General features: G+C 42.2%; 1 protein-coding gene across 1 annotated transcript; it reads left to right on the top strand.

Moving 5' to 3' along the window:
- Nucleotides 1-26,075: 26,075 nt before the first annotated feature.
- Nucleotides 26,076-43,347, top strand: LOC147421996 (putative pyridoxal 5'-phosphate synthase subunit PDX1). The gene is made up of 4 exons (XM_086502418.1): nucleotides 26,076-26,233; nucleotides 40,312-41,180; nucleotides 41,314-41,328; nucleotides 42,886-43,347. Exons 2-4 carry the CDS (start codon nucleotides 40,314-40,316, stop codon nucleotides 43,330-43,332), a joined length of 1,329 nt encoding a protein of 442 aa, XP_086358544.1. The 5' UTR covers nucleotides 26,076-26,233; nucleotides 40,312-40,313; the 3' UTR covers nucleotides 43,333-43,347.
- The last annotated feature ends 28,742 nt before the right edge of the window (nucleotides 43,348-72,089 follow it).

The following is a 72,089-nucleotide window of genomic DNA, read 5'->3' as shown; positions in this document are numbered from 1 at the left end:
CAACAACAAACAGGGAAGTCCATTAGTGCGTAGCTTAGTGCTCTAAAAAAAAATTTGTTCTAGTCATTCCAACATTTTTCCAGGAATCTATAATAGTATAGATTTCAACTGGAAGAGTACCTATGACCTCAAAAAATATATTAGAAGTCTCACATTTTACTTGAAATTAGCATGTTTTTAGACAGTTTGAGGTGTAAGTGCATGTACGGTTACAAATGGTTAATTGATCATTCAATTTAGTATACGAAGCACTTTATGAGCACTATGACTCTTGCTAGATATCACTGACACAAAAAAGTCACTTCTTTTCATCCTCCATTGATAATGACAAGGAAATTATGAATGAGAAGTTCTTCCCAGCTATAGAACATTGTAATACTAGTAAGTTATATTGCAGAGGAACAAATTTGCAAGCTTGAATCAAGGTCCTCCATGATAATTTTCCATGTGCACCATGAATAGGGATGACCAAAAAACATTATGCACATTAGCAATTAGAAACCATTTTATAACAATGTAATTTTTTCTACAAATATAAAGCTTATTAGAGCCATTCTAGAAGGACAAAAGATAACATGTCAAAGCACTAACTTTACACCAAGAACAACTTCTTCCAACCTAATATGCATACCACATGGGTCATCATCACCACATTTGAAAAGACTTGCACATACTACTGTTCAATGAATATAAGTTACAATGACCATAGCCTCCCACAATGATAGATAGACCTAATGAGCAAAACCATACAACCATGTGAAAGAGATCCATATGTACATTGGCCAAAAGGATAGCCATAAACTATAAGCATTTGGACGTCTTTAAAATCACAAGTGCCATTCTAGCATAGTTCTAACCATAACAAGGCAATAATGCCATCATAATCATATCATGGCACATGTTGCTATTCCATGTTTCAAGAGAAACATATACTAAAACCCATTAGTGATACCATAAGCTCCATGAGATAGGAGCTACCACATGTTCACAAGACCATAAGCCATCCACAACATCATGTCAAAAATACTTGGCAAGATGTAAAATGCTTGGCACAATTAAAAACACCAAGAAGACCGAGAAGGATCACAAATTTTGGTAAGATAGAGAACACTAAGCAAACAGGCTTGGTACCTAAGAAAACCACTTTAGTGCTTACATAAATCAAGCATTTGGCAAAGGGCTCACACACCCTTCCGTACATAAACCACATCAAGTTCCTCCAGTGGAGTATTATCAACAAGCGGCACAAACCCTAACAAAGTTGGGCATGAACATTAACCTCATCGACTCGCTCCACCTAAGCATCATACACAAGATCACAAACCTTAACGTACATAAACCACAAATACTTGCTCCAAATGAACATTACACACTCATCAACTTTGCGACGATGAGAGGAGGACAAGAAAAGTCATCTACAATGGGAGAGCAAGCACCTATTGTCGCCATATGTCGCCTTACCAAAACATAATCTTCCAAAATTTGTTCCTACAGTTGTTACCATAAACAAGTGTAAAAACACTCCAAGTGAACCCTGGCAAGAGAGAACTGGACAACAAACCAACAAGATAAATCATGAGACCCTGGCGAGATAAATCATAAAACCTTGGCAAGAACTCATAAAACCCCTGGTGAGAAAGGCAAACCATAATTTCAAGAGGGAAACATTGGATCAGATGTAGGCTATTTTAGAACCGCTATTATAAGTGACAAAATGCAGACACAACCCATAACCTGGCAAAACGCAAACACAACCCATAACCTGGAGACAAAAACCCTGGCGAGATTGAACCCTGGCGAGATTGCAAACACTGGCCTGGCGAGACTACAAACCCGGGCTAGCCAAAACCCTGGCGAGATTGTAAACTGTAACAAGACAAAACCCTGGCGAGACATTACCATGAAGTATAAAACCATAACCATTGGGAGAAACCAACCATCAAAAAACAAGAATGGACCTCACAACTTGTGCAACTGCCATAATCATAATTGGGCCCTTGCCATAACCATAAGCAATAAATAAAACCATAAACATAACCTAGCAAAAACCATAAACATAACTTGGCACAAGAACATCTCTTACAAGAATTGCCACAAACACATATGCCATAAAAAGACCAAGATATAAATATTGCCATATCCATAATTGAGCACCTGCCATAACCATAAAGTGGCCCATGACCTAAACAACCACTTAAACTTGTCCTTGCCACAAGGCACATCACCAAAACCATAACAAAAGGCACATTGTCAAAACCATGTTATAACAAAATCATGGTACAAAATGCTCCAATCCCCAATCCCCAATCCCTGGAAACAACACAATCGGCTAGGTGGCAACCATATAGAAGTTCTTGACACAAGAAGACCAAAAGTGGAGTTAAACAACTTACATAACCGGCAAGATGTATAGTCAATAGGCACCATAAACTTGGAACCATAACACCATTGCGTCAAGTTCACATAACGATAACCACAGACAACCCATAACCATAGACAAGTTCACATAGCCATAACCAAAGGCATCTGTCATAACCAAAACCATAGACAACCATAATGACGCAACAAAAGATCGTGCCAAAATATCACATGAAACCATATTACCTGCCATAAGATCATAACCAAAGAAACAGACCATAAGCTCAAAATAAGGGCAACCCATGTCAGACCAGCAGCAAAGGGAAAAACCTACCATCATCAAAGGGAAAAACCAGCAGCCAGAAGGACCAGCAAAAGGGACCAGCCATCAGCAAAGAAAAACCAAAAAAACCAACAGCCATCTGTCACCAGCAAAAAAACAGTCAACCAGCAAAAAGAACCAGCCATCGGGTAGAATCCATCAGCCAAATCCTGCATGTCTTGCAAAAACAGAAGTTAGAGAGTATGAGAAACTAGGCCTAAGCCATGCAAGTATGACAACAATCACTAGACCATGAAGAATGCTAAAAGACTTACATAAGACGGAGTCTCGTTGTCTAGTGACTGTCGAGCGACCATCAAAGAGAAAATCAACAACCACCCTTGCATGGTAGTCCTTGAAGCAAGGATCAGCACACATTACCTTCTTACACTTACCACATCCCCAAATAGTGCGGGACGGTTTCGAGCCCTGCACTTCTTTGTGCTCAGACAAAAGCTTCTTTCGTTTTACTGAGCATACCACACAATACCTACTTGTTGTATCATGCAAACGAACGGGAAATGGCCATTGTATGCATCCTCTATCACCGGTCGCTTACACACATACGGCCTAAAAGCATTATTTACCAGCTGCTCATGCATATGTAGCATAAACTCAAACCTGAATACATCCCTCTTGCCATAGAGGTCTTTCTAAACGATCCAACAATTTGTGAAGACAGAATCCATGAGACCCCAAAAACCTGCATGCCACCACTTAAAACCATGCATTGTACTTTGCAAGCTATAACCACAAGAACCGTACTATCAAATGTGTCACAGCCAGCCTTACATGCATTGTATTGCACCGCAACATCAGGACATACAACCTCCCTCCTCTTTCCATCACTCATCAAGCACTTTACCTCACCTTTATGCATTCCATAACAATTAGAAGAAAACAAAATTTCTTTCTTGTCCATCCATGTGCAAGCAAGGACACCTTGCTTCTTGCAATATGCAAACCGGCAAGCACCTCATGCTTGCTTACCCAAATGTAGCATCTTTGCATGCGGGAAGTACTTTCTATTTGCCACATAAGTACCTGTACCACCTTGGCCCTCATGAAGCAAGTGCTCAAGAAGCTTAACAGAGGTAAAAAACCTCTCAAAAAACACATGATGACCCTTCGTTGGAAGGGATTTTACCAAATTTGCAACTGCATGAAAAGACAATTCCGGGCATGGCAATTTATCATAGATTTGAAATGCATGATTATACCCCGTTGATGAATCACATAGGTTCCATACCTGTATGCCAAACTTATGCGGCTTCTTTGGATTGTAAACCCTACATGGGTTCAATTTGCATTTAGAGGGAATTATGCGCTCATCAACAGTGACACACTTGCCTACATTGTAATGCTTTTGAAAAGTGTAATTCAGTCGCTCCTCCAAATCAATTAATTGCCACAACTTGTGCTCTCTACATCCACGAGGTGGCCTTTGTGCATTGTCTCGTAAGTGGAGGAACCGTTTAATTTGTTGAAATGTGGTTTGGCTCATCTTCTCACCAAAGTTAGGAAACAAGAGTGAGCCTACCACGTCATCCTTCCAATAGTGTTTCTTGGAAGGCATGTAGTGAAGTGCCATGCCCAATGCTATGCCCATGAAACGCATAAAAGAGTGACGATCAATAGGAACCCACCTACGTATGGAGTCATGCAAGCTCCCACACCTTCTCCTCTCTTTTTTCGCATACGTGTTTGTTTCACTTACAATGTGATCAATGAGATCTAGTGGAAACAACATCAAAAACAAATAAAATTCACAAAACTCACGAGGTAAATGACCCAAATTGGGTCCATGGACTTCATTGAAGGGAGGGAGAGTCCTAAATGTGCCATGGGGCTCTTGCTCAAGGCCATCACCACTATGCCATTCCAGAGGAATAACATCAACAATCATTATCCGCTTCGAGAGAGTCATCAAGTACCAGCCCTTCTGCCTCCAAGGCTTCATCATCACCACCTTCAACCCCCTCACCCTCTGATGCATGCTCATCATTGCTTTCCTCCTCATCAACTACATCAAATGGGCTAGGTGAGGGACTAGCTCTATCTCCTGCATGCGGTAGTTTATGTTTACGAGGTCGGCCACCATTTCGGCCACTATAATTGCTAAATTCGGGTGATGGTCCTGAGGCATCATCACTTGTAAGCGTGCTATAGCCCTTGGGTCTACCCCGGTTTCGTGGTTTGGGTGGCCTTTCACGCCGCTTTGCAATCGGTGCGGCCTCCACCAGAGTGCTTTCAAAATCAGGACTGCTAAGAGGAGTATCCTCTTCAAGATGGTAGGAATGGCTTCCCTCCCCCAATTCATCCTCAGCAAGCTTCCTCCACATTTGAACCATAGGTGCATGACTAGATTGACCAATTTCATATGTGGAAGAAACAAGGGTACTTGCATGGCTTACCTTGCTTATTTTCCGAGGAGGAGTGAGATTCAGGGAGCTTTGAACAAGGTACTCGCAGATGCCATTCCAATTTGCAGCATAGGACTTCAGATCCCCCTCAAACTGACATGCAAATTTTTGAGTTTTTGCATGGTACTTGTGTAGCACCCCAAAGAAGAACACCTCAGCATGATTATCCCCAAATTCTTGTTGTGCCCAGGAAGCCCCAAACCAGGCCGCGGGTACTTGTAGCAGGGCACCTTCTTGGGCCGCGAGAAACTCAGAGGAGCGTCCAACACGGTTGCAGCCTACCTGCACAGGTGAGTAGAGCCTTCAATTGAGCTCCATGCGTGCATAAAAAATTGATCCCTGCACCCGTTCCTCGGCCTTTGTTTCTCGGAATTTTGGCTCTCCTCACGCTGCCCTACCCCAATTTCTTGAGTTGGGGCTTTCATTTGGAGCCCTTGGATCTAGGCAAGATCCTACGGGCCTCAATTCTCCCCGATCTGGAGCCCCCATGCATGAATTTCAGCTTTTGGGGAGGCACGACACTCAATTGGAAGGTGGCTGTTGCATGCAATTTTCCATGCTTAGATTGGATAGTTGCTTAATTACTCAAATTAGAAGGCATGCAACAATGCTGAAAAAAATTCCAAGTTTTTTTCAAGTTTGTCCTCACCTACCCCAATTGGTCAATCTATGTTATCTAACTTGAATTTCTAGAATTATTTTGTCGAACTTTTCCAGTTAAAAGGACATAAAATTGTCCTAGGACATAAAACTGTCCGGTTACCAACTTAGTGTTAATACCTTGTCTTCATGTCGGAGAATGGACTCAGGCTGCAACACCTCTTCTTGGTCCTCAATCTCCGGTGCGTCTTCAATAGTTGGTTCTTGAGGTGGCTCTCCTTTGTAAGGCTTTAGTAGGCTCACATGGAAAGCATTGTGTATGAGCCAATGGCTGGGCAACTTGAGTTGATAGGCCATCTCATTGATTGATCTACAAATCTGGAAGGGACCATAGTACCTTTTTGCTAACTTAGCATAGTACTTTTGGTGTCCCTTAGGATTCTTCCTCGTCGTGTGCCTCAATCGAGCCTTGGGAAATTTAAGTAAGACCCAATCATTTTCTTTAAAGTATTGGGATCTTTTGTGCTTATTAGCAGCAACCTTTTGCCTTTGCTGTGAGATAGAGATAGCATCCTTAATCTTTTGGAAAAATTATTGTAGGTTTCGGCTATACTCATCTACAGCGACGAAGATCTTCCCGTGTATCTTAAGTAGCAGGGGACTTTTTGATCTTCCCTCAATTACCTCGAAAGGTGATTTTCCCGTGGAAGTATGTACAATGTTATTGTATGCATACTCCACTAAGGGTAAGTACTTCTCCCATTGGGACCTTTGATCTACTTTCGTTACATAGGCTTTTAGTAGATCAAGAATTGTTAAGTTAGCTATTTCACTTTGGCGATCCGTTTGCGGATGATAGGCCGAAGAGAAGTTTAGCCTTGTCCCTAAATTCTCAAAGAGACCCTTCCAGAAATTACTGGTCATTCTAAGATCTCTATCCGACACTATGGACATTGGCAAGCCATGGTACTTGAAGATTTGTGATATGAGGAGGGTTGCCATTTGATGGGCTTTGATAGTCTTTTTGATAGGTATAAAATGAGCTTGTTTGCTAAACTTGTCTACTATCATCCATATTCCCGTATTCCCATGGATAGACTTAGGCAATCCAAATATAAAATCCATGGATATGCTCTCCCATGGTGAATTAGGGATTGGCAAAGGTTGAAGCAATCCAAGTTGCTTCCCTCTATCAAACTTTGTCTTTTGGCATACCACACATTTAGAAACATACTCTTGTATGTTTTCTTTCATGGTAGGCCAATAGAAATATGTTTCAATCCCTTTTAGGGTAGACCGAATCCCTCTATGCCCCACATAAGGAGGAGCATGAGATTCATACATTACTTTCTCACGTAGTGAGTTAGTAACGCATAGTCTTGCCATAGAGAAGATAACCATCTTGTAAAGTAAATGGTTCCTCTTTCTTCCCTAGTCCAAGAGCTAACATCACATCTCTAAAATCGGGATCAATAGCATACTCATCTATCATAGAGGATAGATCACTGCTGTGAGTTGCTAGCATTCACTCTCGGCCATCTTGAGAGTGCATCAGCTACTTGATTATGCTTGCCAGTAATGTGAGCAATATGAAAATGAAATTGCAAAAGGAAATTTGCCCACCTCATTTGTTTGTCGGAGAGCTTGGTCTGCATCATGAAGTAAAGGCTTTGGTGATCTGTCTGGAGAATGAAAGGAGTCCCCAATAGATAGTGCTTCCATGAGTCCAAGGCATGTAGAATTGCGAGGAGTTTCTTTTTATATATGCCTAGAGCTTGCTCAACAGGGTCAAGCCTTCGACTTTCATAGACTATGGTGTGCCCTTCTTGGAGCAAAACAGCTCTAAGGAAATCACCACAAGCGTCACATTGGGCCTCAAATGGCTTTGAGAGATCCGGCAGTGTAAGCACAGGTTGAGAGATAAGCTTTTCTTTAAGCTTTTTGAAAGCATTGTTCTCCTTGGCAGACCATGTATACCTAACGTTTTTCTTTGTTAGGTCATGTAATGGTCCCATGATTTCTGAGTATGAAGCGTCTATAGTATGCACACATAACTATAAAGCTTCTTAGTTCATGAAGACTCCTTGGTTTAGGCCATCCTTTTATTAACTCTAGCTTTGATGGATCAATTTCGATACCATCTTGAGAGATAATGTGACCTAAATACTGAATCTCTTGTAAGAAAAACTCACTTTTCTTTCGATTAACATAAAGTTTATTCTCTCTTAAGACTTGAAATATTACCTAGAGGTGTTGCTTGTGTTCATCTAGTGAATTAGAGTAGATGATAATATCAACAAAGAACACTCCAATAAAGGTTCGGTGAGGCCTGAATAGCTTCTCCATCAAGTGGTTGAATGTTGCTGGTGCATTGGTCAAGCCAAAAGGCATGATAATGTATTCGTAAAGACCAAACGTAGTGCAAAATGCGGTCTTTATAATGTCTTGATCAACTATCCTTATTTGATGGTAGCCACTTTTTAGGTCAATCCTACTGAAGTAGGTCGACCCTTGTAGCTTATCAAATAGGTCTTCTACCCATGGAACGGGAAACCTATTTTTGATAGTGATACTATTTAGTGCTCTATAGTCGACACACATACGATATGTGCCGTCTTTCTTTTGCACTAGTAACACGGGTGAGCAAAATGGAGACGAGATAGGCCTAACCATGCCCTTTTCAACTAACTCATTCACTTGCCGCATAATCTCCTCTTGTTGAGCTTGAGAAACTCTATAACAAGGTTTATTAGGCGGTAAACTTCTTGGAAAGAGTTCAATTGCATGATCATCATTGTCTCATTTAGGAGGTAGTTCACAAGGGATGTCGTCAATAAAAACATCTTGAAACCCCTTGAGAAAATTGGATAAGTCTAATTCCTTGTGATTGTTTATATTTTCTTTTGATAAAGCATTAGGTTCATTTTGAGAATCTTTAACAAAAATCATGTACACGGAAATAGAGCTCTTTATTGACTTATTGAAAGCTTGCGTATGTACAATGGGTACGGTGTTACCCATTTCCTTAGCATCTATGTACATATCTTTTTCCTTGTACTTAAAATAGATTTTCCTTTCAGGGAATTTAACATTGGCAGTCATGCGATCAAACCATGGTGCCCCTAGGATTACATCCTCCTGCTTGAGAGGAGAGATAAAGAAGTCCTCTTTGTCCACATAGCTTTGGACATGGAGCCTCAATTTCTCGATTAAGGGAGTGATTGAAGCTTCTTGCCCCTTGAAAGCACCATTTGCTGGTAGGACATCTCCCATCTCATAGGCTTGGATGCCTCGCTTGGTGGCCAACTCTATGGATATGAAATTGTGAGTAGAACCAGGGTCAAAGAGAATAAAAGCATCATGTTCTCTTACCTTTCCCCAAGCATGGCACAAAGGAGATCCTTTTTGGTGAGCTTCCTCTTCTTGGATTTTGACCAAGGTAGCTCTAGGAGGCTCATGGCCTGTGTTCTTTTGGGGACAAGTGCAGTACGCATGTCCTTGCTCGCTGCACTTGAAACAACGGTTATCCTTGCGGTAACGCTCAAGCTCTTCAGGAGAGAGTTTGTTTTTTCCTTTGTAAACTCCCTTCTCCTTAGCTTTGTTGTTATTGGAATTGCCCTCATGAAACTTTTGGACATTGTCCTTCCCCTTGGGCTCATTGGAACCCTTGTTTTCCGTGTGCTTAGGATTTCTCTTAGCCCCTATTTGGAAATTGATTCGAGAAGCCACCATAGTATGGTTTTTAACCGTCGATATGGTGCGTGGCCTTTGGAGTTGACATACTCCACCATTTCTTCAGTTAAGCCCGCACAAAATTGTTGTTTTTGCTCTCCAAAATCCATCTTTTGAAGACAGTGGCTTTGAGATGTAAGTCCCAAAACTTGTCTACATATTTATGAATGGATTCGTAGGGAGAGAGCTTCAAGCTTCGCCATTCGGTGAGTACTTTGTCTTTGGCATCGGTTGCCAAAAGCTGCTTCATAATGGAAGCTCTTAAAGCTTTCCATGTTCGTGGAGCTTCACCTTTTGCCTGTAGGCTAGACCACCATTGCCTGGTGGACTTTTGAAAGTACATAGCTACATGGTGTAGCTTAGAGGACTCTGTGAAGCCCTCATATCCAAACGCCGCATCGAATTGTTGGATGAAAACCAAGACTTTGTGCATAGCACCAAAAGTGCCATCGTAGGTAAGGAAAGAGATGCTCTTTCCTCCCTCTTTGAACTTCTTGAGCTTGGATGATCTCTTCCATGCGGCATAGGATTTCCTATGGCCTCTTCTTCTTGATGGTTTAAAAGTTGCAGAATCGCTTTCTTCAGAAGACGAAGAATTTGAGGAAGATGGAGAAGAGGGTGACCTCTTTCTTGCCTTTTTCTTGCCTTAATCCTCTTAGTCTGCACCATCACTTTCATAAGAGGAAGAGGATGAAGAAGATGGAGAAGAGAATGACCTCTTTCTCGCCTTTTTCTTCTCTTGCTTTTTGTCATCTCTCTTTGAATTATGGTGTGGAGAAGTGTGCAATGGTCTTCTCCATTTAGGAGGTGATGGAGAGTGTTTTGCTCGCCGTCTTCGCAGATCCATCTTCATCGAGGTAGCAGGAGACTCACTTCTTTCTCGTTCCTTCAGGGCTCTTGAGTTCTCCTTTGAGAAGGAGATGCGTCATCAAGAAGCAAATTTTTGAGCCCTGCGTATGGATCCTCTTCTTCTTCCCGTATCAGAGAGAGACCTCTTTTGAGAGTCTCGCAAGGAGGCTTCCTAGGTACTCTCTCGTCATGGTGGGGAGTTTGGAGAATCCTATAAGCACGAAGCTATCGTTGCACTTCACTTTGGAGGGATGGATTGCCAATGGCTTGTTGGAGCCTAGAAACAAGGTGGCTAACAAGCATAGGGGCATCATTAGTAGCCTGCTCATGAGCAAAATCAAAGCTATCAACATTAATGTCACTCTCTTTACTATTGTCATCCATTCTAACAACTTTTAGATATAAACTTTTTTAGGTGTACTTTGGTACTTCAAGCCCTAGTTGCTACTCCTCTTTACCCCTTTAGAAACGGACTCAAGCTACTGTACATGTGGCTCGAATACCATTAATTTCAAGGAATAGAAGAGAGGGTCTTTCAACACCAAAAAAACACCGGCTCTTATCAAGCTTCTAATAGCTCAATAGTGGTTAAGCTGTAGGCAAAGCCCCGTAGGACTCCACTATTAAGACCATATCTCTCTTGACGGCGATGCCCCCCCGTTATCTGCACAAAGGCAGATGCACCACAAGGTTGAAAATTCCCTATTCTACTTACTCAATTGCAATTAATAATAACAACCAAAAATATAGCTAGCTTGAGGACCTCCCTTCTTGAGCAAGAAAAGAGAAACCTTGTGCTCTGATACCAATGTAACATTTAAGGGCCTAGTAACTTGTGTGTAGCGGAAAATAGCATGAACATAGTGAGCATTTCATTATAATAGATTCCTAATGAGCATAACAAGAGTGTTTGGGTGGAGAAAGCAACAAAAAGAATAACACCTAGTTAGATAGGCATGAACAATACTTCAAAAGAGAGAGAAATTAAGCTATTGACAACAATTGAGGACCGGATTTACATGGAGCCGGTCCCCCCTCCAAAAGGCTTTGTATTATCGGTTTCCCCCATCAAGGGAGACATTTTACAATACAATTCTTGTGTTCCTTCAATAACTAGCTAGTGCAATGAAGATGGAAGCTTCAAGCACTACGCAAAACACTTATAGAAAACAACATCAATTCCCTCACGGTCTCAGACCCAAGACCTCACACACCTTCGAAGATTGTGAGAGCTAGCGGGGTATGAGATTAGATTGAGAGGAAGAAGGAGTAGTCTTATGAGAAAGAAGTACATCTCCTCACATAATCACTCATAATAGCTTAGCATACATTAGTAATCAGCATGGTAGAGGAGATGAGCGTGCATTGAAGCTTGTCTCTTGGTTGGATTTGCATCACAAAGCCAAGAGTTGTTGGTGTAGGCCTCCCTTCTCACAAGCTTGGAGTAGGTGATGGGCTTTCCATTAAAGCTTGAGAAGGAGAGAGAGAGTCTTCTTGCTTCACACATGAGCTAGTGTGAGTGTGTGTGGAATAATGCCTTTGAAAAATCAGCCCCCTCTCTCTCTTGGTTGACCCCTCTTGCTAAATCCTCATGCTGACACCTCATTGGACCTCTGTAAGCTTAGCCAATGAAAATTGAGAAGCATAAGTGATAGCCTTGTGACATGTGTCCCCCTTTCCCCTTTTGTGAGAGCTTTAGGTAATTAAATAATGCAACTAAACTCTCATTGGTACCCTTGGGAGACTATCCAATAGTCTTCTAGAGGGCTTCATTCTTATTGATTCTTTTATCAAGTGTTTTTTAATGAATTAGACTAGATTTACTCTAGCCTAATTCTCATTGGTCCAACTCTATGGCCATCCAATAGGATTTAAGTGCACCTTGTGGGCAATTGGCCTAGGGAGATGACATGTGTCCCTCATTCCCTTTGTGTAAAGGGAGCATGTGACTGTGTGTGTGTGTGTGTGTATGTGTGTGTGTGTGTGTGTGTGTGTGTGTGTGTGTGTGTGTGTGTGTGTGTGTGTGTGTGTGTGTGTGTGTGAGTGTGTGTGTGTGTGTTTCTCTCTCGTCTCCTACTTACAGGGCTCGCCCCCTTCTATGTAGGAGCCTTGAAGACTTTTTGGCACACTCACTAAGCATCCAATTTTACTAAGCTTGACCATTGGACACAACCTTTGAATTTTGGAGCCTTAGCATTTTGGAAGTCTTAATGTGCTTAACCTTAGGGTCTTTAAAGCCCATTGTTGCACATTGCTCTTTTGCAGATGGCCCCCTCTTTGGATCCCTATTTTCCCTCCTTTGGATCCCTATTGTGGCCGGTGCCAGCTTAACCAATATTCTAGCTTTTTCTCCCCTGGTACTTCCCCATATTAAATGATCAGTTTAACATGAGAAAATCATGTAGGAGAATTATATTACTTATTATGACACGACACATGGCCGAATTTTTCCAGGAAAGCTTGAGATTTGCACCTCGGCCTCGCTATGGATGGCGTAAATCCATTTGGTTAGAGGTGGACATCTTACAGTGTGTGCCCAGTTGTCATTGTCAAAACAACATTCCCCCGTGTTTGACGACCAAGAAGGGGCACCTATTTCTAAGCTTGATGTATTGGGGAGATATAAAGTGAAGAATATGTATGTGTATCTTCGTCCAATATTGGAAGAGCTACAACAATCATGGATTGGCATATAAGTGGTGGATATGAGCTGACACACATGTCAATGCAATGCCTTGATCAGAGGCATTCTGATGTGGACCATGCATGACTATCCTAGACTAACAGAATGATCAAGTGATACTCAAAGTCAAACACTATAAACCTTTGTTTTTCTCATCTAAATTTATTGTCATGTGTATACATGCAGGGCTCCAGACAAGCAGATATAGAGCATGTGTCACATGTGGCCCTAGACTTAATGCACGTCAGGCGCCCTCACTCAAGGAGAAAATCTATGAAGGTCATCAAGCACATCTTCCAGAGGATCACAACTTACGCGAAGGTTTTTTGGGAAGAGAAGGATGTCTGCTCGAGCATGGTTAGAGCAGATGTGTGATGAGAGTTTGCCCCCAGAGATGAAGAGATTCTCTCTATGGTACGAATTTCCATAAGACTCATGACCAATCACCTGCTTGATCCAATGCACATATTCAAGAGTGTGGGTAATTTGCTGTGGGACCATCTCATTGGAAAGAAAGATACTTTGGGAGCCAAAATTGACCTTAGGAATGCGGATCTTATGGAACAATACTGGCCACAGACAGCACCCGATGGATCGATAAAGCTCCCTAAAGCACCATGGATTTTGACAGGAGGCCAAGAACGCAAAGTATAAGAGATCATTCGATCCGTGCGTACCCCCACTAGCATAATGCACTAGCTCCGAACATGTTTCACTAAAGAAGGGAAGCTTACTGGTTTGAAGTCACACGACTGGCATAAAATGTGTCAGGTATGTTTGAAGGGAAATAGATCATAATGGGAATTGCATAGCATATCCGTGTGTGGACTTAATAACATTGCTAGACTTGTTTTGCAATTTATTTTACCGGTGGCCATTGAGGGTTGTTTGTCCCCTAGCATCTGTACCACAATCTACAAACTCGTGAAGTTGGTGCAGTGGATCTCTCAGAAGGAGATTGATGTAGGTTCCATACTATCCACCAAACTAAACGCTGTGGAGGTTGTTTGCATGTTCGAGAAACACTTTCCTACTACCATGCTAACCATTCAAGTGCATCTTCTTGTTCACATAGTTGATGAGGAGGAAATAGCAGGCACAATGCATTCCAGATGGATGTCCTTATTAGAACGTTTCATGAAAATGCTCAAGGGATATGTGCGTCAAAAATCATATCCAGAAGGTAGCATGGTAGAGGGTCGACTGGTTTCAGAGTCCCTAGTTTACATTGTAGAGTGACTAGATGGAGTTGATCATGCCCGAGATACGCTTTGGTGCACCATAGATGATGAGTGCATATCTGGGATTGTGATATGCAATCTCGATGTTGAAAAGAAAATGATGGAAGATCTAGAGGCTAAGATCAATTGATTTTGCATGCTTCACGATGCAAAAGTGGATTTCACAGTATACGAGGATGCAAAGCAAGAGCGACAAAGGGCACGAGATGGGAAAGACGGCCATCAATGCGTTATCCGGTGGGTCATGAGATCCTACCAACATTCATGAGCTTAAGATGGTTGCACAACCAATTGAAAAGCGCACAACAGCACGACGAACATGTGACTGAGAAGGAGTGGGAGTACTCGCAGGGTTGCATCCCCAAGGTATGTTTGCAATGTTTGACCTGTGGCTTTCTAGATGTTTGGACGGCCACTCATGATCATTTCTGGTTGTAGTATTAGTCATAAATGGCAGCATGGTGTAAAGGTCAACATTTCAGGGTGGAACGGATTGATAAAAAGTGTTTACACAAGATTGTGGAATTATGGCAAAATTTGAACAATGTAGTCGACGACGGTCCTCTGATGCACATCCTGTGGTGTTGAAACTCACTTACTTTGGCACGCTACAAGAAATTTTGAGGATAGACAATAGAGGGTTTTTTGTGGATTTGTTCGACATGCAATGGTTCAAGATAAACATGGAGGATCATAACACTACTATGCGCAGAGGAGAGTCAGGTTTCCTTGAGGTGGACTCAACCAAAAAGTGGACCAACCTTCAAGACACTACCTGAGCATTGTGAACAAGTAAGTCTGTAATTATTTAACATCCAAGTTTAGAAAAATGATGGTATGGAAGTACTCATGTTAGTTATGTGGCTCTTGCAGGTGGTATTCCATAATACAAAGTCTACACCAAACTGGTGGTATGTCAAAGAGGTAGCCCCTCGTAGTGCACGGATCTGTAAGGGCTAAATTTTTTGGCATCTATGGAGGAGATCGGAGAGGATGCTGATTTGGAAGCTGTTGAGATGAGCCTGGCGTTGCTACTCTCTATGGGATGCATGTGGAGGATCCACGAAATGAAATAGAGCACATTTGCCTAGATGGAGAGCTCTATATAGACATAGGGAGTTATGCTGAGTTATGCAAGGATGAGAGAGAGACCTCTTAAAGCCATAGACAATGTATCTGAGAAATTTTGCTCCCTTTTATCATATACATTGCATTCACATTGTTAACGTGCAAACAACAAGGAAAACAAGTGCCTTTATAGCCTTGCACGAGTCACATCGTTGGAAAGAAGAGTTATTACACCACCGAAACCACCTGTGTGATGATAAGAACCTTTAAAGATTTTTGAAGAACCCTTCTAGCAAGAATCACATTTGAAATTAGGAGAAACCAAATACATAAGGATGTATCTCATCTCGAGTAGATGTTCGTAGAGTATTCATATGCTAAACCAGATAGAATATGTGAGAGATATGGCCATCCAAAGTTGGGGGTGTACTCGCTTATGCTAAAAATTGCTTGATGGTCCACATAAAAACGAAATAACTTTCCCAACAGGTAATTCCTGAACTTTGTAGCGCTAAAAACCATTCCAAGGGCTTCTCTCTCAGTAGTTGTATAGCCTTGTTCAGCGTGACTGAATCTGCGACGACTGGCAAAATAAACCGGATAATCAGTTCTTCCTTCTGGCTGAGCTAATATTGCCCCCATTGCCAATCCCGAAGCATCGACATGTACGTGGAAAATAATATCCCAGTTTGGCTGCCTAAGGACTGGTTTACTGGTAATGGCTTTTTTCAGATTCTGGAAGCTCTCCTCGCATTCAACAGTCCAGTTGAACTTGCTGGTCTTTTTTGTAAGCTCATATAGTGGTACTGCTTGAGAAGCAAACTTATGTACAAATCTTCTATAGAAATTCACATAACCCAAGAAAGAACTCAACTCTGAAGCAATTCTGGGTGCTTTAGCTTGCTGAAGACACTGAATTTTGTCATTGGTCATCTCTATTCCATTTCGGGAAACCACATGTCCCAGTAGCTGTCCCTTCCAGACTAAAAAAACAGATTTGAATGGATTCAAGCAAATGCGCTTCTCTTGACAGCGTTTGAAAACCATTTCTAGGAATAGGAGGTGTTGTTCCTCATCTGAATAGACAGTGAAGTCATCCATGAAAATGGCGAGAAACCGATGAAGAAATTCATTAAACATCTCCATCATACACCGCTGAAAGGTAGCTGGTGCATTGCACAGGCCAAAATGCATCACCAGATACATGAAAGCTCCCCACTCAGTGATGAAAGTGGTCTTGGCTCTATCTTCAGGAGCGATCTATAACTGGTTATAGCCACTATAACCATCCATGAAGCTATACATTTCATATCCTGCGATCTCATCAAGCAACATGTCAGTAAAAGGAAAGGGAAATGGATCCTTAATAGTTTGGGCGTTTAGTTTCCTATAGTCGACACAGACTCTCAATTTTCCATTCTTCTTGGGGACGACGACTATGGGAAATAGCCAATCACTGCTTGCCACTTCTGTGATAAACCCAGCCATGAGAAGATTATCAATCTCCTCCTTGACCTTCTTTGCATAGTTGGGGTTCATATGGTATCTTTGCAATCGTACTGGCCTAGCATCTGGTTTCAGTGGTATTCGGTGCTGACATACTTCAGGATCTACTCCCTTCAGATCTGTATGTTCCCAGACAACACATCTTTATAGTTCTGGAATATTTTTCGTGCCTTTTCCTTCATTGCCGGGTTGAGGTGCTTGTTAACCTTGATCATCCTAGGGTTTTCCTTTGATTCTAGGTTCCACTCTTCTACTTCTTGGTCGTTTGGAAGCAACCAGTTTGGCCCGCCTCCTTTTCGTTTGGTCAACTCTTCAGTGTAATCCCAGGATGGTCTATTTATTTCTGAATTAGTATTCTGATCCATTGGGTACTCTTCAGAACATACTAGTTCCTCTACTATACCACTATCAGCTGGTTTCACCATCCTTCCAGTTAGCTGAACTGTTCTTTCCCCTGTATTGACTTCAATAAACTAATCGGGGAATCGTCTCTTCTGCTTTTCAGCCTGCTCTTTGTTCAACAAGACTGCATTCAAGTCAATTTCTGCCAAAGGGAATATGTTCATGGCCGCTAGCATTCGCTCGATCTTCTTGGCTCTGTACTTCTGACATAACTCCTTCGGCCTCAGTTCCTTTTTCCAGCTCCTGGTATTGTTGGTCTGGATTTGGATTATGCCCCACTGGCCCCTTCTATGGTCAATGTTTGGTTTGCATAGTCATGAACAACATGTGTTGTTCTCAACCATGGGCGCCCTAGTAGCATCCCATATGCCCCTTGCACATCCAGGACTAGGAAACTGGTTTTGAATTTCTCCCTCCCAACTCTTATCTACATATTTTCAATCATACCCGTCGCCTGTACGACTCTATGATCTGCCATTCGTACTTTGAATGGTGCTGGTTTCATATTAGTGATACCCATTCTTTGTTGAAGATGGGATCCCATTATGTTGACTCCTGCCCCTCCATCCATGATAACACTTGAGAGAGGTTCCCACTGTTCCTGACCTTGTAGTCCACTTGAATAAGTGGAACTTCATCATCTCGGATGGCCGTCACGTCCACTGTTCTGGCCTCTGCCTCAGTTTTCCTGCGCTGTCTGATAAAGTTGGCCACCTCAGGCAAGGTTTTTCTTATATCCTCCAGCTCTACAGTCAACTTCTGAATTCTATCACAAATTTTCACATGAATTTCTTCTCTCTCTTGGTCAGACTGATTGTCAGAGCTTGAAGAACTGGTATCTTCACACTGCCATTCTTCTTTTGCAGTGCTTCCACTCTTTCCATGCACTCCACGTTCATCAGCTAGTCCATGTAAAACAGCCAGCATGGTCTCAGTTATGGCAGGTACTGACTGATCTTTATCAGTCGATTGGGCTGGTATCCTCTGAATGACTCTAGCTTCGGAACTTTCTGGCTACTCTTGAAGCTTCTTGGCTAAATCCTCCGTGATTTTAGCCGCTAGTTCTCTCATTGGCAGTATTGTCGGCTGTACTTTCTCTTTGTAAATCATATTCGCTTAATCTTGATCTATATTTCCAATCATGGCATATATTCCAGTTATACTTACTTCTCGTCTAGTCTTCTGAATCTGAATCTGAACCTCATTTCCAGTACATAAGTCTGATTCTTATTTCAGTATCCAAATTCCAGTCTAGTCTTTGATTCCTGTCCAGTCTGAAACCTTCCTACACTAGTAGCTGAAATTTTATAACACTGGAATTAGCTGTCTCAAGAGATCAGCTCCAATTCCATTTTGGCGATCACGGTGGCTCGAGCTGAAGCTCGTTGACTGAAAGACTCTTCTCCCAGTTCGAAGTTTCCAGCAATGGCACCAAAATCCAGTCGTGGCCGGAAATCCACCATTCGTGTTGACCCCATTCTCAATACAAGTATAGTCAAGGCGCTAACCCAAATGATAACAATTGCCAACCCGATTACAATGTAATGGGCCCTATTTATACACTTCGGGTTTACTGTAGTAATTACCATAGTAATTACTAAGTAATTCGCTACCCATCTCCTAAGAAGACGTTCCCACATAGTGAACTATCCAACCGTCTACAAGCTGGCAAACCGGCCATATTAGGGATCCAAAGGAGGGAAAATAGGGATTCAAAGGGGGGGCCATCTGCAAAAGAGCAATGTGCAACAATGGGCTTTAAAGACCCTAAGGTTTAGTCCATTTTAAGACTTCCATAATGCTAAGGTTCCAAAATTCAAAGGTTGTTCCAATGGTCAAGCTTAGTAAAATTGGATGCTTAGTGAGTGTGCGAAAAAGTCTTCAAGGCTCCTACATAAGAGGGGGCGAGCCCTGTAAGTAGTGGATGAGAGAGGAGCGCACACACACACACACACACACACACACACACACACACACACACACACACACACTCACAGGCTCCCTTTACACAAAGGGAATGAGGGACACATGTCATCTCCCTAGGCCAATTGCCACAAGGTGCACTTAAATCCTATTGGATGGCCATAGATGTGGACCGATGAGAAATAGGCTAGAGTACATCTAGTTTAATTCATTTAAAAACACTTGATAAAAGAACCAATAAGAATTAAGCCCTCTAGAAGACTATTGGATAGTCTCCCAAGGGGTCCAATGAGCATTCAGCAGCCCAATGGCTTGCCTGCTTCCTATTGGCTAGAAGACAAAGGGGTCCAATGAGAGTTTAGTTGCATTATTTAATTACCTAAAGCTCTCACAAAAGGGGAAAGGGGGACGCATGTCACAAGGCTATCACTTATGCTTCTCAATTTTCATTGGCTAAGCTTGAAGAGGTCCAATGAGGTGTCAACATGAGGATTTAGCAAGAGGGGTCGACCAAGAGAGAGAGGGGGCTGATTTTTCAAAGGCATTATTCCACACACACTCACACTAGCTCATGTGTGAAGCAAGAAGACTCTCTCTCTCCTTCTCAAGATTTAATGGAAAGCTCATCACCTACTCCAAGCTTGTGAGAAGGGAGGCCTACACCAACAACTCTTGGCTTTGTGATGCAAATCCAATCAAGAGCCAAGCTTCAATGCATGCTCATCTCCTCTACCATGCTAATTACTAAGCTATGCTAAGCTATTATGAGTGATTATGTGAGGAGATGTACTTATCTCTCCTTGTAAGACTACTCCTTCTTCCTCTCAATCTACTCTCATACCCTGCTAGCTCTCACCGTCTTCGAAGGTGTGTGAGGTCTTGGGTCTGAAACCGTGAGGGAATTGATGTTGTGTTTTATAAGTGTTTTGCTTAGTGCTTGAAGTTTCCATCTTCATTGCACTAGCTAGTTATTGAAGGAACACAAAGAATTGTATTGTGAATTGTCTCCCTTGATGGGGGAAACCTATAATACAAAGCCTTTTGGAGGGGGGACCGACTCCATGTAAATCCGATCCTCAACTGTTGTCAATAGCTTAATTTCTCTCTCTTTTGAAATATCGTTCATGCCTATCTAACTAGGTGATATGCTTTTTGTTGCTCTCTCCACCCTAGCACTCTTGTTATGCTCATTAGGAATCTATTCTAATGAAATGCTCACTATATTCATGTTATTTTCCACTACACACAAGTTACTAGGCCATTAAATGTTACATGTCGTCTATATTCTTCCATGTTGCATAATCTGCAGGGATCCGTAGCACACCATCCGAAAGATCTATTCTCATCATGCCATGATGCTAGAGTGGTCATGGACTTGCATTCAAAGAAATGGTTGATGCGAGGCAATAGAGGAAAGTGTTGCAACAACTCTGCGATACTTTTTGTTTGTGGGGTTCTACTCGATATCTATTCTAATGAAATGCTCACTATATTCATGCTATTTTCCGCTGCACACAAGTTACTAGGCCATTAAATGTTACATGTCGTCTATATGTTGAGTAATCTGCAAGGATCCGTAGCGCACCGTTCGAAGATCTATTCTCATCGTGCCATGATGATAGAGTGGTTGGACTTGCATTCGAAGGAATGCTTGATGCGAGGTAGTAGAGGAAAGTGTTGCAAGAGCTTCTATGATACTTTTTGTCCGTGGAGTTCTACTCGATATCTCTCGAAATCACATTTTGAACACTTCTCCATGTCCATGTATTCCCCTCTGAAAAGAATGCAGTCGTTAGGACAAGCGTGAATGAAATTGTAATCCATCCCCAAGTTTCGCAAGACCTTTCTTGCTTCCTCTCTGGGATCTGGCATCACATTATCAGCTGGGAGTATGTGTTGTTTAAGCAATCTACACAGGAAAAAACTCAAAACACTTGTGTGAGTAATTTGGTACATTATACATTTAGAGTTTTTTTATTGAAGTAGACACATTGTAATAATAGATCACTTGAAAAGTGATGTGATGCTAGTGGCACTCCATCCAAACTTTGCCTGCATGTCAAGAAGAACCAGGAGCGCCTTGAATCTAGACACTCTTTGCTCCAGCATACAATGGCGTGTTGGACTCACTTTTCATCTCATCATAGATAAGCCTTTATGGATCCATGATCATCTCGATCATTTCGTCAATCTCGGGTTCAAACATAGCCTCGTTGGGAATGTGCTTTGCATGATCGCCCTTCGAGTTGTCAGAGGCTGCATCTTGTGGCCTCACATATGTTGCTTGAGTAAAGCACCTGCGAACACGTCTATCAAGTTGCAAGATTGCTGCATGTTGGCTAGTGTCAGAGTCCGACGAATTGTTATTGGAAACAATTCGATCTATAATAGATGGGTCAAACTCAGCAAATTTGCAAATGTGCTGCTTGCAAAGACATGCGTCTTGTCCGTCGCACAACATGTTTGCATTGATTATTACCAAGGACATAAGATCCTTGTTGAGAGATAGGAGTTTCGGTTGGACGGCCCCACATCGTCGTTACTACTCATAATGAATGTAAAAACCTTGAACCTTGAACATAAATTTAATCTTCTCTTACTCTCCTCCGTCTCTTATCTCTCTCTCTCCTAATCTCCCTCTCAATGAAGAAACCATAGATCACACTGTAAATACAACAAATTCTCTAGCCATATCCGATCCCCGCACACCTCGGTCTAGAGGTGTACGGAGATCAAAACCAACGGGTTATAATCTCGTCTTTATTGGTCAATGCCTATATTTGTGGGTACGAGAAATCTACACACCCACGTCTATATGACAATGCATGTAGTGAAAATGCCTTTGCCTCTTGTTCAACTGTAGCCGTTCCCTAGTGTAAACTACGGTTGTAAGTGAAGCCACCGTTTTGTGCTGTGTGTTGTGCGAGAGTGCTCTCATTTCTTTAGAGTGCTTTGAAGAAGAGCTTCTTTATTATGCTTCTTGCTCATCATCTCTTCTCAAAACAGCTCTTTGTTCGAGGGATTATTGTGCACATTACATGTCTGCCTCCATTCTAAGGTATTGTGATGTTGAAAGCTTTCCAACCTAATGCCATATCCGTGGAGAGAAAGAGAGGGAGAAAGAGAAAGATAGACAAAAAGAGAGAGAGAAAGATAGAGAAGGTAGAGAGAAGAGAGTAGAAAGTCATTTCTGAACTCCATCTTGGGGACGTAAAAAAGATCCTGCAAATAACTACATACCTAAACTCTTTACTTACTCGCAAGATCACATGTGCAAACGCCTTGTCCACAAGCCGTTTGCACATGTGAGCTTGCAAACAACTACATACTTAAGCTCATGTGAGCTACATGTAAGCCTAACTCTAAATTTAAGCCATGATATATCCCGAAGCTAAACTTAAATATAAAAACTAAATCCAAAATATAATCTTAAATTCAAACTTAAGCTCTCATCCCTAACTATCATTAAATAACTCTAATTATGCTCTAAACCTTAAATATAGAGTTAAATCCTAAACCTAAACCCAAAGCTCTAACATTAAATCTAAACTTAAACTCTAACCTAAACTCTAACTTAAATATAGAAACTAAATCCTAAACCTAGCTTCTCTCTCTCAATGTATGTGTGTTTCTCTCTCTCTCTCTCTCTCTCTCTCTCTCTCTCTCTCTCATACTAAAGATATATTAGTTGACAGAGCCATTGAGCTCGGGAGATCTAGACGTACATGACATCAATTGAGGCTCCATCAGGGGACATGACTACTCTAGCACGATATGAAAGACGAGCAATACGTCTATTTACAAAGACGAACATTGACGAAGCTCTTCACCAATCGATGCACTACTTTCTTAGACAACGCAGACATTAGATTAGATCCACAAGGAGTTTATCGGATTGGTCTCATAAATCATTCTAAAATTTTGAAGACGTTTAATATAACATTTCATTTCATTACTTTCTGTGTGTGTGTGTGTGTGTGTGTGTGTGTGTGGGTGTACGTGCTCCAAATGGATGAGTGGAGTGCCCTGCAAATACGTAAAATAACATGCTACAACACATAAAACGATAAATCAGCATACGTGAATCGTTGCATACACACATGGTCGAGATATACGCACACATCAAGTGAAAGAGTGTGAGTGAGAATAAGAGAAACCGTGCAGGTGCACCTCTTAGAGCGGAGTGCTGCGCTGACACAGCGAGAGAGAAGAGAGGAGAGGAGAAAAGAAACACACAAGCACTGGGTACAATCTCCCCCCGTGCAAGAGTGAGAATTTCCCTCTAGCACTTAGAGTAATAAATGTATCATATCCCTTATCCATAACTCTCTCTCTCTATGTTTCTCTTTCTTTATCTCTCTCTCTCTCTCTGCTTTCTTTCTCTCTCTCTCTCTCAATGTGTGTGTGTGTGTGTGTGTGTGTGTGTGTGTGTTCTTTGTTTATGCATGTGTGTACATTTTCTCTCTCTCTCTCTCTCTCTCTCTCTCTCTCTCTCTCTCGCACATACACAATGTGTGTGTGTGTGTGTGTGTGGGAGAGAGAGAGAAAGAAAGAGGGGAAGGGAACATGAGAGAGAGGAGAGGGAGGGAGCATACTTGGTTCTCCCTCCTCTCCTCATGTGTGTGTGTGCGTGTGTGTGAGGGAGAGGGAGAGGGAGAGAGAGAGAGAGAGAGAGAGAGAGAGAGAGAGAGAGGGACATGGGTATACCTATTACGCAAGAGCGTCGGAACTACAGATCTGAGTTTTGGGCGCTCATGGCTTCTTTTTTTACAGGGTCAGCATCGCTATAACTGTCGCTATACAACAAAGACTATAGCGGTGCCTTGAATTTTCTACATTTGAGTGTTGCACTACTAGCGTTGCTACATTGAAGAACCTCTTGTAGTGGAATCCAACTCAACTGTGAAAGGATTTACATTTTGCCCATTTTCTCTATTTTTCCCACTTATGATTTGTGGTGGTTGTTGGGTATTTTTAGAGGTTTTGCTTGACCTAGCACTAACACACTTTATATGTGCTACCCGGGTCCATTCATTGAGTAGGCATTGTATTATACCGTTGTTTGGAGTTATTGAGTTTCTAGCTTCACGATATATCTATCTCGTGTTCTCCTTCATGACTTTGCCTTTGCCCTTCCAATGCACACTCTAACATGCTAACCCCTTGCTTCTTACATAACACCACATGCCTTCAAGATGCAATCATAGATAAATTCATTTGGTGAGAGACCCTTGCTTTGCATCAGAAAAAAATAACCTAGGGCTTCTTTGCCTATGTTGGAGTAGTCTAAGACAAGGCAATCAATTTGGGTCTCTGGCTTCACTTTGTGTGCGGTCCATCTGAGTTGTTTTGGGTTTTTGGTTTCTCTCTGTGGTACATGGTCCACTCGAGTCGTTTCGTGTCATCGGCTTCGCTGATGCTAATCTTGACTCTAAGGTAGCTTGATAGTCCGTTTTCACTCTGTCCATAGGCTACTTATGAAGTCCTGCTGCAATCTATAGGGGCTCTGTAACAACTTGTACTATGCAAAGCCAAAATGTAATTTGGAGCTTCTTTGCCTTGTTCATTGGACATACCCTGCAATAAGTTAAGTCTAGCTTCTTGTTGTGCTTCACAAAAGGCACTACGCTTGGTATACATACTAACAAATGACTTGTTGTGCACTGCACTGGGTCTAAATAGGTTTGTTTTGCCTCGATATAAATCCTTCTTCTTTTAGTGAGGTAAAAAAAGAAAGGGTTGTTTTTTTCTAGTTGCTATGTTTCTTTGGCTTTCCACTATCCATATTTGGATTGTCTAACACAACTTACGTCCATCATAATTTTCTTGGGAGCAGAGAGAAAGCAGTCGCGTGTGTGCGTGCATGCACCACAATAGCTAATAGAAGAGCAAAATTGAAACAACAAGCGTTAAAAAGAAGGCCTAGAAGCTCAATGTTTGACCTATGTGTCCATGCCTTTTTGCATCCACTGTATATATAGATAGAATCTCTCTCTCTCTCTCTCTCTCTCTCTCTCTCTCTCTCTGTGGCTTGGGAAAACAGAGAATCATTTTATCCAAAGCCTATTTAGCCCAACAAATTACATTCTCAAATTTGGATGAGAAGGAACTATAACTATCTCAAATTTTACATGCTACCTTCTCAAAACGTGGCACTTTCCTTCTCAAAATCACAATGAGAAGGATTTGAGATTGGTTGAATGAATTAGTTTTCTCGAGATTGGCGATTCTCTCTCTCTCTCTCTCTCTCTCTCTCTCTCTCATCTTTGCCATTTCCCCCTTCCCTCTTGATAACCTTTAGAACCCTTGGAATTTTGTGATGAAATGAAATGATTTTTTTAGCGAGCAGGAAATGGCTCTTCTTGGACAACCCTTAACTTACATTATTGGCTCCTCGTAAAATAAAATCTCAGTTCCTTCTCAAGATTCCTTTCCTTGGCCGCCCTCCTCCACCCACCTCCCTTCATGGCTACTCCTCAACCTCTATCTCAGTTGTTGGATATCCATCACAGCCCCAGCTCATGGAAGGCAGTGGCAAGGTTGGCCAAGCAATGTGGGCCCGAATTGGGGTAAAAACACCACCACATGAGCTCGCTCACCTACTTGCGAGTGAGTGAGGCCAATTAACGGGCTCAAGCAAGCACGGCACAACAGATGATGGCAGATGGAAGCGCATATCCACACTTGCATCAACAACATGTGAGAGCCGTCCAAGCTTGAGAGAGCCATCGAGTGTTGCTCCTGAAAGAAGCTTCGCGAGCGAGGGACGACACCACCTAGTGCTCTTCGTAAAAGATCGACGAAGGGAAATCTCTCGAATTCGCCGCCACCTAGACCCCCCCAAAAAAACTAACCCCAGAGCGAAAGAATTTGAACCAATGCCATTCAAAAAGCTTTTTTCAGCATCGCGAACAGACATATTCTCTCTGTCTCTCTCTCCCACTAGAATCTCCACAGATTCCACCTATTCTTCACTTTTTTAGAATCGTGCAGTCATATTATTCCTGCTTGTGGCGAACAATCTGGACTTCTCTGGAACCAAACGCAGCGCATTATCTCTCACCTAGGGTTCATGCTACTTCTTTGATTTTGTGTCATTCCTTTGCTGATCGATTTCGTTACAACAGTAAGGCATTCCGTTGCTCTTCCTTTACCGTTCGTGTTTGCATTCTGCAGAGAGAGAGAGAGAGAGAGAGAGAGAGAGAGAGAGAGAGATTGATTTTGGCCTCGTGGAGTGCATCTGTCTGAATGTGGAGAAGTAAATGCATTACGTAGATTACGATGCTGCTTTTCATAGCTCAGCTCAACCTTTGTTCTTACGTTGTGCGGAATGATACAATCATGATGTTTTTGGGTGCATTGAGCCGTGCATTTTCCTTCATGCTCGTAGTTTGCATTCATGTACTCTGTTTTTGTATTTTCTGGTGAAGACCAAAGCTGTGTGGAAAACTTTTATTCAATTTGTACCTTTTTTTTGTGATGCCTCATCTAATGGCTATTTGTCCTATTGATGATTACCATGCAAAATGGAGAATGATAATGTTAATTTATTCAAAATCCTCAAGGACTTATGAGAACATACTGATAGCATTTTATCGTTTTACTGTAGTGGTGTCAGGGCAAAACTTTCAAGAATTGTGGATTACTAAAATAGGGTTGTTTATTTAATTTCTTTATTGCTAAAAGAAAGGAGCTCTTTTCATTTTTCCATTTAAAAGGTTTTGATCTCATTTGACTTTTTGGGATATATGCCATCATAAGTTCAAACGAAGGAAAGAAAGTAAGTCTGCTAGAGGTAAAGTTGGCAAAGCAAGATTGAAGCACAAAAAGAAAATTGTATTGTCATTGGTTAATAGTGGGGTTAAGGGGATTAAGAAAGGTAACATTTATAGTGTAGAATAAACAATAATCTCATGCTAAGCTAAAATGAGTTACTGTCACGAGATTGTGACAACCACTATTTATATTTGTTGGTTTCTTTCCCTTGACTTTTATTTAATTTTTGGGACCCTCTTGTTTTCATAGAGAGGACAGCACCATCTTGGGTGGACAGACACTTACCACTTGACCTCGACACGTCATATCACTTGCTTACATAGGAGCATCCACATGGACTTAGGGAGAGGATCTTGGATCTCTTCTTGGACAGGTTCATTGCTTGGATCTATAGATTGGAGTGGGACTTCAGTGCTTTGGACTCTCTTGGAGAGTTTACCCACAAGATGCGGGATATCAGGCATCTCGCGACTACATCCGGAGTCACCCGGAACTTGGCTTGGATGGTAGTGCAGTTGCTCTTCTAAACTCTTGATCATTTGGATTGCTACCTTCAGAGTTGCTTACACTCACCCTCGGTAACCTTACAACAGACTTATCCACCGACCTGGGCAGTAGGCCACTCCTAGCTCATTCACATTGAGAGCCACACCGATATGCGATTTGGTGGCGTTGTTGGAGCGGATTCTGTTTTGGTTGACATTGGAGGATTGGAGGCAGGAGATATAGGCAAGACGACGCAAACAGATTGGTTTGGCCTTTCTTCTTCTTAGAGGATCTTTATAGTGCAGACTTCTCAGTCTGGCTTCCCTACTCATACAGGATGATTATGGTGCAGACAGCTTGGTCTGACTACACCTCTTCTCAAAGGCCCTTCACGGTGCAGACTGTTGAGTTTGGCTTTCCCCTCATCTTGGACTACCCTACCTACTGACAGGATACCATCCAGTGGTGGTTCGTGCGGTCTCCCGGTGACAATTGCAGCTTGCGGTAGCTTCTACAATGCAGACTGTTTAGTCTTGCTTTCCTTGATTCGGAGGAGTTTACGACGTAGATTGCTACATTTGGCCTTCCTGGAGTTTTACACGGCTTAGCTACTTTGTCACATTGGATTGCAGGTTCATGCATTGACAGGCTTCCGGTCATTTTCATGATGGTTCTTGGGCTTCCCCATTTTCTCCAGACTGGTTTGACTATAGACACCACATCATAGTTACCTGGAATGAGAGCGGGGAACAGGAACAGGAGGGTCCAGAACGGGACGGAAACGGGGAGGAGGAGGGGGGGCCGGAACGAGAACGGTGCCGGAACAGTCGACTAAAGTAAGGCTTGAACTACCTCCATTCAACTTAGTCCCAAATAAACTCCTAAACAATCCAAAAACTGTCCCAAATCTGCCACCAAAACTGCCCTCAAATTGCACCAAAGATGTTCCCCAAAGAGTCCCAAATATGTCCCCAAAAGCCTACTTTTTTGCTTGCAAACGCCTACTTTTGCCCGTTCCGCCCCGTGTTCTGCCGTTCCGCCTCATGTTCCCCTCGTTCCGGAACACCGTTCCGGTTACACCCCGTTCCGGAACAGCGTTCTGTTCCCGACTCCGTTTCGGGAACGACACTCGTCCGGAACGCCATTTCAGAATGTTTGGGCTGTGTTCCGCTCGTTCGCTGTTACATTGCGTGACCACATATCCTATTGGGCAGGACACTTGCGGGTCTATTGACACTTCCTTTACGACAAGGAGTTGTTTTCACACTCAGTTCGGAACCTTCACGCAATATCTTCACCTTGTATCGGCGGTGTACATCAATTTGCTACACCGCTCGTGACGACATCTTTCCAGGGAGATTTCCTCGACATCTTTTTACGGAGATTTCCCGGCAGTTGGGACGCTCGAGACTGCTGTAGACATCGCAACAAACATCTTCATCATTTGCCTCACATCTTCGGCTTCATGCGGTTTGTTCAACATCAGGTGCTGAGAGGGGGTGTTAGACTTACACCACTCTTCTGCTTCACAGGTCTAGGGCATACATGTACGGCTAGTGTGCCTCCGGGCTGGCCACCCTTTACATATGCATTTAGACTGTGCCCACTTTGGGGCCGGCCGTCCACCTTGTCTGGGCGCCCTCATATATATTTCTTTTTTTGTTGGGTCGTGGGGGATATTATGTGGCATTGTCCTACCTCCCCTTAAGCACTTATTTATGGGGCCAGGGGGGTACCCACTTCCACATCATCCGATCATTGTGTATGGGGTCTTTTGCTCTGGTAGTCATGGGGGGCTGATCGCCCCCTCTTCCACATACACCAGCGTTTTGGTTTGTGTTCTCTCTCTCTCTCTCTCTCTCCTTCCTCTTGTGCACAAGCGCACTCACATGAAGTGCATACTCATTGGCTGCAAGCCATTGATACCCCAAAAAAGTCAGGCCTCAAGCAACCTCCTGTCCCAAGGATGTTTATTGAAGATGAACTTAATGACGTTGTCGAAAGACGAGTCAATCAATTTTTGGGGGCGAAGAAGCAATTGGAGAAACGCAACAAGGGGTCTGATTACCCCGGTTATTTGGGCCGCCAATCTTTTTTTGCAAGTGCAAGAAAGCAGATGAAGCATGTGCGCTTCAAAGGATTGTCCAGTTCGTCCTCATCTTCCTCTGACAGTTTGGATAGCTCTTCCTCTTCTGATTGGAGTGATGAGGGTAGAAAGGGCAAGAACCGATGAAAGAATGAGAGATTTGGAAAGAATAAGAAGAAGGCCAAGAAGAGCAGACCATACCGTAGACCTCGACATTTTTGTGACAGTTTTGACAAGAATTTATCCTCTTCTGAGAATTCGGACTCCGATGATCACATGTTTTATTCAAAGAAGAAGCACTTTTACAGAGCCAACCAATATGATTTTCTCGAGGACAAGGGCAAAAAGACCAGGGAATTCAAAGTGGACATGCATAAAAGTTTGAAACCTTTTCAGGGTTTTGAGATGCTCTCAAGGCTTTAGCCTTTATTCAATAGTTTGACATAGCGTTCTTTGGAGGGCGCTACTCAGAGTACTCCAAAATCAAGAGGGCATCATCATTTTTAAAAGGAAATGCACGAACGTGGTGGACGACTCTTCTCTAAAGGAAAGAAGCCCTAACAAAGTGGTTAAAGTTCAAACAGCTCTTTATTTCCTCTTGGATGACTCAGGAGTACGAACGAGATGGGATTATCGCTTGGAACCATCTTCGAATATCTAAGGCCGGCACTTTGGATACTTATTGTGAGAGATTTTGGGATGCTTTTCTACCTGCCTCTTCTTTTAAGAAAGTCAAAGTAGTAAATCGAGCGATTTTGTTGTGGACTTCCTAGAGAGATCTAAGATTACTGCATTCGACAGAAGTCTGAGTCCATACAACAACTTATGGGACATGCTAAGTAAGGATTTTCTATGCATTCGGGTAACTTGACTTACCCCACTGATGTCACGTGCGCACTTCACTTGCGCTACGTGGACATGTTTCTGCCACAATCTAGCATGATCAAGTAGCTTAGGACCTAGCCTAGCACCTTTGTGAGGCTCTAGCAAGACGTGCATGTCCAGGCCAGTCATAGTTGCATACCCTCTGTTGCACAGAATAACATTTCAGCATATAGATATTTTACCGCGTGTGAACCGCCTCTTAAGACATTTTATTAATAAGTGACTTTTCATTTACCCTTGTTGGAATGTAGGCAGGGCAAATGGCTAAAGGAACTATAAAAGGAAGCATGGGGCGCCAGTAGAGAGTAGAAGAAGCAAGGATACAAGGAGGCAAGCACCGACGGGCAGCACCTCAGGATCTCTAGTGTTTTCTCAAGATGAGCCGAGCGTTTTTAGCATCAAAAGACCAACGTTTTCAGCCCATAAAACCAGCATTTTCAGATCAGCCCTGAACCTCACCGTACCGCACCCTTCCTGGTTGCAAATCCTCGCCGCATCGACCGTCAGTACCAGATCAGCCTAGCATTTTTGGTCTCTTTCTCCCAACATGTGTAGCCAAAAAGCATGCCAAAATCTGCCGCTGCATCAGCCCGCAAAAAGCGCCGAGAATCACGGATGTCCGTACTGCTGTCACGTGGCAAGTGCTCCGCATTTTCCGGGACAGTCAGACACGTCAGCATTTTGCTCTCCGGGGTTTCCATAGGGCAGCCACATCATTAGGGCGCATGCCAAAGGGTGGCACTGGGCAGCCATGCCATCAATTTGTGACAGTAACTCCCCTCTTGTGCATACCGACTGCACCAGATATCCGGCCAAGCTGAATTCGGGGTTACATTTGGAATAGACTATGCTAAACCAAAAGCTTCAAGGTAAAGTCTCACAATCTGAGGAGTATCTGCTAGGTCCTTCTCCTTCATCCACTTCGCATCCAATGCAAGATAGTTCTTGAATTTAACCAAGAACCGCCTTCTCACTTTACCCTTAATCTTTCTGTCCTTATGTGCCAATATCTGTTCTGGAACAAGGATCTTCTCGTTTTCTTCCACTTTGGGTTGCTCATCAGGCTCCCCATCATCGGGCACATCGCCTTTAAAAGGCTTCAAGAGACTCACATGAAAAGCATTGTGAATCCTCCAAGTGTCGGGCAGCTTCAGTCGGAAGGAGACATGACTTATCTTCTCGAAGATCTGGAAAGGTCCGTAGTATCGCATACTGAGCTTTGGAAAAAGCCTCTCCTTTTTCTTTTTCTTTCTCAGGCGTACCTTCTCAAAACGTAAGAGCACCCAATGGCTCTCCTTCAATTTGAAATCGCGATGATGACGATCTGCTGCCTTTTTCTGTCTTTCTTGAGATTTCTGCAAAGCCTCGCGGACCTTGGCAAAAGCCGTATCCAAGTCGTGCGTCTACTCATCGGCTTTAAAAATCTTATCTTTCGTGCTTAGGAAGGGTGGAACCTTCGTAGCACCTTCAATAATCTCAAATGGCGCCTTCCCCGTCGAAGAGTGTATCGTGTTGTTGTAGGCAAATTCCACCAAAGGTAAATACTTTTTCCATTGAGTCTTCTGATCTGAGATGTAAGACTTCAATAAATCTAGTATCATTGAATTGGCAATCTCAGATTGCCCGTCAGTCTGCAGGTGGAAAGATGACGAGAACTGCAACCGCGTGCCAATGTTCTCTCAAATTGCCTTCCAAAACAAACTCGTGAATCTGGGGTCCTTGTCGGAGACAATCGTCTCGGGCATGCCATGTAATCTGAAGATCTGGGCCACAAACAGTCTCGCTAAGTGATCCGGCTTGACTGTTTTCTTTACTAGAGTGAAATGAGCCTGCTTGCTAAATCTGTCAATAACAGTCCAGATACCATCATGACCACTCTGTGTTCTCGGGAGATAAAAAATGAAATCCGTTGCAATACTTTCCAGGGGCGGGTGGGTATGGGCAAAGGCTGTAACAATCCCTGTGCTTTATGCGTGTCAAACTTAACCTTCTGACATACCAAGCAACTGCGCACAAACTCGTCCACATCCTTCTTGAGTCTCGGCCAAAAGAAGTCTCTCTCTACCCCTTTCAAGGTGGTAGCAATGCCGCGGTGACCCGTAAAAGGTGGACAATGGCGTTCGGTCATAACCTTTTCCCTCAATGGCTGTGTAACGCACAACATGGTTTCATCAAGTAGCCATCCCGAATGGAATATCCCGCTATTGTCTCTCCATCCCGTATCCGTGTGAAAATGTCTGCAAAATCTGTATCTGTGGCATACTGATCGACCATATTTTTGAAGCTCCTATGATGTATCGCGGAAATAGCCAGAGCCAACGGCTTCTGAGACAAAGCATCCGCCACCAAATTCTTCTGTCCCTACACATGGACAATCTGGAAGTGAAACTGTGATAAGATGTTCGTCCACCGCATCTGCTTTTTTGATAGCTGCTTCTGTGACAAGAAGTAGCGTAAACTCTGATGGTCTGTGAAGACAGTAAAAAAAATTCACTCCAAGTAGGTAATGTCGCCACTGAGTAAGAGCATGGATAACTGTCAAAAGCTCTTTCTCATAGATCTGTGCTCTCAATTTTGGCCTTGAGAACAATCGGCTCTCTTAGGCAATGACATGGCCTTCTTGCATTAAGACCGCAGTACGGCAAAGTCAAAACTGGTCCTGTAGTCAATTTCTCTTTCAATGTCTGAAAGGCAGTCACCTCTATGGGTCCCCACGTTAAGGAACTCCTTTCAAGATATGCAAAGGGGAAAGCAACCTCAGCAAACTTTCTAATGAACCGTCTGTAATACAAACACAATCCCAAGAGTCTTCTAACTTCGTGGACATTCTTCACATTGGGCCAATCATGGATAGTCTCTATCTTGGCCGAATCCATCTGCACTCCTGCTGTTGAGCCAATGTGTCCCAAAAAGTGTATCTCTGGTAGGAGAAATTCACTTTTCTTCGCATTAATAACCAACTTGTGATCTCATAATGCTCGAAAGACCTAAAGCAGACATTCTCTATGTTCTGCCTCATCCTTGGAGAAAACAATGATGTCGTCAAAGAAAGTGCCAACAAATAGTTTGTACTCTCGAAAAATCCTGTCCATAATCCAGTTAAATGTCGTAGGAGCATTGGTTAGGCCAAAAGGCATCAGCAAAAACTTAAATAACCCAAAAGTCATTCGAAAGGTTGTCTTGTAGACATCTCCCAACACGATTTGGATCTGATGATATCCGCTCTTCAAATCGATCCTGCTAAAGCACGAGGATCCCTGTAGTCGGTCAAGTATATCATCCATCCTAGGAATTGGAAATCTGTTCTTGATGGTGATTTTGTTGAGAGCTCTATAATCACATTCTCCAAGATCCGTCTTTCTTCAAAACCAACAACACAGGAGAGCAATACAGTGAAGTACTAGGCTGGACAAGACCCTTTTCCAAGAGGTCTTTCACTTGGTTCATAATTTCTTCGTTCTGGGCTCTGCTCACACGGTAAGGTGGCCAGTTTGGTGGTGTGCTTCCAAGTATCAGATCAATGGTATGATCCTCAGGACGAGCGGGTGGTGACTCGCCTGACAGGCCCTCTGAAAAGCAATCGACATGAGTGTGGAGAAAATCTTGGCGTTCTTTATCAAGTTCAGGCTTATTTGTCCTATTCTCATCATTCATCTCTCTCAAGAAGATCGAGTAAACAAACATACTCGATTTCATTAATTTTGAAACGGCCGAAGCCGATACAATAGGGACAGATTCTACCTTAAGTTTTACATCAGGTACAATGGTTCTGCCCTTCTCTGTAATCAAAGTCGCTTTTCTTGCCTGATAGTCGACCACGACGTTGTTCTTGTGGTACCAGGGAATTCCCAAGAGGACATCACAACCTTCCAAAGGCATTATGTAGAAGTCCTCATGCCCCAAATACCCCTGACAATGCAACCGTAGTTTGCCAATGACAGGTGTAATGGCTACGTCCCTGCCGGGTGTCGCTAGAATTGCCTCTGCTAGTGGTCCCATCCAATCGGGTGTGATCTCGAGCCGCGCCGCCGATTTAGGTGAAATGAAGTTGGCCTTGACTCCTCCATCAAAGAAGATTAGGGCTTCTTGGTCTTTCACTTTGCCCTATGCTCGGCACAGTTCTGTACTCTTGTCCATCGTGCTTGGGTCAGTACCCACGCAATTTGGAACTAGTCCTATTTTTATCTTGCCTTTTCGTCCACGTTCCTCAGCTGCTTTCGAACTCTCAGGCCTGTCTTCATCCTTGTCATTGTGTTCTTTCGGTGCCTTTTTAGGGCACTTCGCAGAGATGTGCCGAGATTCCCCGCATCCAAAGCACTTCCCCTCTTGTATGTAAAGAGCTCTCTTTTCAGGAGTGAGTTTGGGTCATGCATCCTTTTCTTTCTTTTTTGGGTTGCTCTTCCTCTTTCTACTTTCATTTTTCTAAGTCTGATCGGTCCTTTGCGTCACGATTTCATCTATGGGGTAGGTCAAACTGCCCGAGTGAATGGCAAAACCCCGTTTCGCATGACTCATCTGTTCCTGACTGGAATCTGACTTTTGCTCTAAGCAGTGATCTCGGATCTCTGTAGGAAGACCCATGGTAAACCGCTTTATCTGTTCTTTGAACGAGACCTTCTTAAATGAAGAGGCGGGTAGAAAAGAGCTCCAGAATCTCTCGCAATATGCGTCCAATGTATCCTTCTTGGTCATCCGAAGATGGTTCCAAGCAGTTCGTATGTCGCGTTCGTACTCTCGAGTCAGCCAAGAAGAAATAAAAAGCCTTTTGAATTTCAGCCATTTAACTGGCGCCGTCTTGTTTAATAGAAGCGTGGACCACCAAGTTCGAGCATTTCCCTTGAAGTAAGAGGCAGCTCTCCGAATCTTGGAGTGTTTTGAGTAACGCCCTCCAGAGAAAGCTATGTCAAACTGCTGTATGAAAGACAAAGCCTTCGAAGCATCTCTATAACCAGAAAACGTGTCAAATTTAATTGATTGTCCACCTTCCTTAAACTCTCGGACTTTCTTGCTTTTATCTTCCAGAAAGTCATATTGGTTGGCTTTATAAAAGTTCTTCTTCTTTGCATAAAAGCTGATGTCGTCAGAGTCCGAACTATCCGAAGACGAGTCCTCAATAAAACTGTCAACAACTGGGCGAGATTTAGACTTCTTTGCCTTTTTCTTGCCCTTTCTAAAGCTTTGCTTTTTGCTTCGCTTTTTGCTTCGCTTTTTGCCCTTTCTGTCTTCTTCGCTCGAGTCAGAGGAGCTAGAAGAACTCGAAGAAGAAGAAGAAGAAGAAGAAGAAGAAGAAGAAGAAGAAGAAGGAGAACTGGGTACTCCTTTAAATCGAACACGCTTCTTCTGCTTTCTTGTCGACGCAAATGTAGATTGACAACCCAAATAACCCGGGAAGTCATTTCCTTCTTCTGCTTTTTGTCGTGCTTTTCTGCTTTGTTCTGCGCGTCAAAAAGCTAAGCAATTCGTGCATCAACCACCTCTTCTAATTCTTGCTCTGTATACATCCTTGGAGTAGGAGGTTTCTTCAATGCCGGTTTGAGGGGTGGTTCTGTGGTTTGCCGCCACTGTGCATGCACCTCGTCGAAGGTGGTCTGACTCATAAATTTTGCAAATTTAGGGTCCTTCGCAAAATTTAGCTTCATCTTTGTTGCATCGCGGATCAATCGTCGACGCTCCATCTCTTCGAGCTCCGCCTGAGTAGGCTGAGGCGGGCCATACTCCTTGTGTGAATCTTCGTTGTGGTCTCTTCCCGCATCTCCGGATGCAGAGGAAGTCGATTGATTTCTGTCTGAAGCCATAAGTGCTAAAAAGGATTGGATTCCCCATGAAGAGAAATCGACCGTGCTCTGATACCACTATAATAGACTTGGACACTATAATAGACTTGGACACTCCAAGTCGAGATTCTACCGCGACACCACAAGAATTCACTTCAAAACAGTTCACAGTCCACAACTGATTCGACAGTGGCCCGACGGAGTTCCGTGCCTAGAGATATTGGCCCCAAAGACTGGCGCCCCTTTCGATATTTCATTTTGTATTAATCTGCAACTCAAAGTACAAGGGAGTGGTCGGGACTCACTCTCAGACTCTGCGTCCAGATGCTCTGAGAAGTGAGAGCCCAAGCCACTATTATATATGTTTACAAAGGATTGTAAAAGCAGAGCCCAAAAGCTTCAAAATCAAAAGCTTGTTCTCTCTCTCACAAGCTCTCTTGAGCCAAAAATAAAGCAAAAGCTTTAAAAAAATTAAAAGCTCTCTTCCTCTCTTGCGTAGGCTGCTGCATAGACCAAAAAGCAAGCTGCCGTCTACAGCAGGCCACATGGCTGCCTGCCCGCAGATTCCGTACGCTGCTGCAAGCTCTGCCGTACACTGCCTGCCACGTCATGCATCAGCCAGCCAGGGCGTCCGTACAGCAGGCAACGTCAGCATTTCTGCCTGCGGCTGGGAGTCCTTGCCAAGTGAGGGTGTGTGTGTGTGTGTGTACTGGGCAGCAGTTGTGACACATAACAAGAGGCCTTACCAGCTTTGATACAGAGAGAGGAGAGAGAGAGAAGAAGAGATTTTAACGTCGTAGGAAACTATCCTAAGACAGAGAAATGAAATGAAATGTTGTATTAACGTCTTCGAAAGGCCAAAGTGACCTATGAGACCAGAAAGTTACGATGTGGTGGATCTGATGCAAAGTCTGAGTAACAAAAATAAAAATACTATTGAATCCTAAGCTGCTAGATGTGAGCTAAGCAGCTAGCTTGGCTTGTGTAGGATATGAGTAGGGGTTAGGTGGTGAAGTGAATGGAGGGGGACTAAGACAACACAATGTGGGTGTATCCTCAGAAAGAGCTAAATCATAGGAGGTCCAGCATCGGTCGTTGGCGGATCTCATCAATCTCCTCCAAGGTCAGTAGTCCGACCGGGCGTCGTGCGTGTCGGGCCAAAGTGATCCGAACCTTCTGATGCAGCCTCTGTCGGTGCTATGTAGTCCTCCGCAATCGTGGGCGTCTGAATCTCCCTAGCTTGGTCGCTCGATCGATCAACGTGCCTTTGGTGCGTGGAGAATGTGGGCTCTGCTATGGTAGTAGCTCCTCTGGATGTCCATTATCTGCTCTAAAGAAGTTTGTGATCCGTCTCTGAGACTGGCTAGCCTCTCCTCTCATTAGGTTCTCTTTGTGTCTGCGCAACTCGAGCAAAAACAATCCCTGGCATCTTTGGTCCTCATACCCCATGACTCTAAAGATTGGTCCAAAGCCCTCTCTGAACAGGCAATGGAAGTGGCTTCATATCTGATAGTAGACTTTGCAGTGGCATGTGTAGTGCAACTCTGTCTCAGTCTCCATATGACACAGGGGGACATGTCCTGGACTTTGCTGGTACTCCACTGTATCTCCCAGTCTCAGCCCGAAGCTGGTGTGTAGATATGCGTATCTGGCCAATAGCACATCGTATCCCATGAGACAAGTGGGTGTCCATGTATCTAGGTCTCGTCACAAAGCTGTCCTCCGTAAGCTGGAGAAGATGCTCTCTATAGAAAGCCATCTTTGTGCCCAGCTCTTGTGCCGGCTGTATCCATGTCCTCATGGTATCTAGTTGAGTCAGTCCTTGCGGATGAGCTTGGTAATCTCGGGCTTTGTATTAGCCAGAGAGGGTGCATCAATGAGTAAGGAAGGGGGGCAATCTGTCCATGCTGAACCCATGTGCCTGAAACCATGATGTCATCTCCCTATACCAGCATGCTGTATCTCCCTGCAAGGCTAACCGGCAGGAGGACTCAAGTGCTAGGCGGGCATATCTGTCTCCGGGAAGGTCCCACATGCGGTGTATAAAGGAGATTGATCTAGCGAGCGCCTCAACCACTAGTGGGGGGGCAGCCAGCTCTGCTCGGATAAATTCACGTGGTACTGAAGCCTTGGCCCTAATAAGCCGTGAGATCATAGAGACCGGAGGTTTCTCCATGTCCCCCCCATCCATCAGTGTGACCCGACCTCCATGATGGTCCAATGAAGGTCTCCATATCTCAGATCCATAGAGCAATGCGGAAGCCACCAAAGTGTCAGAGCCAGAGCTTCGTTCGAGGCTCCTGATATCGAACTTGTGAACACATCCTCTCCAATCTACCCAATGCTGCATAGGCTCTGGTCAGTCTAGTCTCTGATGCTCTCCTCAATGAAAATGCTGGTCCACTAAAGACCACCCCAAGGTAAGTGTAAGCACCTGTATACTCCATTGTCTTCTAGCTATATGTGAATGCGGGTGCTGACCTCCTAATCCACTGTGGGGTGACCATAACCTTGGTTTTACCAAGGTTGAAAGACAAACCACTTTCATGGGCAAACCTATGCAAAGCATCCAAATGATGTTGCATCCCCTCCGGAGAGTCAGAGATCCACACAATATCATCAGCATATAACAATAGTGGAATCCATGTCCCTGCCAGCTGTGCACCTCTATCACCATCTCGCTCAATATAGTCAAAAACGTCATCTACATACATACCAAGTAGAGTAGGAGAGAGCGGGCAGCCCTGCTTCACTCCTATAGTGGAGTGAACTAATGTAGATAGCCCCTTTGAAGTGCATACATACCCCACTATTGACCTGTATAATGCCATGATCCCCGAAATCAGCTTTGTGGGTACTCCCATCTCCTGTAGTCTGCACATCAATCTAGCGCTGGGTATTGTGTCAAAAGCTTTGTGGAAGTCACAAAGCTACAATAGATCCATCTCCCATGTCCTCAATAATGGCTCTGAGTGTCAGGATGTGGTCAAGCGTAGGAAAACCTCTCCTGAAACCTGCCTGCCATGCTGTGCGTATGCCCTCCCTCTCTACCCATCTACTCAGCTGCTGCTCAAGAATGGATGCGTACAACCGTGCCAATGTGTGTCCAATCATGATAGTGCGATAATTCCCAAGCTCCATAGGGTCTCCTGATTTGGTACAGTCGTAGATAAGCTCCAAGTATCAGGCAAGCCCTCACACATGGCACGGCTGAACATAATTGCTAGAAGCTCTGCGAGCAGACCCCTGGCATGTATAAAATGCTCAGCCACTAAGCCATCATGATCATATGCTCTCCCAGTTCTTATCCTATCCATGGCCTTCTTTACCATCTCAGCGGTGAAAAAAGCACGTGTGTGGGCATGGATCAGGGGGGTTGGGAAGGGGCGGCTGTCAAGATGATGCGTACTGGCCCCAGGCCTCTATAGAGGTAATAAAGAGTCAGGAGAGATGAAAAAATGAAATGTTATATTAACGTCTTCAAGAGGCCAAAATGACCTTTGAGACCAAACCGTTACAAATTGGTGAATCTGATACCATGTCTGGGTACAAAAAAGTAACATGAAACTACAGGCTGAATCTGACAGGTGTGTTCTTGGTTTATGCGTTTTATTATGAATACCTTTTTTGGCTTCATGTGCTTCTGTTGAAGTGGCACATGGCTGTTTTTTGCCCTAATTGGGGTCAAAGGAAAACTTTACCACTTTCCAAGGATGTAAGTGCTTAATTCTTTTGTAACCTGGTATTTTCGATTTCTGAAGGTTTCATTGTTCTTGTATTTCACTTATTGTTCTTGTAATTCACTTTCGGCTTTTTCTCTAGGGACTTTATTAGATTGACGCATGACTGTTTGCCCTAAATGGGGTTGTAGGAGTATGTTACTATCTTCTTTCATGATGAGGGAGTTTTTTGAGAGCGTTAATATGTTACAGAAGCATCGCAATTGCCATTTAATTGTGTTTAAAGGGAAGAGTCAGAGATAAACCTTTATTTAGATTTTGGATTGTTTCCTCTGGCTAAACATTTGTTTGCTTTAAAAAAGCGAATTTATGCTCCTTGTCGTTTGAACATACATGCTAGCACAACTAGGAATGCACATAGCTTTGCACAGGTATAGTTGGTTCATTTGATCTAAGCCTAGAAGACAGTTTGTTTTATTATTCTGATATTCTAACTTTTCGCTTGTTGTGCTTTCAGAAATGTCAGGAAGTGGAGTGGTTGCTTTGCTGGAGAATGCAGATTCAAAGAAGGCGTCCACATATGCTGTGAAGGTAGGTCTAGCACAGATGCTAAGAGGGGGGGTCATAATGGATGTAGTAAATGCAGAGCAGGCACGAATTGCAGAGGAGGCTGGGGCAGTTGCAGTGATGGCTTTGGAGAGAGTACCTGCAGACATCAGAGCAGAGGGTGGTGTTGCTAGGATGAGCGATCCTGTTCTCATAAAGGAAATAAAGAAGGCTGTCACCATCCCTGTCATGGCCAAGGCGAGGATTGGCCACTTTGTCGAGGCTCAAGTGCTGGAAGCTATTGGCATTGATTTTGTTGATGAAAGCGAAGTTCTTACGCCTGCTGATGATACACATCACATCAACAAGCACAATTTTCGGATCCCTTTTGTATGTGGGTGCCGTAACCTTGGAGAAGCATTGCGGCGCATTGCAGAAGGGGCTGCAATGATTAGGACAAAGGGAGAGGCGGGCACAGGGAACATCGTTGAGGCTGTGCGTCATGTGCGGTCCGTGCTTGGGGACATTCGAAAGCTTCAAACTCTGGATCAGGATGAGCTTTATACCTTTGCCAAGCAGCACTGTGCACCTTTGGAGTTAGTGAAGGTGACCAAGCAACTAGGCCGTCTGCCTGTAGTGAATTTTGCTGCCGGTGGTGTTGCTACCCCAGCAGATGCAGCGCTGATGATGCAGATGGGATGTGATGGAGTCTTTGTAGGCTCTGGTATCTTTAAAAGTGCAGATCCAGCCGCTCGTGCAAGGGCGATTGTGAAGGCTGTGACACATTATAATGATTCCCAAATAATTGCCGATGTGAGCTGCAATCTGGGAGATCCTATGGTAGGTCTCAATCTTTCGGAGAACGATGTTGAATGCTATGCAGCTCGATCAGATTGAGATGGTTCTGTGGTTGACTAATATAGTCATATTCTTAAGAGAAAATGTTGACGGCTCTGCTGTTTGGTTTGTTCAGGATAATACAGAGAGAGTTCAATGCTAACGTGAGATTGAAGGTGTGATGTTGGCACTTGCTAACAGTTTTCAAGGCCATTTTTGGAACCTATTTTGTCTTGTCACCCTGAGCCTTCATGAGGTCTTTTGTTTATCACAATGACAGTTTCTGAACGTATTACAAAGTATTGAGATCTTCAACTAGCCAATGATGGGTTGTATCTTTGGATGTCTCAAAGCATATTATTCTTGTGGCTGTTGCACCAACTTATATTAAATTTACTCAAGAAACAATCTCCTAGCACAAAGTCAGGCAGTTGTTTTGACATAGTGTGTGACCATTTTGAACACCTTTGTTGGATAATGGTCTTTTGGTGGTGGTGTATTACCTTAAAGCTTTTTGCTTGGAAAACCCGTCTTTTCCCATGAACTTGTGGATGTCTTTGCTGTGACACTGGTATTGGTGTTTGGAGGTTTGAACCTATGTCCCTCTTCCAAGGAGATTGTTGTGTGTGTGTTCACTATTGACCATCCTCATTGCCATGTCCTGTTAGTGACAATTTTATAGACATTGTCGGAGTAGGTATTTAGAGCAGTAGGGCACTTCTATGAACGGCATGATGCATCGACCCTTTTAATGGTCACATTCCATGGGAGCGCTGCACACCATGTGGAAAGTGCTTCAAAGAGGCATCCCCCTTGGGGCTTGTGCCATCTATGTTTGTTGGGGGACTCCAGAGAGCATAGCCATTGAGACGAGTCTAGTTTCTCTCTCATGACCAAATATTCTGAAAACCTTCATTGACAGCCCATCGATGCATTCGAAGAGACCCTATTCTGGTTATGAGATTTTTCTAGTAGTGGCAATGGACAAAGAAGCTAATGGACTTGAAAGAAAAAAGGCTAGTTTGTTCTGAGAATCAGTGACATACAACGGTCTAGTTGTTGAGCTCTTTGTGTGCTCATGCTGCATACTAACAGTTGTGTGCTGTCCATGGGAAGGCTATTCAAGAATCTTGTTAAATCTTGAGCACACTTTCAGATTGTTTATTGACAAAGCAACTGTTTTGGGCATTTTCCCCGCATCTGAGATATATTTATTGCTTTTGGTATACATCTCCATTTTTATGAGGATCTCTTTCTTCCAATTGAAGCGCCTGGTTGTTGATTGCCATGTGTACTATTAATTGCCATTGTCAGTTGTAATATTACCACCTATATAATTATAATCCAAGATCACAAAGATGCTTAGCTTGTGAAGAACCACCTGAAAATTTCTATGAACGAAAACCTAAAGTAAACTACTGGACAACATATCCAAGTAATTGAATAGAAATTCATGTAATAGTATGGTAGCTACACAACCAGAACGTGCCTCGTCGGTTCTGTCCTTTTCGCTTCTTAACCCAAGCCATGCTAGATACATGGCTCTACGGCTAAGCTGCAATGTCTTCTAGACCAAATAGATCAAGTTTTTTTGTCAGTTTTTCATCATCTTGAAGATCAAGGTGACTCTTCATTTGCAAAAGGTACAAAAAGATGTGTAGTTGTCCCTGGAGGTTATGCTCACAAATTAGGACATAAAAACAAGCAGATTAGGACAAAGGGAGAGGCGGGCACAGGGAACATCGTTGAGGCTGTGCGTCATGTGCGGTCCGTGCTTGGGGACATTCGAAAGCTTCAAACTCTGGATCAGGATGAGCTTCATACCTTTGCCAAGCAGCACTGTGCACCTTTGGAGTTAGTGAAGGTGACCAAGCAACTAGGCCGACTGCCTGTAGTGAATTTTGCTGCCGGTGGTGTTGCTACCCCGGCAGATGCAGCGCTGATGATGCAGATGGGATGTGATGGAGTCTTTGTAGGCTCTGGTATCTTTAAAAGTGCAGATCCAGCCGCTCATGCAAGGGCGATTGTGAAGGCTGTGACACATTATAATGATTCCCAAATAATTGCCGATGAGAGCTGCAATCTGGGAGATCCTATGGTAGGTCTCAATCTTTCGGAGAACGATGTTGAATGCTATGCAGATCGATCAGATTGAGATGGTTCTGTGGTTGACTAGTATAGTCATATTCTTAAGAGAAAATGTTGATGGCTATGCTGTTTGGTTTGTTCAGGATACTACAGAGAGAGTTCAATGCTAACGTGAGATTTAAGGTGTGATGTTGGCACTTGCTAACAGTTTTCAAGGCCATTTTTGGAACCTATTTTGTCTTGTCACCCTGAGCCTTCATGAGGTCTTTTGTTTATCACAATGACTGTTTCTGAACGTATTACAAATCTTCAACTAGCCAATTTTGGATGTCTCAAAGCATCTTGACCTTGTGGCTGTTGCACCAACTTATATTAAATTTACTCAAGAAACAATCTCCCAGCACAAAGTCAGGCAGTTGTTTTGACTTAGTGTGTGACCATTTTGAACACCTTTGTTGGATAATGGCCTTTTGGTGGTGGTGTGTTATCTATAAAGCTTTTTGCTTGGAAAACCCGTCTTTTCCCATGAACTTGTGGACGTCTTTGCTGTGACACTGGTATTGATGTCTGGAGGTTTGAACCTATGTCCCTCTTCCAAGGACATAGGTTCCAGCAACATACAATTCACATACAAACCTTTCAATGAGAGGATAAGGAATCTACAAATTAATAGCCCTTCACCATCCCCTTTGGTGGTATAAATTGTACCTCAAGTGGTACATTGTCTATCAGATGATTGTAGGATTAATAAGAACAGCTCCACACCCTAGATGTGCAAAGAGCAGGGAACATTGACGTTGGAACTTGGGATCGAACGATTCTTTGGGAGCTCCGAGGAATCGATCATTCCAAGCTCTGTAGCGGGAGTTCATAGCACTGGCTGCAAAGCCTCTGCACAGTAGCTCCTGCAAAAGCTGCTCTGTGTGTCAGAAAATCTACTACTTCACGACGTCGTTCGATCATTTTGATCGCACACATGTGCAGCCCACACAGAGACAGAGAGAGAGAGAGAGAGAGAGAGAGAGAGAGAGAGAGAGATTAGAATGCGGAGGACCGAGCAGAAAATTGCAAGCACGTCAGCACGCTCTTGTCCAGGACGGGAAGGTTTATGTTGGAATGAAGCGACTTTTGGAGAGCTGGAAGGGTGCGCACGTTTCATCGCCCCATCAATTGAATTTGAAGGCCCTTCGACTGCGGACGCTGCCGCACAAGCCTTTTCGCGCACATGCAAGAAAAGAGAGCATTCCTCACTCTAAATCGATCCACAGAGACTCAGCGGCCCACTCAGCGGCCTATGTCAAGAATCCTACTTTGTACGCTGAAGAGGATGTGCCACATTATGCGTTACATGTGCGCACCCTTTGAGAGGAATCGATCGTTTGGAAAGTCTCCATTTAGATGGCGGGAGCTCAGGGGACTAGTTGCAAATCGTCTGCTGCATAGCTTTTCCCGCAAAAGCTACTCTTTTTTCGTTCCAAACGTAGGCATGTGCGCAAGAAGGCATTTGACAACAGTCATGATTGATTTCGAAGCTTGCAAATGTTTTTCAAGCAATGTGTTTGGCGTGGCATAATCACAATCGTTGGGCATGTTCAACGAATGATTGGGGCGTGTTCCCCCATCCATACTTGGGGCTCCAATGTAAGTACCGAGGGCTTGCAAACTATTGTTTTCTTGGTGTTTGTGCTTATATTGCAAGATTTTGGCTGCTTCATCCTTTCCATGGGAGTACCTCAACGCTAGATACCACAGGGTATTCAATGAAAGTTGAGCGGTGGGATCCATGATTGGGAAGTGAGGCACGAGCGGCGAGGTGATCTCACAGTCGGCCACTTGGCAAAAAAAAGTAAACTCGCACCACGTGCACTGATGTGCCGGTTGGGGGGGGGGGGGGGGGGAGAGAAAATTAGACGTGCAGCGCCATGTGGAAGGGGCCTATAGCTGATGTGGAGCCTCATCTCATGAGGGACGAGGATGTGGGCCACCGGAGGGGGATGTGGATGTACCTTGCATGTGGGGGAGGCTGTACGCTGCATGCAACCTGCAATTGAGTTTGATTTGGGCGAGGGGGATGTTTGGTGTTTGCTGTGCGCGCCGGCATGGTGGCTAATCGGGTAAGGTTGTGAACTTATGAGACCCATTGCCTCAAGGCCCATTGAGCCATTCACAACAACCCGATGGCGATTGTTGTTTGCAAGCAGGGCTACATTGTTGTTCGCAGTGCTGCTAACCTTATGGTACCAAGAAGAGGAGGAGAGGAGCCTCATGGGAAGAAGAACATTGGGAGCAAGGATGTGGTTGAGCCATTGCTGGATGAAAAGGAGACGTCACCTGCCACACCTCCAAAGGTTCTTTGAAGTAGTCCTCGACTGAGAGAAAAGAAGGGTCTTGTGATAGACCTTAATGTCACTCCTATTGGAGATTCGACACCCCATCAACAAACACCTGCCTCTATCAATCCCCGACCTAAGGAGAAGTTGGTCGATGTGTTTGATGGGCAGCATCAGGAGGACAAAAAACATGAGGTGGATGACAAGGTGACCGAACACTAGCCCATCCTCCGGCAGCCCATGGCTGGCCCCACAAAAAGCCAGCAAGGTAACGATCTGCAAGAGGCAAAGGCAAAAAGATTACTAATGAGAGGATACAAGGTAAAGGGCACGGGGTATTTAGTGAACCCCAAGCCATGTGATCCACGGATGAGAAGCCAAGACCCAAATCATGAGATTCCTAAGTCCGTAGGATTTTCGCGCAAGTAAACTAGGATGGCAAAAGTAAACTCGAACAAGCGTGTATTTGTCCAAGTTTACTTAAATACGTATGAGTTTCCCACTAGGTCAAGAATGCACGTGGGCAATGTGGATAGGGAATTAGCCTTGGAAGGGGGAAACCATGGTTTGAATCTGGGGGCTTGCAGCCCGTGGTTTCTTTTTTTGGAGCGTTCGTCCGTCTTGAGATTCCCGGTGGAGATGGGTGCACGAGAATCTCGAGGCAGACGAACGCTCCAAAAAAAGCAACCGCGGACTACAAGACCCCAGATTCGAACCATGGTTGCTCCCTTCCAAGGCTAATGCCCTATCCAAGATGCCCACATGCATTCGTGACCTAGTGGGAAACTCATACGTATTTAAGTAAACCTGGACAAATGCAGGTGTGTCGGAGTTTACTTTCGTCGTCCTAGTTTACTTGCACAAAAATCTTACGGTCCTGGGTCATCTCGTGATTTGGGCCCTACCTTATCATCCGTGGATCCCATGGCTTGGGATTCATTCTATACCCTGTTTCCTTTAGTGCTGAGGCAAGGTAGGTCCCTAGTTTACCCAAGGAAGGTTCTAGTTTACCCAAATTTGCCATGGACTAGAGAAGTTTGCCATAGTTTAGCGTAGGAGATATACCCAATTCAGGTCCTTGTTTACCCAAATTTGACTCTTTTTGGAATATTAGTTTACTTGCCATTGGCCTAGTTCCCATGGGCTAGAGAAGTTTGGCATAGTTTTAGTGTAGAAGATATACCCAATTCAGGTTCTAGTTTACCTAAATTTGACCCCATCTGGAATGGTAGTTTACCTATCAGTTCTTATTTCCTTGCATACTAGCGGCCAATCGCGTTTGAATGGGGGGCAATGTCTTTTGAATCTTTACATGTCATATAGATACAATTCATTCCACATGTACGACTGAGTTTACCTCCAAGGCAGGACCCTAGTTTTCCAAATTCGACACCTTTTTGAAATGGTTCTAGTTTACCTATCAATCCTTATTTCCAAGCATGGGCTAAAGAAAAGTTTTCCGTAGTTTAGCGTAGGTCATATACATGGAAAGAAGAGAGTCATAGTTTACCTATGGGTACACTTGTCAATATGGTTAATTATAAACATGGGTAAGCGAACGTTGTGCATATGCATCTTAACCAAATCCTGCTCTAAGATCGAAGGCATTGGAAGTTATTGATATGACAAATTTCACCGCTCTTGGTCCTAGTTCCCTCTCATACTTGAAAACCTACCTTTTGCCTAGTTTATAACATAGGCCTACTTTCTTGGGTTTCCTTTGTTTTCTATGCACGACCAAGTTTACCCCCAAGGAGGTAGGCCCCTAGTTTACCCAAATTTGTCCTAGTTTACCTACCATGGGCCTAGTTCCCATGGACTAGAGGTTCACCGTAGGAGACATTACCTATTAGCCCTTATTTTGCATACTAAGATTATCGTGTTTAAATTGGGGGGGGGGATGTCTTTTGTATCCTTACATGTTATGTCCATGCAATTCATTCCACATGGGCTTGAATGCCTGGTTTCATTTATAGTTCTTGCACACATGGTTGGAATGAATTGGGCTTGAATGGCTAGTTTCATTTATATTTCTTGCACACATGGTTGAAGTGTCTGAATCCATGCATTTATGTGAGAGAGATGTTAACATGGATGGTTTCATGTATCTCTTTATTTATGATTTGTTGACATGCGTATGTTTGGTCTTCAAATGCATAGGTGTATGAAGGTTTTTCCACTTTGGCTTAACATCATGATGGATGACATTGACAAAGAGTCCGGCATGCACAAGAACAAGGGAAAGGATGTTGAGGAAGAGGAATATAGTGGGGAAGTGTTTGGGATGGAGAGCAACATTTTGTGGAGAGCCCCAAGGAGGAGAGAAGCCTCAATGGTCAAGAAGAGAACCATATCCAAAAGGAGGAAGTGGATATCCAAAAGGAAGTGGATAATGAGCAAGAAGAGAACCATGTCAAAAAGGAGGAAGTGGATATCCAAAAGGACCATATCCAAAAGGAAGTGGATAATGAGCAAGAAGAGGACCATGTCTAAATGGAGGAAGTGGATATCCAAAAGGAGGAAGTGGATGACAGAGTGTCCAATGAGGGAGAAGGTCCCAACGTGAAGGAAGATGAGTCTGACAACGATGAGTCAAGCAGCTATGGCTCCTCCTTTGGTGTTGGAGATACACCAATGTGTACGGTGCCGTCCCCTTATGAAGCCAAGAATCTCCCACTCATTGCCTCCATGGATATCCCTCACTTCGGGCCCAACATTGCGCCCGCTTTAGAGTCCTTGGACAACTTTTCTAGTTTGACATTGAATATTGATGTTCAACAAGATGAGGTAAAGAACTATTTTTTAGTTGATCTCCTTTTGGTTTGTAACATGTGTGCTATGCAATGAATGGTTGTTGGTAATGCACTCTATTTGGTTTCTTGCCAAAAGACTCATGTGGTTATTGATGTTTCCTTGCCACTGGGCATGGTCCATGAGACCCGTGTGACTCTCAAGTTTACCATACAAAATGGTCATATAAAAGTTGATGAGGAAGGGGATGGTAGGGTGGTCACACCATGGGAAAATATTGCAGCTTCCAGGTGAGCACTTTTTCCAGGTGTTGGCAACCATGTTGATAGATCCATTTTATGCTCTGAGTCTTGCTACCTATTTTGTTAGGCTCGCTTCCAACACCGACGTCACGTTCAATTCTACAAGGTTCAGGTTGTCGATTGCTATAGACCAAGCCCTAGTGCATGTTATATTGCATGGGGGAGCCAACTCAAGAACCTTGAACTTGTTTGGATGGTGAGTTTACTTGGCTTTTCTTGTGGTACCTGGGTCCTCTGTGTCTTGTGTTGGAGAGTTTTCTTAAACCAATTTGACAAAGCTAAGGGTTGATATGAAAACACTGGTCTTGCTGATGAAAAAGCACTAGTGATTGCTACTTGAGAAAATGCTAGAGATGCCTGAGGGTGATGCGGTCTGCAGGGTGCTTTCCCTCCTTGTGTCTCCTGCCTCTTCTGCCTCTTGCTAGAACTTTTCAAAGAGGTATTTGCTTTAGATTGCACAAAGGTATGGTACAATGCTTCTAGATGTTGTGGTTCTTGACGACGACGATGTCAACAACAATGGTCATTGTTCATTGTTTGCATGCAGGTGGCTGGAGAATAATTTGCCTACTTCAGTCTCAAGAAGGTGTGCATTGTTGATTTTCTATGGTATCCAATGTCGGTCCAAGTTCACTTCCTTTTGGAGCAATTTTCATGACTCAATTTATCAAAGATGGTATTCTATTTTTGGCCAGTCATTTCTAGGTATTGGTCTTGTTCAAGATCGACATTGTGTAGCACCATTGTATACGTGTTCAAGGTGGGTTTTAATCGTGTAATTACCCATTTAGGCACCACTGGTTTCTATTTGTTCTCTATGTTCATAGAGGAGCCAAGCTCATGTGCACTATTTGCTCTACTTCAACTCCTTGCGTCTAACAAGCCCGTTTGAGTGTCTTGATGCCGTGCACAGGTTGGTAAAGCATAAAGGCAACACATTATTTGATGTTGTGGCTGCTTTGATAAACTAACCAGGTTGCATGCATTAATGGTTTGTAGTGGCCTTCATAGCCTTGGTCAGCTGGTGCGAGATTTGGGAATTGCGACATGCTTTGATTAATGAGTCATAGTTAGAGCTCAAGGTTGTGGATGTGCCACAACAACCCAATAGCCATGATTGTGGTTTTTACATCATGAAGTACATTAGTTGTAGGGTTTGCCCATCTTGAATCAAAATGTAGTTGCATTTTATGCTCTTGGCTGATCGCAAAATTTTGGCTGGTTTTGCGGGGAACTCATTATAGGGGGACTGGAACGCCCACTAGGAAGGAATTGGTTGGAAAAGGGCTAGTTTGCACACACAAATGTATGTGAGACAAAGTAGCAATTGCATGATTGGTGCATGTAGTGCTTGGCCAAGATATAGAGATAATCAAGGCGGCTAGTTCACCACACTTTTTGGTTCACTTTTGAGTTATATACTTTAACCCCTAATTTGATTGTAATAGCAACATGGCCTCATGCCTCTTGGGGTGTGATAGCCACATGGTTATGGTTATCATGATCCTTTTGCTCCCTTGTGCTACTAACGACATGGTTTACGGTTTGCATTTAAGCATGACAGGTTTACAATATGGTTATTATCATTTTCATTCCATTATGGTTTCCAATTCAGTTTGTCTATGGTTATGGTTTATGCACTTCTTCAATTTACTTTCAAGTCCCTTTGGAAAGGGGTATTACACTAGTAGCAAAGTTAGAGCTTTGTTTGATCTTGTTTTTGAGTTCTTTTGTGCAAAGAATCAAGCCAAGCTCGACAAATCATGTAATCAAAGGTGTGGCTTTCCAATAAGGGTGTACTTTTTTGATCTAAAAACAAATTTTGTTTCTAAAGGGTTTCTCTAATTCAATCATCAGCCATGTCTTTAGATCAACCTCTTCTAAATGATCATCATTCGACTTTGGATGCGCCTATGTTGGATGTGCGAACAGATGAAGCTAATGATTTACACAATGATCATGCTTTATTCAACATCCAAATTGCAATGCCCTTTTGCATCAGACATAATAGAGCGTAATAGATGGAACTCAATTTTGTAATGACTAATATAAACTTAATTGTAGTTATAAAACTGGTTAATATTTTGTGTTGCTCAATTTTGTAATGACTAATATAAACTTAATTGTAGTTATAAAACTGGTTAATATTTTGTGTTGCAATTAGGGATGGTTCGGTCAAAATTTCAAATTGGGCAAATTAAAAATCATCTATGAAGAACAAGTTTTACTAGTGCAAAACTAAAACAGATAGGACATAACCCCCCCCCCCCCCAAAAAAAAAAAAAAACCCACCAAAGCAAAGTGTAGTGAAATTATATCAATCAAAAGAAAGATTACAAGACAACGATATTTTCCTTAGAAACAAATCTTTACTAGTGTGCATCATATCTAGTACATTTTAAGGCTAGTGTTTGTGTTTTGTCTATATGTGTATGTGTGTGTGTGTGTGTGTGTGTGTGTGTGTGTGAGAGAGAGAGAGAGAGAGAGAGAGAGAGAGAGACCCATTGCCTCGATGTGTGTGTATATGAGAGACAAAGTCGACGTGCCATTTGCTAAGGTGTTGGAGTGTTGCACGAAGGCCTTTCACATTTGCATTACATTAATGAAGTACAGTAAGCTCAACAATTCATTGATGAGAGTCCAACAATTTGTTGTGGATGTCCTGTACACATTGTGTGTGTGTGTGTGTGTGTGTGTGTGAGAGAGAGAGAGAGAGAGAGAGAGAGAGAGAGCATGTGTGCGTGCGTGAGAGAGAGAGCCATTCACTATAGCCTATGTGAGTGAGTGTGTGTGTGTATGCCACAGAGAGAGAGAGAGAGAGAGAGAGAGAGAGAGAGAGAACACTAAGCTCTCCTTGGATAGAGAGAGAGAGAGAGGAGGGAGAATAAACATTGGTTTTACAATCAGCAATCGACAAAGTGAGGATTGATAAAATCTGCAATGGTGAGTCAAAATTTAAAAATCAACATCGACATTGACATCTACGAAATCAAGAATCGACAAAATTGAGAATTTATGCAATTTAGAAAGTTTGATCCGACAAATCAAAGGCAAAAGATGTACAAGTCCAAGGCAAGACCAGACAGACGGACGATGGGAGACAACTCTCGGCTATTTTTGAAGGTTTTTATGCTAGTTTTTTTGAGATTTTTTGGTGCTCTTGCTTTCGGATCGACTTGAAATTTAAGGGTGAATCTCAAAATTTGTAGTAGGGTGGTTTTGAGCTCTTAAAGGCAAATTAGAATTTTTGAGGCAAATTTTGTTAGGGAGGTTACACTAAATTGAGTTGAGTCATAGTGCTTTCTTCTAAACACTTGGAAAACTTATGTATGAGAAATTTTAGGGGCAATTTTATAATATTTGAAGGGTTTTACACTCAATTTGTCTATACTTGTATATACTTGAATGTTTCATCACCTTCAAATCTAGAATTCAAAGATAAATTTCAAAATCTTAGGTGGGATCAAACGATAGTGAGTATTTTTTTAGCATTAGCTATACCATGCTTTTTTCAAAAAAATTTAGAGACAAATTTACTATATTTGAATGTTTTTGCCCTAAACTTCTTGCACTTTGTAGATTTTCTAAAATTTAATTTGGGTTCTCTAACCTTTGTAGTTTCTTGAAACTTTGGAGGTATTGTCACCTTCAATCCAAAATTTAAGGTTGTTCTACCCTAAGACTGGGGGGTAGCTTCGGAGAACAAATACGAAAATGCAATAGAGTAGCATGAGTCAAGTGGGAGGAAGAAACCAGATACTTCAAGAACTCCATTTTACATTGGTCTCCCTAGCTCTCCAAAGTAGTAGATCTGCCACAAAATCCCTATTGGATAGAAACAACCAGGAAGCTGAATAATAAGGGTCTAAATCGACTTTGGCACTCTTGGGAAGTTGCTACAGATGGGAACGTCGCAAGCCCTGCAAACTAGCAAAAACAATATACTACAAGCCATGGAACGAACAAATCTGCATACCTCGAATCACACAACGCATAATCCAAGTTGTACACAAGTAGAGAGAGACAAAGAGCAAGATAGATTGAGAGAGCACATGCAGGCGCACCTCCTAGAGCGGAGTGCTACGCCAACACGGCGAGAGAGAAGAGGGGAGAGGAGAGGAGAATAACACAGACACTGGGTGCAATCTCCCCTCGTGCAAGAGTGCGCATTTCCCTCTTGCACATATTTATTTATAGATTTCTTGAATGCCCAAAAATGAGTACAAACTGGTCGGCCTGTCATAAATGGCCAAAGCTCATAAAAGAGCACTTGAATATTAAAATGTACAATATATATATTTCCATTCGCATAGGTCTAGCTCGGTCTAGTCTTTTCCACCTGTCAGCTGTAATAAATAATAAGATATCATTTCTATAACATACCTCTCCATTGGAAAACAACTGTCCTCAGTTGCGAATATAAAAATCTGCAAATAGTACTTGTAAAAAAAACAATGATTAAAAATCTGTATCAAAAAGTAAAAGAAAAATTTATAAAATTAGACAACATTGCTTATGCTTGCCGTCATCCACATACTATCTATTATAGTGTCCCATACCACTAGAATAAGCAATATATGTCATATCTTGATGAATCAAGATATCATTGGTCACACTCATTATAATCAATTCTCATCAATCTCAAATCCAATTCCATAAATACTGTCGCGACAACCCACAAAAATTCAAGTCTAAATACCTACCAACATATATCCGTTTCAAATCCCTAATCCAAATATCCAAATCCAAAATCCTTCACCCAGGTAACAAAATCATACCAGTTATAGTGGTGGCCAGCCACCACTGCAACATGATTTTGTGATCGGTGTTGCCTAAACTGGTGAATCTACACTCGACGTGCTGCCTAAATCAGCGGATCTGCACTTGTGCTGCCTAAACCGACAAATCGGCACTGATATTATATAAACTTATGAATCTGTTGTGTGTTGTGTGGTGCCTAAATCGGCAGATCTGCACCGAGATGAGTATATACACACTGCCTAGGCTAGGCATAAAAATATAACATTTATCACATGTGAGCGATCAATTTGGAGCATTTTTTAGTAGGAGGGTACTTACAAATTGTTGTTCACGAATTCTAAATATTCTTAGCTGATGTCAGTAGCTATAGAGCTTAATGAAAAATCATGTCAACCAAAATTTCAGTCAATGTAAGTAGGATCCAAGATCTGAGAAGTGTTTGATTTCATAGTTTATTTGACAATGCACAAAAAAAAAATATGAACAGAGTAGTGATGTATTCAATGGACATACCTGGAGAGTATGTTGAAGTTGAAAACATATGTACCTGTGGGTGCGTGTAGAGAGAGTTGCATTGTCTTTTTGAATGGAATTAGTAAACATATCGAGGCGTACTGTGACACAATCTTGTATGAGAGAGTCAGTATAGTCAACCAAGTAGTATGTATAGATTAGTTTAGATATTTGATTGATAACAAGCAAGGAAGGTATCATAGAATCTGATAGAACATGGTTAGTATATTATCACTCAAGATTTTTAAAATAATTTTTCAATATATAACAATGAGATGACTTATATGACTGCCTCACATTATGGTTTGCATTGCTTGGTGTGAATCTTAGATAATAAACAACTTAGAAAAATGAAGATCAGTATCAAAATCATTTGGCTAAGTTTAGTCAAGACCGAGACTGGTATTTTTGTAATAAGCATTCCTTAGTGTTCCCAGAAGCAACCGTATCTAGCCTTGCGACCCCAAGGGAAACAACACAAGTGAATAGAATACAAGACATAAACTATAATGTGAGAAATAACTTTTGAATATGGCAACTTGGGAACACAGTGAATGACATCGGTGCCAACAATTCCATGTCGGGAAAAGAAGGAAGTCTGACAGTTCATTCTTGAGCTTGCATCTGTTGCACCAACAAATTTGAAGTTTTAGAGAAGAATACTTAGGGATTTAACTACTTTTGTGGCACTCCATGAAAGCAAATTTCTCGCCATTGCATCCATAGCCGCAAAAAACAATCTACCCATTCTTTCCACACTTTTAGTATACGTTTTTTTTTTCAAAAATTCCATTGAACCTAGATTAATTATAAAGTAACAACTTAAATGTTGTCAGACGTATCTCGAATGTTGTGCTTCCTGAATCCTAATTTTGCCTACCACTATAATTATGATACCTATACCAATATGAATCAAGGTGAGATTGCGTGTATGAAACATTGATTTGGCTGTTGTAGCTTCGTAGAGTAGAACAACCCTGCACTAATACTAAAGGTAGAAATAATCAATCAGCCAAGCAAAGAAAAAACAAAGCCCAAACTTCCTGCAGAGGGAAGAGGGTGGAAGGGATCAATAGTGGTTATCCACACATCTCATAGTGACATCAACCCCCACTAGAAAGGAGGGCAAAAAATGGTAGTGTAAACAATCACAATGTAGCCACCAAGGGCATAACCCAAAAAGTCTCGATATTTTAGGAGAAATATGAACCTTGCGTGGGCCTTGTAAGGAATCCTAATTTTTAGGGATTAAGGCTAATGTTGTGTGGGGTTTAGGGGGCAAGGGCATTGAAGAAGGTAGTTTTGAGTAGGCTTTTCTAGCCTTTTTTTTAGACAAATGTAGGATGTGGACCTAAAGGGTTACTTTCTCTCTCTAACTTTTTTTAAAGTGAAGGAAGCATAAGGGTGTGTCCACATCAGCAAAAACGTGGGTCACAAAGAATCAAAATTTGACTTTTTTAAAAAAAATTCATTTTTACTTGTTTTTTACTTAAAACTCCCTCCCAACATATATACATATCCAAAAATCATTTTTTGACCCATTTTTTAACCCACAAGCTTAGAAAGTCCATTTTTTCAAAAATCTTTTCCCCCAAAAAGTAATAAACATTTTCTTCTCTCCTCCTCCTCCCTCCTCCCTCCTCTCTCCCTCTCCCTCCCTGTCCCTACCTTCTCCTCCTCCCTCCCCTCCCTCCTTCTCTCCTCCCATCTTCCTCAACCTCTCTACCCTTCCCCCTCTATCTTTTCATCATTTGCTTTCTCACGCAACAGCTTCCATGGTGCTCACGGACATCACAAATGGTTTGCTTCCACCACCACGTACTCCGCACACCAAAAGCATACATATTCGCTTACCCACGGCATTTGCATCGAAGACCACTAGTGAAGGTGATCAAAGGACATCACAGGAACGTCGCACCACTTGTGAAACCAATGTTGACATTTGGGTGGATGGCCATTTGTACCCTTACGATCCTATAAACCGCTTCCATCCACCGTTTAATAGCCTTTCCACATTTCTTCAATTTCTTGGGAGGGGAGAAGCAGGCTTGTTAGGCTATTGCAAGCGGTTGTGTATGGGTGCAGGTGCTTCTTTGCATATGTGGATGCACGAATGTCAAGCTCTTCACCTCAAGACGACGGCATTACAAGAGAGTGTTGCCTCTTCGGAGAGGGTAGTTAAAACTCTTGAACAAAAAAAGCAAGAAAAGGAGTCCCACATCCAGAAGCTTACCAACACCATCACATACTTGAAAGAAACACCCCTTGGTGCAAGGGAACGCAAACGCACGTATTGATCCATTGAAACTCTTGCACATTCTGGAGGAGCACGCAAACGACGAGTTATAGCCACAAGGTGATTTGGTCTTTACTTGCATGATGCATTCTTACTTCACACTACTTTCTAACATTTATGTTTATTTGTTGCTAGAAACTTCATCAAGGAGGCATGCGGTGGAACAAGCCAAGATGATCGAGTCAACCTTCTCACTAGTTGTCTCAATACCCAGGACGTGATTTCTATCTTACAATCACCTGGAGGTAAGCACATTAAGGATGCAGTTACCAAGGACCTCATGCGTATATTAAGAAATGTGGTTAGTGATGATGACGTTCAACAAGCTTGTGATGAGGCTGGAATCAGCACCAAAGCCTATCAGGCTATTTTCCAACTCCTAAAGGATGCCCTCAAAGAACATGGCATTGTGGAAAACCTATTTCCCGTTCCTCACAAGGTCAAGCTCGCAAAGAAGGCCACAAACGAAGATGTGTTCTCCCGCATTGGGACATACCTACACATTGAGGACACAATGCCAACTTCCCTTTATGCTTCGTGCGCAACAAAGACAAGGGAAAAAGGTAAGAAACAATCCATAAGACCTTCGGAGAAGGGCTTTCCTTACACAATGTGGAACAATATTTTTGTGGATCTTAGAAGGCTTCAAGAAGCCATGCGTAGATTTTACGAGTTACCTGAAGAAGGTGACACACTTTACTTTTTTCTTTGGTATTATTCTTATCATAGACTCTGAAGTTTAAGGTCTTAGCACTATTTATTTTGTAGTGCTTGGCACAAAAGTCTCTTTTGTGTTGAAACTCGATGTGTGTCAAATAGTGAAAAGCCAAAGGTTAGAGAGGCTAAGTGTCACTCTAATGAACGAGGCCCTTCTGCAAACCAAGCAAAGGGATTCAGTCGAGCCATCTCCCACCCCATCTTTTAGCGTGCAATCAGAGAAATACATTTGGTGGTTGGGTGCTATTGAGGTGCCCAAAGAGACCAATGGAGTACTTTCATGGGATTTTGAGAGAACTCCATGGATCACAGAAGTAGTACACTCCCAAATTGCAGGTCAAAAGTTGGAGATTGAGGGTTTTGGTAGTTATGATGTGGAGTGGCACTTAGGTGGGGATTTGAAGACCATAAAGTGTTTTCTTGGCTACAAACAAGGGGCTTCTTCTCTCATGCCTTGTCCATTTTGCACTCGAGGGTACAAACCTAATGGACAAAATCACATAAGAGCGCTGCAAAGGCCGGTTCCATGCTTCCATGGCAAGGGCATGGAGAACAAGGGTTAGATTGTCATGATGTCGGAGATGAAGGTAGAGAATGGGAAGCATCTATTCTGAGATGTCCCATGCTCAATGCCCCAGACCGTGATCAAAAGGACCACGCTTGGAATCCAATCTTTCGATTTTCTCTATCGAATATACATTTTTGTACATTACACGCATTCATGTGCATTTTTGATAGGCTATTGAAGCTCCACATTGACTATGCTTTCACAATGAAACCGTTGGAAAAGTCCTAGGAAGCAATCGAAAGAGTGGAGGTACTCTTGAATTCCATTGGCTGTCACGGTGGAAATGTGTCTATCGTTGCTGCAAAGAACACAGGGGAGGCCCATGAAATTGCTCAACAAGTGTCAATGAGTGGACAAAAAGCTAGAGACTTTTTGAAGAAAGTTTCCCAAGGAAAGCCAAGTCGATATGATGCTCAAAACAGCTCCAACCAGCAGGCAGGTAACCTTTGGGAGCTTTGGAAGGAGTTATGCAAAGCTACTACCGACAATGATTCAAATGGCAAGCTTGCAAACAAGCGCAAGCAAGTTTGGGCACATTTTGATAAAATGGTCAAGCTTATGAGCCTTAACAACACAACAGAAGAACAACGCCAATCATTTCAAGAAGCCTTGGCGGATTTTACCAAGGTCTTCACCCTTTCTTGGGGTTAAAATAACATCACACATTACATGGTAAGTCATTTTACATGGTGTATTCATTACAAGGGATTGTTTTTATTTAATAATGTGGATAGTTTACTCATGTGAACAACATATCTTGTTTGCGCATGGTGCATTTTTTATACACAAGTATGGATCGCTTGAATTTTTTAGCACTCAAGGCATGGAGAAGTCCCATTATCGAGCAAGGGGAGTGTACTTCAAAAATACTCGACATGGTGGTGGAATGGTGCAATCCAATTATTTGGAGGAGATGTTCAACTGGTTTTTTTGCACAACATTTGCTCGTAAGCTCACAATGGAGCGTGCGCGACAATCCAAGATTGCTATTGAAGTGCGGAAATGGAGTCGTCAAGAGCATAGCAACAAGTGGCAAATGTCGTAAGGTCCCACCAAGCATGCTACATGGCGGCGATGCAGAGTGCGACAAGGATCAAAGTGGATACTGCGCGAGTCACTAAACGTGAACGTAGGGTCCAACTCTTAGCGACATGTTTATTTAAAAAATAATACTTTTTAAAAAAAAAATAGTGTGAATAGAGCCCTTTTTAAATGGGCCCTTATAAATATTGCATGCTCTCATAAACCACTCATTTCTTAAGAACAGGTGAGCTCTTACCAACGAAATGGCGCGCACCAAACAAACCACAAAAGAGCATCCGCCTGCCAACAAAAACACCCTCCAAGGATGTGAGAAGCCGTCCTGGCTTAAAGGCACAAGAAAACGGCCACGAACGCCTGGCCGTTCTAGGAACTCATCTGGTAGTGGGCATGGTGGTAGGGCACGAGAGTCATCGAGGACTGTTGAATCTCCACCTCCTCAAGATATAACACCTAGAAGGATAATGAAGCAACGTGCCCAGCACTGGAGAGAAGAAGAGGGCCAGCAAACAACAGAGTCCGATAGGGAGCAGCCGTCGCGCCACCAATCACAAGCAGGACCATCCAGGACTCGAGTGGTCCATATAGACACTGAATCAGAGAGTGAGCAACCATGGCTGCGAGATAAAATACCGCGCACACACCGGGTGGCCGTTGGGGGGAAGACATTGCCTCGAGGCTAGGGAGCTCTCCCCACACGACAAGATCGGCAGCCAAGGGAAGAGGAAGAATCAGAAGAGGCTGCAGAACCAGCCCCTAAGCATGTAAACAAGCGCAAGTCTAAGTTTTTCAAGAAGCCTAAACGTCGCCCGCTAGCAAATGTGCAAGTTCCCCCAAGACAACCGCAGCGGCGCCGAAAAATAGCAAGGGTATTTGCAGAAATCTTCCACTACCAGAAGACGGCGGAGCTTTTGATTCGACTTTCCCTCTTTGCTCGCACTGTGAAGGAGGTGCTTCAAAGCTATGGAAATCATTATAGAATGCAAGCAATAGCGCTAGAGGCTATTCAAGAAGCTGCAGAGGCCCACATCATTTCGGTGTTGGAAGATACCAACCTATGCGCCATTCATGCAAAGCGAGTGACAATACAGCCAAAATATATGCAGCTTGCACGTCGATTGCGACGAGACTTCGAGCATTAGCCGAAGTTACCCCTCTTTTTGTATTGCACACCCTTATCTTTGTAATGATTTGACTTTCCAATGACAATATGATCAACAGTTGTGTCTACTGTGTCTATTATCTTTGTAATGAAATGACTTTGTAATTTCAAGTTCTGTATGTAATTTCAGTCAATTTCAGTCAATTTGTGCTTTTTAAGTACCCTTGGGGGTAGATAAGTATATAAGGGGCAAAAAAAAGCCTAGCCACAAGGGCGCGCAAATGGCTCATCCATCAGTTTTGGATGGGCCATTTGCGCGCCCTTGTGGCCAGGCTTTTTTTTGCCCCTTGTAGGCTTATCTACCCCCAAGGGTACTTAAAAAAGCACAAATTTACTAAAACCTATTGGTTTTGCAACATTATTTTACATGGATCCTTGTGGACACCCTTTTTTGGCCATTTCAAGCTTTGAATTCCCTATAGGATATCAAAAAAAAAAAACATATTGTGAAACCAAGTGTCTATGCAACATTAATTTGGAATTTTCAAATGTCCAATGTAATTGGACTTTTTGGTACAAGGGTGTACTAGGTAGAGCTAAAGCAGGTGATAGTGTGCTGGAAACTTCATTTCATAATTGATTTCACCTTTTCTAGTGTCCTTGAGTGTGAACATATGCTAGAATTTCCATAAAAAGGGTACATCTACATTAATGATACAAAACCAATTCATTTCAATAAATTTGTGCTTTGTAAGTATCCTAGGGGGTAGATAAGCCTACCAGGGGCAAAATAAAGCCTGGCCACAAGGGCGCGCAAATGGCCCATCCAAAACTGATGAATGGGCCATTTGCGCGCCCTTGTGGCCATGCTTTTTTTTTGCCCTTGGTAGGCTTATCTACCCCCTAGGGAACATAAAATACCTAAATTTACTAAAATTGACTGAAATTACATACAGAACTTGAAATTACAAAGTCACCAATCAAAACAATTTTCATATCACCAATTGAAACAATTTTCAAGATTGACAAATCACATTCAAAAGAATTTGCAAGATAGAGAGACAATTTCAAATATTTTTTATTACTTTCAAAACGGTGATTTTACATCATGTATCTGAGGAGTTCATAAATTTTTTGACCATTTCCTGGCGCCTATTTTGCGCGTAAGGCAACTCCCCAGTCAAGAGGGACTGCGCTATGGCCTTTGGGTCAGTTGAGCCAATGGAAGCATGTATCCCTATCTGGGCAAGCACTTTACCACAAAAGCCACTGCCAAACGTTGTGCATACAAGGGATCTACGCACTAGGAACACTTGATGCGCAGTTTGAGCAATGGTGCTCAAACACAAAAACTTGCTCAAAGCTTTTAACGACCAAGTCATAAAATGGGTTTGGGGAGTAAATTCATTATGGATAATGGCCATAGTTCCAGGGGGGAGTTGTCCTAGGTAATGCGCAAGGGAAGCTTGAGGTCCAAAGCCCGTCCGCTTGCCACCCGTCCTTGCAGCAAAATCATCAACCTCCAAGACATCCTCTCATAAACCGATGAAGGTTGAGAAAAAAGACAATGAAGGATAAAATAGTAACATGAAAATTAGGATACAGTTTACCTCCTGCTCCTTGTCGTCCTCCTCCCTATTGCCCTTTGCATCCAAGTCAATGCTCCCATGCACCACAGATACGAGCTTTGGATCATCAGATGGGAGGTTGCATAATGGCATAGGCATCCTAGCAGCCTCAACCTTGGCTTGCGTGGCTTGGAATTCTTCATCATCCACGTGAAACTGCTCTGCTGCCAGGACCTTCGCACATACAACTGCAATAGTGTCAGCGACAGAGTCCCCATCTGGAAAGAGCTTGCTTTCTAGGGCATCTGGCATATTGTCTAAGGGACATTTGGTGTTGTTGTATAGCACGCTCAAGCATTCATCCATGCGCAGGCCAAATGCTTTCTCCAAATCATGCAAGAACACATACTCCTCCCCATCCACTAACACTGAGGAGAAGCGGCTGATTTCTACCTCTGGAATAGCCACATCCGTCAGTGGTAGTGGCACTGGAGTGTCACTAGGGCCAGCCGCAACTATGGATTTCTCAACCACTTCCTCAAGACCCCTAGGGTACTCGAGCTGGTGTGCCTTTCCTTTCGCTGCTGCAGGGTTCATGGGGATAACCTTCTGCTCTTTGGTGTCCTTGATAAAGGACCCAACCTGAAGGTGTGGTAAGCGGAGCTCCTCCAAATCAGGTTCCTCGCTCACCAAGAAGATAAATGTTGCAAGCCGAGGCAGGTACTCCACCGCCAACTTGCGCTTCTTGAGCGCTTACACCCCTGGGGCTTGCTCGTCCAAGTAATGGCCTGCATCGGTTGCAATTTCTTGGAATCGTTGCAACCGCTTGGAGAATGGGCGATCACCCTTGTGTATATAGCACAAAAGATCGCAAGGCACCCAGATCCCTACATGTGGGGGGATAGATACATAATATTTTATGATGTGCTCCTCCATGAACGCAAAAATCTTGGCAAATGCATCCATGTGAAGGGCAACTGTGGCGTCAAGGTCAGGGAGACGAGTAAAAAAGGTATGGAGGTCCAACTTCCCTTTGTATTTGGTGTCCTTGAGGAAGAGGATGAAGCGTGATAAAGGGGTGGATGTGGCTGCAGATGCAGAGGCTGTGGAAGCATCCATGTCTAGCCTAGGGTGTAGATAGAGAGTGGAGGAGCTCAAGAGTTGTAAAAGTGAAAATAGTGAATGAGTTAGGTGGCCCCCCTTTTATAATGGACCCTTTTTATAAGACATTAAAAAAAAGGCACTTTCACCAAAAAATGATTTCTCATCCCAATACAAAAAATTATATTCAAAAGCATGATTTGCCGAAGCAAATCATGTTGATTACAGCAGGGATCAGTTTGAAAATTGCAAGAGTTACAAAGTTGTAAGATCGATAGCATAGTTCCATCCATCCCCCAGTCCTCCTCGACCTTCAAAAGCATGATTTGCCGAAGCAAATCATGTTGATTACAGCAGGGATCAGTTTGAAAATTGCAAGAGTTACAAAGTTGTAAGATCGATAGCATAGTTCCATCCATCCCCCAGTCCTCCTCGACCTTCAATTTGTCTTCCATTCTTTTCCCAATCTGCTGACATTCATTACAATAAGCATCCAATGATCGACAAACCATGATGTATTGAAAATGTGGTGGAAGGATTCTCACCTTGTGACCTTGTAAACGAAATTGTGCTTGTTGTAGGGCCTCAAAACCGTTGGGCATCTTCACTGCAATGTCAAAGCTTGCAATAGCGCCGTCTACACTCTGTAAGGGAGTCCACACTCCAAGCTTGCACATCTGATTTCGAGAATCTGGCTTAAGTCTCACTTTTGTGGTCCAAATTTCACCAAAATTGGTTTGTGGGGTCCAATTGATGTGCTTGACCTTGTGGTATACTCAAATTTGCAAAATCACCAAGTTTTGAAGCAAATATAAATAATCGCGATTATTTACTTTTGACAAATTTTTACAAATTTTTGTCCCAACTTTGACACAGATCTATTAAGCACCTTATGTTAAGGTCACTAGCCAATTTTCATCAAGTTTGGACAATTTTTGGTCAAATGGTCATCAATTATCTGTCCGCAGACTAACTTTGCAATTTTTATCACAGTTTTCACTCCAGTGATCCAAATCTTACCAAATTTGGTTTGTGGGCTTATTACAACATGGTAAAGCTAATGGTATGCCAACTTGGTCAAAAAAGTTCAAAAACAGGGCAGATGTAAATAATTGCGATTATTTACTTTTGTCAAAATTTTGCAAGTTTTGGTCAACTGAGCATATGCACATGTTTATCACATCAATATAAGCCTACGAATCAATTTTCACCAAGTTTGGATAAATTTTTCCTCCATTCACACTCGAGATTCAAAAAGTCAGTACAAACTTTAGTTTTCACCCAGTTTTTTGCCAGTTTAGTGATCCAAATCTCTTGGGCCTTTACAAAAGTTGTTTGTACACATGCAATGAGTCAATGGTATGAGCCTTGGCCAAATTAGAGAAAAAAGTTAATAATCGCGATTATTAACTTGAGGCTTGAAATGGAGCACTTTTTTGAAATTTTCTCAAGGACAGTCCTTTTATGATGTGTTTCAAGCCTATGAATCAAGTCAAAACTTAGTTTGGCCTAAAAAGTCAAGAAAAAGTAAATAATTTGAGTTTTGGTCAACTTCTTGAAATTTTTACCTCGAAGTGTCCTTGAGCTTACCCACTGATTCAGACAACTCTTAGGCTTACTCCCCAGTTGGATTGAGTGAATTCGAGTTTTTTTGTACTTTTTCTAGCCGTAGACCTGAAATTCTGCAACCTTACATAACAACTCACACGTGATTCTTTCAGAGAGAGCAATGCTATGAAATCCACCTCGGATCCTACTTACCCTACTCCTAGTTTCTCATGCAATGGGGTTGTGGAAAGTGTCCACAAACACTCGTTTTCTTGTGTTTTTTATGTTTTTCAGAGTCTTGATCTTAAGATTTGTTTCATCTACCAATCATTCTCCAAATCTTAATCTAAATCTACAATCCTACAATCCTAAAGGTACTCAACAAGTACGATTACTTCCAAGCTACCTCTACACAACAAAAGATGACAATCTTAAGCTATGCGGTTTCTAAAAGAGAGTTTTGAACTCTAAACGAACCTAGAGAAAGTTAAAGGACAATTACACAAAACGCTCGTGTTTTTCCCTAGTTTAGGTCTCTTCGATCCCCAGCAGCGGCGCCAAATGTGGGACGCATGTCTAACCTCACCATCCTATCTTATTGCAGTATTAGCGAGAACCACGATTAATTTGTCAAACCATGGGACAAAGCTGACTCGACTAGTGCATAGAGGCTACAAGAGGTTGTCAATATCTTGGAAAACAACTAACAACTCGCATTTAACTCAAGCTACACTCAAGTTACTGAAACACCAAAAGCCAATCGCTCATCGGCAAGCAAATGACATCCGTTACAACATTAAATGACATCCAAACGTAACGAAACTTCTAAGACAAGTTTATAAGACCTAAACACACATGCCTATGGCCTCAAACCCCACTTTCAGTCAAGTTCCAAGATCGCGATTATTAACAGCAGTGGATTTTTGACCTAGTTGTTTTCGACCCAAAATGCATCTAAATGTTTAGCAATGATGCCCCAATACCTCGCCCATACTTATTTTATGATTTTTAAGCTTAAATTTCTACTTATGATGAAATTAGGCCGCAGGTCGACGATGCCAAAAGCTACGGATTATCATGAAATGCTTACGTCAATGCGTAGAGCTCTTACCTGCGGTTGCAACGCAATGTGACAACCAGGAAGGGAGTAGGAAGCGTGAGAAGGAGAGAAGTGAGCATTGTTAGCTCACGCTGTGTTCTATTATCCAATAACTTACAAAAATTGTCTTTTATACCTTAGCCAAGGTTTCCGTGGTCAAAACTAATAATCTGGGAGCTCTAGCTAAAGATAGATTGATACAATCTAGAAGCTTGTAGCCCCAGCTCATCAATTACATTGTTTATCTGGAAACTAGGAGTTACACATTCCCAATTTATCAAAATAATAAGTGTTTTTACAATAAAGCTCCGAAAAATGTTATCCGAGTTAGCTTGTTGCTAACAGATACACATAATGAAATCACAGAAACTATGTGAATAATGTCATTGATTCTTTTTCCTAAGTCGTTTGTCATGACGTATTGTTGGTTTGCACTCGAGGGCTAAACAAGCAGCCAATGTGATAGCTGCGATAAGAAATGGTGTCATGATCAAGTTTTTAGTGATAGAGATTCTGTCTACCCTAGAGTGGTTCTGTATACCGTGTAGTCTTTGATTTGTTGTAGTATCTTCATCCAAACACATAAAAATATTTGGCATAGAGGCAAGGGGAAAGAGGACATTCTTGCCTTTGAGAAGGATAAAGTCAATTAACCCTCCAAAGGTGGGTAGCTTATCCACATTAGTACCCAATGTAATTGGCACATACCTAATGAAGGTTCCATTCAGCCCCATAAAACACATGTTGTACTCATTATCAAATTCAATCTTGAATAATAATTTTTTTGATGTATAACATTTGCATAATCCATACCCTCCCCATGATTACATTTAGTATGTGTCTTACCTTATTAATTGAAACCTTTTTGCACCTTTAAGTATGAGCTTTTCCATTATTGGGCTTAGTCTTCTAGAATGGATGAGTGACAATACTTAATACGAGGTAATGTAGGTAATAGATCTCTTTTTGGTAAAAGATCTTGCTAGAATCCTTTGTATGGACTAAAGTGATTCTTTTGAAAGCTACAATTAGTTATTTATCTTACATTTTCAAAATTGCACACAATGAAAGATTCTAATAAGATTTCTTGCTTCATTGTAGATCTATTACCTAAATTACCTAGTATTAAGTCTTGTTGCTCGTCCTTTTTAGAAGACTGAGCCTTGTAATGGAAAAGCTCATACTTAAAGGTGCAAAAGGTTTCAATAAATAAGGTAAGCCACATACTTAAATGTAATCATTTTGAGGAGGGTATGGATTATGCAAAGGTTATACATCAAAAAAAATATTCTTCAAGATTGAATTTGATAACGCATATGGAAAGTGTTTTGTGGGGATTAATGGAACCTTCATTAGGTATGTGCAAATTTGATTAGGTACTAATGTGGATAAGCTAGTTGCCTTTTGGAGCCTTAATCGACTTTATCCTTCTCAAGAGATCTATAGAGCAATATTTTCCTCTTTCCCTCTATTGTATGCCAAAGCTTTGTATGTGTTTGGTTGAAGATACTACATCAAATCAAAGACTACAAGGTATAGATAACCCTAAGGTAGAGAGATCTCTATCACCAATAAGTTGATCATGACACAATTGCTTATTGCATCTATCATGTTGGCCACTTGTTTATCCTTATTGCAAATCAACAGTACGTGGCTAACAACTTAGGAAGATAAAATAGTCAATGCCATTACTCACACAGTTTCTTTGATTTCATTATTTGTATCAATAATCTCTAGCAGTATGATTGCCTCCTCTAAGCATCAATTTTAGCAAGGCTCTCAAAATTTTAATCAATCCAAATTTCACCTTTTCGAACCATAAGAGGAATTTAACTCATTCTCAAATTAGTGTCCATATTGTATCAAAGGAATCATCTAAACTTGTAGCCCATCAAAGAGCCTTGATGTATTCATCAATCCAAGAGGTGCCAACCATCAGATTCTACTAATGCAACTTCCTTTGAAGGCTTGAAGAGAACCCTTATTCAAATGAAATGCTATATGCAGGTAGTGCTCAATCATTATGTAGTCAAAGAGGATAGACCCTAAGCTAGGCATATCCAAAAATCAAACCCTATGGTATTTTTTTTCTTGGAAGTATTAGGGTAGATTAGAGTATCATTAGAGCAGCTTATGAAGAAAGAAAAATGGTCCAATGAGTTGTGGAGAGAGTATCACACCAACATAATCAAATGTAAAGTTACAAAACAGGTAATAGCATCAAGACAAGGAGGCTAGAAAAGGGGGTGCCAAAGTCAATCAAAACCACCAACAAATGTGTAAGGTCAAATGAAATAGCCATGTAATCAGAAAACCAACCTTAAGATAAATCCCCACTCATCATAAATCATTCCATTTTGCAAGGCATCATGTTATCAATATCAAAAACCAAATCCCTTCAAGGTCAGCAGACCAAATGCACATAAAGTACATTTATGCGGTAAGTCATAAAAGCCAAGAGATTCCAACTTGATGCAGAATGATAACTCCCTGTAGCTCATGTTATGCACAAGCAAGATAAAGAAGAGCAGTATGATGGCTGGTGATAACTAGCCAAGTAAAGACAAATTATAAACTAAAAAAATCTAAGCATAAAGACAAAGTCCAAAAGTTGTTTACCTAAGCCAAAAGTAGAAACTATAAAGTGCTCAAAACACCCATCAAGTGAATTTTCATAATCTAACGACCACCTAAGTAAATGAATCTCCTCCAAGCTCGCTCCATTACTCCATCATTCAAGCATCAAACCTTTGTTGTGAGAACTACCTTTGCTACACCCAATCGATGTCAAAGGTGATACACCAATAGGAATGTAGCCTTTGATGACTTGTTGGGCACATTAAGTGCGGTATACCTGGCAATAGTTTTTAAGCTCTCAATTTTTAATCTCTGCATCTCTTGAATTTTTCTTAGTCCTTGGTTCCATGTTAAGGATGGATAGGAACCGTCCTCCACAATTGGCCTCCTCATGGCAAAGTCTTTGAACAACATGACCTCCCCACCACCCCATCATGCTACATACCCACTTTCATGATACCAACTTAAAAAACAACACATCCTACCCATAAGTTTCCATTGACCCACATATTTCAATCAAGAAAACAACTTGTACATACTTTTCAGCATGCATGCCAAGCACTTCCCTAACGTGGAAAAGATTGCACCTCCTGATGAGCCTTTATTATCACCATAATGTGTCACCAGAAAGGGATATGCCTAAAGCTTTGTTTTGCAGGTATGATCGGTTGTCACCTCTACCTTTTCATTCACAAGTAGTTCATTGATATTATGGTCGGGGTACAAATCCAAGAATACTTGCAATGTGGAAAATATATTATTGTGCTTACTTAAAGATATATGTGAAGCTATGTTTCTCCCTCCTCTAGAATGAGAGGGCATAGAGTGGATAAAAGATCAAGTGTTGTAGCTTGCAATTATCAATGGTCAAGGAATCTTTCTTAAGGAAATTCTCGTCCAAAATCAAGTGTAAGGTTGTGCAACCAATGCAGTCATCTAAAAATATGAATGTTCCAATGAAGTCCTTGCAAAAAAAGAGCTTCAACACTCCGCTTTGTACATCCTCCATAGTGTTTTGGGTAAGATAACACTTTATGCTACTGTCTGCAAGCAATGTATTTAGAGATTTTATGGACCTCAATCCTTTCAATTAGTAATCACATTGTCCAAGTATTATAAGGAATTAAAGCTAATGCAAGCCTGAAATTTGATAGCACGTCTTCTTGAATATCTTGTGCTCAACATAATAGTGCAATATATGTGTAAATCAAGAATTACCTACACCATCATCTGCTTTTGTATACATTTTTAGGTAGCACTTTTGATATTTTGGTAACATCTTCAACACCTCTTGGACAATGGAAACCTCGATGTCATGTCTTGCAAAGTCTCTCAAAATCGCAAGCAGAGCCTGTTAGACCATAGCCTCATCTACTTGAAGGTTTGTAGCTAGACATTCTTGATCCTATGGGGTAGGCTGCTTTCTGAAAGATTTATAAAGAAAATTTGGCGCCTTTGAGAGGAGGGGCCAAGAACTTTTCTCTTGTGCATCATCCCCTTTCCTCTTTAAACCAACCCTAGAAGCAGCAAGAAGGTTAAGCTTAAGGTGAACAACCTCTATGGTACAATAGAGCAGATGAGGAAATAGAGTCAACATAGATAGAATAGCTCAATGAACAGAGTAGACAAAGATAGAGTAGCCAAAGAAATATAGAAAGAAATGATCTATGCTAGAAGGAGAACTTTGATTAGAGGACGAATATTTTCAAACTAGTCTTGCTTGGTAGGCATTACTATAGAATTTTCAAGAGAATGTTATGTTTAATGCAAATTAATACTCAATGTGTTTTTGCCGACATACGCGATGGTTATTACTGGCAACTTCTTATTTTATTTCACTTGAATCTTTCCAAATTCATTTGTTGCTTGCCAATGGTACACACAGAGCAACAAAATTAACAAAGACGCCTTTCAGATTTGAACCCATGAGCATTTGTCATAAATTCTTAACATTAGCCACCTTAGCTTGATGTTCTAGGTGCTACAATACCATAATTGTAATAATAAAAAGAACCTCAACCCCCTCCCACTTGTCTACCTATCTTGCAGCCTTTTGCTCAAGTTCACGACATTGCTTATTGCTTAGGTTTCACACCACCACGTGTTGCTCGGGTCCCTTCACTCATTGATGCGATCTCTGTGCTTTTGTTTCCTTCAATCAAAATTGGCATCGATGCTAGATTCCACTAATAATTTCTTTTTCCAAATTGTAGCACATACTAGAGCCTTAACAAATTCAAAATATGAAGAGCATTGGAAAATTGTAAAAGTTGAAATGCATTATTTACTTAACAATTGTGTATCAGTGCATCCAAGAGTGCAAGGTAGAAAATGGTGTTTGTGCTAAGCTACATGAAAAAAATGCAAATAGTTAAAATTTTCATCTTTTAATGAAGCACAAAGTAAAATTGCAAAACATATAGTGTAAATCATGCAAAAGTGCCATACAAAAGTGTGGTGGAGAGTTGGCACTGTGGTCTCCCATACATAATAAAGAATGAAAGCAATGCTCTACCCCATATATTTAATGTGTTGTCCAAGAAAATGCATAGGCATGGAGGTTTAGATGTGGATAACAAACCTTGCAAGTTCATCACAAAAACGATGTGCTTGTCTATTGGAAACATCCACTATTGTGAATATATTTTATGTTTCCTATGGCACACATTATAGAAAATATAGAAGGCTTAGCATGTAGAAGAGTTATAAAAAAACGTTTCGCTAATATTCTCCATGTCTTGCTTGGTAGGCCTTGTTACAGAAGTTAATGTGTGAATTGGTGTAAGTGTGTAAACAATAGTCATCATAGTTGATGTGTAAATAGGATACTATGGAATTGGTGTAAGTGTGTAAATAGGATACTATGGAATTGGCGTGAACTGGTGTAATAGAAGTTAGTGTGGGAATTGATATAAGTGTGTAAAAAGTAGTCATAGTAAATGATGTTTAAATAGGATATTATGAGAAAGAAAAATTGGGAAAATTTGAAAGTGGGTTCAAAAGACCTCGAAGATAGGGTTCTTTAAGCACGATCTCTTCTTGGATGGAAGGTATTTAAGAGTCAAGCGTTACTTATCCAAACAGAAATTGTTAGATATTACTACTTCAAACACGTGTGGAAGGCCAAAAATTGTTGGATATTTCAGAGCGCCTTGAAAACAACTAAATTCATAGAGATTATACAAGAAATTAGGGAATCGATCATTGCCATTGGGAAATAGATGATCTTTGATGAATGGAATAGGACGATTGGTATCACAACGACTCGCTAATTAATTAGTCCTTGTTTAGGTCAAGGTGTGGTCACTAAGACTCTCTTTGAAGCCCTTGTCAGTGTTCTGGGGTGGTCCCCTTTCATCCGATGTATGTGTGCTTGCTAGGAGACGTCATGGCTGGTCTAAAGTATGACAAAATTTGTAAATTATTGGATTTGCTACTTTAATTCACTCATCATGAGTTTTATAAATTAAAAAAAGGATACTGTGGAAAAATTGATCAATGATAAGTTTTTCTAAACTAAAAGAATAGATCAAAGTAAACATACAAGATTTTATGAAACACGCTTGTGATATTTAAAACCTCCTTTTCTGGTAAATCACGCATGTAATCTCTCCATCAAAATAGAGCACTAACCTTGTGAGTATATGTGACCCGCGCGCTACTGCGATAAAAAAGCATGGTAATTGGATCTCTCTCTCTCTCTCTCTCTCTCTCTCTCTCTCACACACACACACACACACACACACACACACACACACACACACAGTCGGAGTCATATATAGGTAGGTGTGTGTGTGTGTATGCATGTCCACGTGTGAGGAGAATGAAATTTTAGTCTGTGGAATCACTCTGGAAGATAACAATGCAAATCTCTCTCTCTCTCTCTCTCTCTCTCTCACACACACACACACACACACTTATACACATGCACCAATGTCCCTTTGGATTGTTCCTATGCTGTTATAAGTTCTCTCTCTCTCTTCCCCCCCCCCCCTCTCTCTCTCTCTCTCTCTCACTCACACACACACACACACACACACACACACACACACACACACACACACTTAGATGTAAAACATCTACAGCTTCTCCAAATATGTGCAGCTAAAGTAGTCGGAGGTAGTGGTTCCCAAAAGATAAAACAACACTACAGCCATAGAAGAAGCCCAAATTCATCCAATGCTAAGATGTTTTGCATCCTTGCATCCCCAATTAAGGTATTTTTGTTTTCACCATTGCAGGAAAATGACCCATTTTGACTTTGTTCTTCAATTGTTGCATCACCACCGTAGCCTGTAGATAAATATCTCTTGGCACGTCGGATCCCATAGTGCTCTAATGTACATGGAAGTGGCATCGTTGATGATGGGAGGGCGAGAGAAAGCATGGAGAAAAATGCATCCCCCAGGTTTGAACAAGAAAATGGGCTCCTGCATCTCTCTCTCTCTCTCTCTCTCTCACACACACACACACACACACACACACACACACACACACATTTTTTCCAGGCTGTGGATAGATCTACTCCCACCTAATCCATTGGCTCTTTA

This window comes from Adiantum capillus-veneris, chromosome 27, assembly GCF_014529385.1.
Source record: "Adiantum capillus-veneris isolate H3 chromosome 27, ASM1452938v2, whole genome shotgun sequence".
In the NCBI taxonomy this organism is placed as follows: Eukaryota; Viridiplantae; Streptophyta; class Polypodiopsida; order Polypodiales; family Pteridaceae; genus Adiantum; species Adiantum capillus-veneris.
This window is presented reverse-complemented; position numbering and strand designations above follow the sequence as displayed.

What these genes read in the sequence shown, in the direction of transcription:
- LOC147421996 (XM_086502418.1), top strand. Translation starts at nt 40,314, where the DNA reads ATGTCAGGAAGTGGAGTGGTTGCTTTGCTGGAGAATGCAGATTCAAAG.